Below are 72,089 nucleotides of genomic sequence, written 5' to 3' on the forward strand. Positions count from 1 at the left end.
ACATAGATGTAGCAGGTCTCCTGATTGTTGGTTTCACGACAGCTATCTATGTGCAGTTCTCACTTTCAGTCTTGATGACAGAAAAAGTAATTCAAACAAAGAAATTCTCAACATTACGAACATTACGTTAAGGCCTGGTTTACATGTAAGTTTCTTTTTTCTTTTTTTTTTGAGACCGAGTCTCACTTTGTCGCCTGGACTGGAGTGCAGTGGCGCAATCTCGGCTCACTGCAACCTCCGCCTCCTGGGTTCACGCCATTCTCCTGCCTCAGTCTCCTGAGTAGCTGGGACTACAGGTGCCTGCCACCAGGCCCAGCTAATTTTTTGTATTTTTAGTAGAGACAGGGTTTCACCGTGTGAGCTGGGATGGTCTTGATCTCCTGACCTCGTGATCTGCCCACCTTGGCCTCCCAAAGTGCTGGGATTACAGGCTTGAGCCACTGCACCAGGCTGCAAATTTTCTTACTAAATTTACTAGGAAGCAAATAAGAGAGAGGCCCTCCAATTCCCCCTTAATTGTGTGTGTGTGTGTGTGTGTGTGTGTGTGTGTGTGTGTGTTTAGAAGGGTACATTCCAAGAAAAAATGTCAAGGGACAACCATACAGATATTGGCAGGGACATGAAGAAAGATTTATCGGTAAGACTTGATGTTTTTTTCTATTTAAATACACTCTTGCTGAGTTAAAAATGCAAAATTCTCCATGAAGAAAACCAACACATAAACTATAATATGTAGATCCAGTGTCTCTGCATCTCTTTCTCATTCTCGTTTTGAGATGTTATTGGACTCCTTGCCAAGTGTTGCTGTTGTTCTTTCTTCTTGAGATAGAGATCCTGGGTTGTGGAGGTCACCTGAAGTTTTTAAAATCATATATGGCAGCGCTCTCCAAATTTTTTGGGAACAGGGACCAAGGTTTCATGGAAGACAATTTTTCCACAAATTGGAGGGGTGGTTTCAGGATGATTCAAGCACATTACACTTATTGTGCACTTTATTTGTTATTATTACATTGTAATATATAATGAAGTAATTATACAACTCACCATAATGTAGAATCAGTGGGAACCATGAGCTTGTTTTCCTAGAACTAGACAGTCTCATCTGGGGGTGATGGGAGACAGAACAGATCATCATGCATTAGATTCTCATAAGGAGCACACAACCTAGGTCCCTCACATGCACAGTTCACAATAGGGTTCACGCTCCTATGAGAGTCTAATGCTGTTGCTGATTTGACAGGAAGCAGAACTCAGGCAGTACTGCCAGTGATGGGCAGCAACTGTAACTACACAGGATGCTTCACTTGCTCGCCTGCCACTCACCTCCGGCATGTGGCCCAGTTCCTAACAGGCTGTGGTCCGGTACCAGTCCCTGGCCCAGGGCTTGGGGATCCCTGATATATGGGACCAGGTCATGGTTAAACTATAAAGTATGTTCTTAAAAAGAAGCATAGGCTGGGTGCGGTGGCTCACGACTGTAATCCCAGCACTTTGGGAGGCCGAGGTGGGCAGATCACGAGGTCAGGAGATCGAGACCATCCCAGCTAACACGGTGAAACCCTGTTTCTACTGAAAAATAGAAAAACTTAGCTGGGCATGGTGGCAGGCACCTTTAGTCCCAGCTACTCGGGAGGCTGAGGCAGGAGAATGGCGTGAATCCGGGAGGCAGAGCTTGCAGTGAGCTGAGATCCTGCTACTGCACTCCAGCCTGGGTTACAGAGAAGGACTCTGTCTCAAAAAAAAAAAAAAAAAAAAAAAAAAAAGTTTGAAGAAGTATTTGAGGTGAGAAAAGACACATTCAATGACATATACAAAACATGTTTTCTAGTATCACTGGAGCATGGCATTATCCTCAAACTCCTCTGTTGCTACTGTATTATTTTGTGAGATCCCTGAGTGCAGGGGCTCATTTTTGTTTTCTTAACTGTTGTATCCACCCCACCTAGTATATGGCCTGAGACAGGTTTGGAAGCTGAAAGCACTTTAGGTAAAAGAATGAATAGTCAAGTTAAATAACTTCCAGGCCACTGTTGTTCCAATGGTAACTTAATTGGAAGAGTAATCACTAAGATGACTCATCGCATGTTGTGTCTGTCTATTTGCAAAGTCCACAAATATAGAAGAAACACCTTCTGTGGACTCTGGGATGTTCTAGATACTGGATTACAGTCATGAGCAAGACAGACAGCTCTTGCTCTCTCAGAGCTGTCATTTTACTGGTGAGAAATATACTAATCTATAGATTATTCTGGACAGTGTTATATACAAAATAGAATAGAGTAGTAAGATAGAGATAAGAATGGAGAGTGTGGGTTAGAAGCATGGTCAGGGATGGCCTGTCTCAGTACGTAACATCAGAGTTTACATCTGCATGATAAGAAGCAGCCGGCTTTGGGATGTTCTGTGGGGGTTGTGTTCCAGGAATAGGGAATAGCAAGTGTAAAGGCTTCAGGTAGGAACAAGGTAGAAGTATTCCAGGAACAAAAAGAAGACCAGGACTTTGGGAGGCCAAGTCAGGTGGATCACCGAGGTCAGGAGTTCAAGACCAGCCTGGCCAACATGGCAAAACCCAGTCTCTACTAAAAATACAAAAATTAGCACAGCATGGTGGTGCACACCTGTAATCCCAGCTACTCAGGAGGCAGAGGCAAGAGAATTGCTTGAACCTGGGAGGCGGAGGTTACAATCACACCACTACACTCCAGCCTGGGCAACTGAGACTCCATCTCAAAAAAAAAAGCGGGGGTCAGGACGGCTGGAGTGGAATGAGGGAAGGGGATAGGCATAGGAGATGAAGTGGAGAAAAGGGCAAAGCCAAATTAGGCAGGTCTTGCAAATCCACTGCCTGATTGATTTTATTGGCTTTAAATGAAGTTTCTTTCACTAAATACTAAAGTTCATTTCCTTAAAGTTTAGTTAATCAAGATAAGAGTTTAAGTTTTAAAGGCTGTATTTATAGTGCTTACTGAGGAATTATGATATTAAGAAAGGAAATAGGGTCAGCACAGTGGCTGATGTCTGTAATCCTAGCACTTTGGGAGGCTGAGGTGGGAGGATTGCTGGAGCTCAGGCCATCAAGGCTGCAGTGAGCCATGATTCCGCTAACTACACTACAGCCTGGGTGACAGAATGAGACAGTTTCAAAAACAAAACAAAACAGAACAAAACAAAAAAGAGAAAGGAATTAAAGGAACCCTTTACAATACAGTAATGCTCCCTATAGCTAGATGGGGTGCTTAAGACTTCTCCAATAAGAAAATATTCGATTTCTAACAAGCACTGGCAAACATTTTTTAGAAGGCCAGAGAGTAAATATTTAACATTTGAGGGCCAAGTGGCAAAATGCAGGATAATATTATATAGATAATTACATAACATTTGTGTGCATGTGTGTTGTAACTACATAACCATTTTCGAATGTACAATTTCTTGCATCTCCATTTATAATGTAAGCATTTAAAAATGTAAAACTCATACTTTGTTCATGGGCCATGCAAAAACAGGTGATAGGTCAGTTAGCTGTGGGCCATAATTTGCAAATACTGAGTTTATAGAAACATAAGAAATATTTTTCAACAAAATAATTGCCATTGGCACAAAAAAGGCGTAGCATATTCAAACTCCAAAGAACTTTTAGTTTGAGCTGTAACCAGCAAAAAAAAAAAAAAAAAAAAAAATAAAACAATAAAAAAAAAACTTGGATGATTCTGTTTTACGGAACACAAATCCTACTGGTTTTGTATGTGCCAACTTAAGAAATAGTGTTTGCTGCCATTCATAGCATAAACATTGACAAACAGAGGGATGCCTGTGATGGTTAAATTTTATATGTCAACTTTGCTAGGTCATGGTGCCCAATTGTTTGGTCAAACACTCATCAAGATGACTGTGAAGGTATTTTGCCGATGAGATAAACATCTAGAGTTGACTTTAAAAGAGAACAGCAGTAATGTGAGTGGACCTCATCCAATCCATTGAAGGCCAGAAGAACAGAAGCAAGTTTCCCAGAGACAAAGAATTCTGCTTCAAAAAGGTAACAGAAAATCTTGTCTGAGTTTCTTGCCCGCCAAGCTGCCCTGCAGATTCCAGACATGCCAGCCCACCCAAACACGCATAGCCAATTGCTTAAAAATAAATCAAGTATCTATGTATGTAGATATGTATGTATGTATGTATCCTATTTGTTTTGTTTCTCTGGAGAACCCTGACTGATAAAATGCCTTTAGTGTTTATTCAAGTCTGAGACATTGGAAGTTGCTGTGACTTTTTGGAATAACACCAAACTGTTTCATTTTAATTCCCAAGCCCTACGCTTCATCATTAAAGACAATATAAATATAGACTTGGTCTACACGTTGCAAGAGTCTGTGGTCCTGAATTTAGAGGGCAGTCAAGAATTTTGGGAGTTATAACCTTAAGATTGTATTCAAATCTTACATATCACCTGTCTTTGAAAAAGCTCTCTGTCCATAAATAGAATTTACGGTTGTTCAGCAATTGGATTCATTCTATATGCAAGTCTTTCTATTTGCATGTTTCCTCCCTTGGCCTTGTAAATAACCCAAATAAATCCTCTATGTATAGTTTATGGGAGTTCCTACTCTCAATTAGTAATAGAATGCCATAAAGTGGCTGTATCCATTGCAGAAAGAACTCTTCTCTCCTCATTAACTCATCGCTTCAGAGAACTCAGTGCCTAGGGGAACCCTCATCTTGTACCAGGGTTTCAGGCTGTGTGATATTTTTTTCCCCAAGAATTGAATGATTGTGCTATTGGGGAAATAGCATCATCTGTGACAGATAACTTCTTTATTGGGGAAGATGAGTAACAGTGACTGCAGTACTGATATCATACTTAAAAACCTAAAGGAGAAGGAAGGTGATAGCAGGTATCACCCAACACCTGTCCATAAAGCTGATGATTCATCATACCCAGATCATTCTGCAAGAATAATACATTCATTGTGTCATGGCTGCCGAATCTTCCCAAATTTAATAGCTGCTGCAGACCCATGGTGCAGTAGAAGCCTCTGAATTAAGATGATTCAGTAGGTTCCAATTCATCCTAAGTAAGTGGCTGTCTAGATAAATGAAGTTCATCAAATTGCAATGAATACCATATAACAACCTTGCTGGGATTGCATGCCCCTGGGACACGGACTGTGTCTAACTGTGTGCTACGCAGCAACTCCTGTGCTAGGGCTTTGCAGTCCGTGTTAAATAATAACAACAGGACAGTGTGTTTGCCCTGAGTCATTTTATTTTTTGTCAGGAAAGTTAATGCTCTAACTACATCAATTAAGTCACTTAAATTTGACTAGTTAATGAAATGCCTTTATGGAATGCAGCCTTGGAATATTTTTTTTTAAGCATCAAGGAAAAAAAAAAACAACAAAAAACAAAAATCACTATTAATTACATTTCAATGTTTTTAAAAAAGACAACTCAGATTCAGGTTTTATTTTAATTAATAATCTGTATTGAGGAGATTTCCTCTGCTTTACAGGGTTATCTTTGCCTAGATACTTTTTTTCTCTAACACGCTGCGGAGACACTAGGCTGGTGAAACTGTGTGGTTTCAGAGAAATTGAATCGTTGGAAAGTGACCCTGGGTCCTTACTCTGGAATGCTTGGACAAAGAGATAGTGGGGCCAGCATCTCCTTCCACAGTGGTTTCCCCAGTGGAAGGAATTGCATCCAAGTTTGGCTTTCCCTGATCCAGGGCCTCCTCCTCTCCAGTAAGGGAACTATACTTCTCATGGTGCTAGAGACTCCAGGTGCAGAGAATGCCTAAAAAGGGCTGATACTCATATCCAGACTGTTGGATGCCAAGCAGCCTGTACGTTTTCCACAGACAAGATTGCTTTCTTACACTTGCCCATACCATAGGGAGTAAGGAGTGGCGCATGGTCACTTCCATGGAATGGAGACTCACGCTGCATGCACAGCCATGTCCTGGTCCTGGCCCAATTCTGCGAGATAATGAGAGGATCACATGGATCTGTATCTGCCCTTTTCTAGCTAACCTTTGGCTAAAGTTTCTCCATTCTCCAAAACCTCCTTACTCCTACTACTTGCCCCTATTATGTGATATCATGGAATTCATCATCAACTTCATCAGCAAGATGGGGTTGATCCAAAGGATCTCCCATTGACCATCACATAGTCTGACTTGGCCTTTAAAGTCCTCGATTCTAGAAACTGCCTCAGTCCCCATAACCTGCCAGTGTCTTTTCTTTAAGATGATGTGTCCCCTTAGCACTAACTGGGCTCATCTCCTTGGTCTAATGGTTTTCTTCCTGACACTGTGGGTGCTTTGCCATTTAAGAGTGAGGGTGCAGATGTTCAGGTGAAGCATGCGTTCTAGAACCTTCTCACTGCCCTTTACCCACTGTTTGGAGCAGTGGTCTGCTGCTGTTTCTCCTCCAGTGGTATCCCTGCTGTGTTGGGCTGTGCAGCCTCCTCTTGTTTTGCTGCCATGGGGCTATTCATGCACTTACAATAAATCCTGTTTTCCATCTTGACATAGCAAACAGGAAAATGGAGTTTGGGATAATTATAATACCTCTACCAATGTTTCCCTTTCAGAAGCCAGATTGCAATGCTGAAATACATTTACATTTTACAAATGCTTTTGTGGTGTAAAGGGAAAAAAAACAATGGATTTAGAATTTGAATATGAGATATGAATCCCAACTCACTGTTTGGGAAATCCCTTCATTCCCCGGCTTCTTAGTTTTTGGATCCATGCAGTGGGAAGCTGGGGTGTGAAGAGTTACCATTAACCAACTTCTCCCAGAGAGTTTATATATGGAGCAAGTAAGGGGCTGTGTTGAAAGTACCCTGTGAAGTTGAAAATGTTACAGAGGTGCCAGTTAGTGGATGTACTTTTGGGAAGAAGGAACAAAGGGTATTATTCCCATCAAAGACAGAGTAGCTGAGAAGTAGAAAGGTAAAGAGACTTGACCAAAGTTGTACAGTTAGTGAGTGACACTTGGGACTAGAACCCAGAATTTCTACCTTCAATTCTTTTCTCATTGAGAATGAGTGAATCCTGATTCGAAGGAAAAACAAAACCCGAAACTACTGAGATTCTTGAGTTCTAGGAATTACTCATAGACTTTCATCACTTATTTCACTGCAGGTGGCAACCAGACAAGTTCAGTTGTCTTCCCCTAATGATTTGATTTTGATGTTCTGTGAGGTTAATAGAATCTTACATATGATGTCTCCCGGTATTTGAGGATAGAAAGAGTAAAGGGACTCTTTTAATCCACTTTTTCTACATGGGAAGAGGATGTTGTTTTTAAACATTTTATGCATCTCTGAGCCTCAGATTACTTTCACATTAACACTACCTAGTATATTCACCTCCTTCCTTCTTACTAGGTGTTTTTAGAGATCCTGCCTAGTCTTTAAAATAATTTCAATAGTACAAGAAATCTAGAACCTTGTGTGTGGCTCTGTAAAGTGCATTTACTTACACAAATGACTGTCTCAATGAGGTTTTACCCATGGCAGGAGATGGAGGTCCTGTCACTGGGTGGTTTTTAACTTTGTTTCCTGGACCCAAGGTTCCTATCCTCTGTATGGGATGTACTTTGTAAATCCCAAGTTAGATCAGGATTTTGTTGGGCAATTTTCTCTTCTGTCTGGGACCAGCCTGGGTTCGGTATCACTGATCCATGTGGGTGATTCTATCTGGTTTATTGTTTCCTTGCTCTCATACCCTTAGGATCTATAGGGCAAAGGCATGCTGTCAAGACACAGATCAGGAAGCTCTCTGAGCAAAGACTTTCTGTAAGTAGCAAGAACAGGAAAGACTCAGTTCCAGTTTGTTCCTCTTTAGCTGAGAGGAGCAGGATCCACTTGTACCTCATCTGGCTCAGCACACCATATCCTTCTGGGCAATAAATCATATGGATTACCTGAAAAGTAGAAGCATGAAGGATCCAGTTCATACATACCCAAGTGCCACTCTCAGGAATTCAAAACTCTTTTCTTCTTTAGGGTTAACTAGCATTATACTTTCAAGCAAGGCAAACCAGTTATAGATGAGGCAAACCAGTTACAGATTTTTTTCCTTTCTTCTACAAATACCTGAATGACAGGCTATTAAATGGATGGTGGTTATCAGCATTGATGTTCAAACATCATCAACTGTGTCTTGCATCTCTTACTTCAGACAACTACCAGGTGAGGCCAGCTGCCTTCACCTGATCATCTTGTCCTTGGTTACACAATGTCAGTAGAATGGAAGGAGATGTGAGGTGTATGTGCTGATGTAAATCTTTGGGCAGTGATGACGTGGCATGTTAGAGATGTACGTAAGACCAGGCAGGAGAAGGCAGTGCTTTGGCCATGTAATAACATCTAAGGAACAGGCAAGAAACAGTTATAATGGGAAGAGTTTTGAAGTAATAGGAAAAACCATGTTTAGAGAGTGTTTGGCACAGATGTGCTTTCTAAACCAAAGGGGGAAAAAACCTCTCAATCACTAGAAGAATAATTAGGCATCAGAGATATTTAGGAACCACCACAAGTTATTTATAAAAACTCTCACCCCATGTACTTCTCATTTCTCTTGGCTTTGTGAAATGGGAATTCAGGACAGAAACAGAAGAAACAGGAAAGGAAATTAAGATTTTGTTGCTGGGCTTCATGAGTTAAAGACAGAATTTCAAGATATTGCTGTCCAAGAGTTTGAGAATCTTTGTGCTATGTACATCAGCACTGACATCAAGAAACATTGCCTTCTGGATACCACTGTGAGACAAAGCACAGAGGCAAACCACACAGAGCAAGGCTAATGTACTGAAATATGGCTGTGGTCAGAGAAAGACGGAGACACCATCATAGACATTTCTAGCAGATAAATTTTCTTATACCTGCTGAGGTGTCAGAGATTGGGGTGCACTAACACTTTGTGTTTATTTGGTGTAAACTGTCAGACCTAGCAGGGAACGTAATACAGCAAAGTAATTAGGAAGGAGATAGAAGAGTCAAATTGTCTGGGTTTGCATCCTTGTTGCATGGTTTACTAGCTGCATCAGTTAGCTATTGCCACAACAATGCTGAGTAACAAATCACTCCCAAACTCAGAAGCATGCCAAAATAGAGTCGTTTGCCTACTCAGATATCTGTGAGACAGCCAAGGTTTAGCTGATAAAGGCTGTGCTCATCTGTACTTGGTATCAGGCCACTGGTTCAGTTCAGGTGTACTGCATTTGCCTTTCATCCTTCTGAGACTGGCAGGCTGCTTGGGTCATGTTCTTTTAATAGTGAAGATAGAAGTGCAAGAGTGAAAGTCCAACCACATGCAAGCTTCTTCACACTTTGCTTATGTCACAAGTCACACAGTCCTAAAATAAGGAGATATACACTCAACTTTCTATGAGACCAAATCAAGTATCATGACCAAGTTCAACATCAGTGGGACAAGGAGGGACAATCTTCCAAGGGAAGGGTGGGTTGGAGAAAAAGGGGTGAATGTTTGAGGAACAATAATCTACCATACTGGCTCTGTGGTCTTCAGCAGTTTGTTTATCCTCTTTTCATCTCAGTTTGCTCATCTGAAAAACAGGAAAATAAAGGTGCTCAATACAAATGTAAGGTTTAAATTGGAATAATATATTTGAAATGATTAGGAAAGTTCCTGGCCTATAGTAATTATGTAATAAATGTTAGCTAGCTAGTTAGCTATCTATCTATCTATCTATCTATCTATCTATCTATCTATCTATCTATCTATCTTCTATCTATCTAATCTAATGTTTCTATCTATCTATCTTCTATCTATCTAATCTATCATCTATCTAATCTATCACCTATTTATCTATCATCTATCTATCTATCTATCTATCTATCTATCTATCCACCCATCCATCTACCTACCTACCTACCTTGCTACCTATTTATTATCTGTCATCTTTCATAGATTTTATTGTGTCACCTCCTTGCTGGAGTCACACTTGGTTATTAATATCTGAATGTTGTAATACTCAGGTTTCTTAGTTGTAAGCAATGAAAATGACTCTGTTAGATTGAAATATATAAATAACTTAATTTAAAAATACTGCAAATGAACCTCAGAAAGTGGTCAAGATAGCAGCAGAAAATTTCACTTTGGGCCATCCATTTATAAGGATATTGCTCTCATTCACACTGAATACTGGATGCCATCATCATTCTACTTTTGCCTCTGGCCTTGGGCACATGTAAGCTGGATGTTGAGTAGACTCTTCACTGTCCCAGCTACTTCCTGGTAGAAGTCCCTAGAAGATGCATCCTACTGGGGGAGAGCAGGCCACATGTGCATGAAAAGGGCTTTGGAAAAGTGAATTTTGATTTTTGCTTTTTTTGACATTTCTAATGGAGTTATATAAAACACTTCTCAATGTTTGAGGGATTTCCTCTGGTATAATTTTTGAAGGCAGACAACTTAACTTTGGGTCAGGAACTTTCCTAATCTCTTCAAATATATTATTCCAATTCAATCCTTACTTTTGTGTCAAGCACCTTTATTTTCCTGTTTTTTTTTATATAGGAGGTAGACCAAAATGTCAAAGACCGATGCAGCTGTGGTATCCAGTACCCAAATTCAGGTTTTACTTCTGGATGATGGCTTCTGGAAAGTTTACAAAGGGTTATGAGTGTTTCCTTGTGAGTAATGAATGGTCTGAAGGTGAAATTTCCCCTCACTGGTTTTGTAGCTTTTTGTTTCTCTTCTTGGCACTCACGCTAATTGTGGGTGATTTTCAGTTTTCTCTAATTTTGAATGATTTTCAGTTTTCCCTAATTTTTATAATCAAGTGGTTTATCTTACTGGGTTCAAACAACTTATTTGAAATCAAGCCCCTGAGTTTCAATATTAAGCTTTTACTTCTCCTTAGAGTGCATCATGGGGTACATGTAGAAGTTATCAGAAATTAGTAACTGAACATAATTTTACCATGTGGACCCAATCAGGCATTACTAAAAGGAGGTACCGAAACGGATAGGCATGTAGCTGATATTGTAGATATTATTCTTAATTGGTCACATAACAGTGACTTTATGGATCTGGTTTCCTAGCAGCTATAGGTTAGTTTGAATCAGCCAGACAAGTACCCCTTTTCTGGAAGAGTAAAAATTGCATAACCTCAGGATGAATTTTGGTTCTTCACTTTGCTAGCTGTCTGTCCTTGGGAATGTTAGCTAACTTTTCCAAGATTTAGTTTTTTAAATCCCAGGAATATCACAATTCTTACTTTAAAGTTTCTTGTAAGCCTTAAAGAAAATGCATATTAATATTGGGCGACATTTTTTTTTTCTTACCATTCTGTTCTAGCCAGTCTGTTTTTTCTATTTTTTTTTCCTCTTGCTTGAACAAGACAAGTTCCTTCCTGTCCCAGGGTCTTTTTTATGCTCTTTACCACTTATGTTGCCACTACAAAGTTTTATTTATTCATTTATATAGCAGATATTTATTAAGTGCCATCTCTGTGCCAAGCATTGTTTTAGGTGCTAGGGATGTATCAAAGTATAAAATAAACAAGAATGCTTTCCTGCTTAGAGTTTACATTCTATTTAGGAGAGAGAGTCTCAGATTAACATGTAAAATGGGAATACAAGCTAAAGAGAAACATAAATCAGGGGCAGGGATAGAAAGGGTTAGGGTTGGCTCTCTAGTTTAATTGAGTAGTCAGGTACAGATTACATGTGCCCTGTGCACCTTGGCACCCTAAAATTCCCAGCCCCTTGTAGTGAGATGGGGCCATATTACTAGGTTTGGCCAATGGATTCATAGTCAAAGTGATGTGGTCACTTCCATTTAGGGCATTGAAGAGTGCCTATGCATCCTTCATGGCTGTTCTGTCACTGTAACAAGAAGGCTGGCCATGTGCTCTAATAGTGCCGGTAAAAGATGGCAGAGCCTTCATCAACCTGACTCTCTCAGTGATTGTGTGGAAAACCGTCTGCCTGACAAGCCCACTGTAGACATGTAATACAATATGAGCAAGAAATATATATTTGTTGTGTTAAGCCAGTAATTGGGTGTTAATTTGTTACCACCATGTTACCTAGCTTATCCTGACTAATATGGCTGGTTACACAAGAACTCGCTTTTGAGTCACTGTCTAAATGAGGTAAGGGAATAAGCAGGTTTTTCATCTTTTGATTTCAACTTTCAAATCCTTCCTTATCATTTGTTTGCAGTCACAAGACCTTAAAACTGAACAAGTTACAGGGACTACCTTTTTTTTAAATTGCACTTCAGCATACTGTGAATTCAATACTTATTTGTAAAGTGAATAAATATACAAATGAACGAATGAATTGCACCAAATAATTCTTGGGACCAGCCTGGACAACAAAGCAAGATTCCATCAAAAAACAAAAAAACAAAAACAAAAAAACAAACCCTGGATGATGGTGTGCATCTGTAGTTTCAGCTACTCAGGAGGCTGATAAAACATGACACAAAAATAAAAAGACTCAAAAAAATTATTGGGACAAAAAAAATTTTAAGGTAAATATTATTGCATGTAATATATTGCAACATTTAATCTCCCCCTTTTCTTTCTTGCCTTGCCTTGCCTTGCCTTGCCCTGCCCTGCCCTGCCCTGCCCTGCCCCTGCCCCTTTCCCTTTTCCCTTTTCCCTTTTCCCTTTCCTTTCCTTTCCTTTCCTTTCCTTTCCTTTCCTTTCCTTTCCAGGATCTTGCTCTTTTGCCCAGGCTGCAATGCAGTAGAGCAGTCCTAGCTCACTGCAGCCTCAAATTCCAGGGCTCCAGTGATCCTCCCACCTCAGCCCCCAGAGTAGCTGAGGCCACAGGCATGTGTCACCACGCATGGCTAATTTTTCAAAACAGGGTCACTATATTGCCTAGGCATGTTTTGGACTTCTGAACTCAAGTGATCTTCCTGCCTCGGCCTCCCAAAATACTGGGATTACAGGCGTGAGCCCCCACACCCAGCCTAATCTTTTTTTTTTTTTTTTGTCTCTCTTATTTCATGCTCTTCTTCAAATAAAAATGATAATACATATTTACTTAAATGTTTTGGTTAACAGCAATATGAATTATGAGATGCATTTGGACATAAGGGAAACAGGAGTTATGTTGGAGCTGAGGGGCTAATGTGTATGTCAGTTTTATGGCTATTGATGTATAGTTGATGGCAGTTAATGGCTAACAACCATTTATTGAAAAATTACTATGTTCCATTATGATACTAAGCCACATGTACTAACTTGTTTAATCTTCATAATGGCTCCAATAGCAGGTTTCATGGTTTTCCCCATTTTATAGTCATGGAAAGATTGAGAAACTTTCCCTAGTGACACAGCTAGTAAATGACAGAGCCAAAACTTGAGCCCAGCTACTCTTATTCCCAAGCTGTGTCATTCACAGTTCCACCATACAGACTCCTCCTGGACCATCCTGCCGCTAGATGATCTACTGGAAGTAGCAAAGACTTCAACAGAAATGTGGGTGGCTTTAATCTTATGCTTTGCCATTCATGTGACTCAGCCTTTCTAAATATGCCTGCTTTTCTCTGGGTCTGTCTGCTTCTCTCACCATAAACTCACTTACTCTTTCTCTCTATAAATCTCTCTGAACTTGCCCACTTTGCTTATATTCTCATTCCTCATAACCTGAGTGACTGCTCATGCCTTGGCCTCCTATCATTACTTCTCTCTATAAATTCTTTCTGATTCTTTCAGGACTCAAGCAAAAGTTTGTCAGGCTCTTGGACTTCACTCACATTTTGACACTAGCCCAGGTCATAATTTCTTGGCCACCTCATAGGCCACATGTGAAGTGTGGCTGCCAATCATTCAGTTGTCTAAGCTTTATGATGGAAACAATGTTCCCTAAGAATTGCTGGAGTTAAGTGCTTGGTTGAAGCTGTTTACTTTAAAAAGTTTATGGGCATGGCAGGGATAACAACTAATATATGTACCATTATTAAATGTCTGTGATGAGCATGAGCCTGGCATCACATAAGGCACCTTAGAGACACTGGATTATATAACCATGGCCTTTCAGAGTAGGCGCCATCATTATTTCCATTTTACAGACAGAGATACTGTATCTTTTAAACTTGCCCCAAAGTCCATGGCAAGAAAATAGCAGAGCAGGTATTCAGACTCTTTTGACATTTTTATTGTACTAAACCAGAAGTTTTCTTTGCACATGTTTATTTTATTTAAAAACCGCTACTCCTCTTCTACCTGACATAAATAGAACACTTGAAAGTCACCACTACTGTCAATATTAGAGACATGTCAAATGCTGTCACTTAGCCAGAAAGCTGCTTTGGAATAACTGTAATATTATACAACATGACAAGCTCTCATCCACAGTGGTAACTTTAAAGCCATGGGCATGGGGCTTGTGCAAAACCCTAAAGCCATTAGCTAAAATCCCAGAGCTAAAAGGCTGAAGAATTAACCACTGAACCCAGTACAGCCTCAGCCCTGGATAGTAGAGGCCACTCTGCACTGGTAGGTTATTTTCATTCAAGGCAAAATATGTGCCGAGATTCAGTTTTCTGTTCTGGAGCTAGCTGGGCACATTATCTTCTCAGTATGGATTGGATGAGGGAAGTGAGAAACAAACAGCAAATTCTTGGCAGCCAAAGGCAGGCAGGCAACAGAGAGGGGAGAAGAGCTGTCAGGGACTGAGGAGGAGTAATTTGACTCTTGTGATGTTCTTGCCATTTTTTGTCAGTCATCAGCTTACTGTTAGCAACTATCTTCTTGATAAACTAAGGGTGAAAGGAAATCATAGAAGAAAAAGACTGGAAGAGGTTATCTAATCCTGCTTTTATTCTGATCATCACTGCCAACAGCCAGGTTTTTAGCAGTTGAGGTAATTCCAGGAACGAAAGTGCCCTAATTACAGAAACAACAACATTGAATTACATGAATGATAAAAAGAAATCCTCATAATTATGGATAGCATGAAGGTCCCAAATTAGCATAGGCTTAATGTAAGGTTTGCTACATTTATTTTTCTCTATTTGTTCTGTGTAGTGTTGACCGATTTTCTTCTGGTTCACAGTATGGTGACCAGCAGCATCCAGCCTATGTGTTTCCTCCTTCAGGAAGAGAGAATACCCCTCTCAGTAGTTCTCCCAGAGAGCAAAGGAGATTCTCTCCCAAAAGCCCAAGCTCAGATACTCTCCAGCCTCCTTTGTACCACTTGAATCTCATGCTTATTCCCAATCCAATTACTATGGCTTTGCTGTGGACTTTGCTGATTGACTTAAGCTAATTAAGAATCACCCTTGGAGCTGAGGATGAAATCATCTCACCCAATCTAGAAACTGTAAGTGGGTGGAAGGGTTGTTGTCTAGAAATCCTGTTGATCACTAGGAAAGGAAATATATATGGAGTGACAACCACAGATCACATGAGGACTTTGTTAAATCACAGCTGGAGTCCTGCAAATCTCCTAATGGAGCTCCTTGCCACTGGTTTTACCCCTTCTGTTGCGTGTTTGATACTGCTCCTGATGACAACAAAATGAAACTTAAGCAGCTCACATGGCATACAAACTCCATTTGAACTGCTTCGTAGCTACCTTCTGGTTCCCTTTTTATCCCTTCCCCACAATGAACTATGTGAAGCTCCCTAAACACTTCCAACCTTCTCTACCTGGATAATTGTTTATGATTTTTCAAGAGTCAGCATAAACTTCTCCCTCTGGAGGCCTCTCGTGACCTCACCACCTTGGGTTAGTTTCCCCTACTCTGTGCTTGCATAGCAATCTGAGTTTATGCTGGATCACAGAAACATCGATTTGATCATTTTTCTTTCCCTTCAAGTATGCAAACTCCCTAAAGGAAAGGTCCACAGTCTTGTATCCTTAGTACCTGGGACTCCACATGCATGGTGTAAGCATACAGTCACTAAAGGTGTTTACAGAATGATTCTACTTGCCATTAAACTCTGCTAAGTTTAACTTGCCATTAAACTCTGCTAAGTTGTGTGGTCACAATGAGAGCAGAAAACAAATGTAAACCTTGGTTGATACTGTCATAGAGCCTGTTCACTAAAAGAATACATGAAGAAATGTAAGAGAGAATGTGAACCATCTTCCAGCATCTCAAGAAGTAAATTAAGAAGAACATGAAACCAATCTTTGTTCATGGGACTTATAAAATAAGCTTTCCAGTGCTTACCACTTTAAAAAAAGGTAATTATATTTTCACTATATTCTGCCCAGTTTTTCTTCCTTTATCCTCCAAGAAAAGTGGAGGGTAAGATATAGCGGGTTGGTAGGGGGTGGGAAATATGGGATAGGGGTGGTTGGTCTTCACCCGGAGATGTCTGTGGAAATATGTGGATACCTGCCTATGTGGCAACTATGGTAATTCTTTGTGAACATCCAGTTGCCGTCCCCTTAAGCAGGTTGAGTGTTTAACAGTGGATAACTCTTCCCTAGAGTACTAGTCAATTTTCTTGTGTGAGAATCAGAAAGCCTATTTAATACCAGGTACTAATTCCAAGGCTGAAAAGAAAAGAGAAGAATATTATATTAAGTGGAAATGTAGTAAATTTACTACTGATCTAAATCTTGCCTTGCTATTCTGCCAGTGTTTTGTTTCAATTCACTGCCAAATAAAGTTGCAACTAATAATATTTAATGTTGGAGAGATTTAGGAATATAATTTTTACTAGTATCAATGATATATTAACCAAATTAATTAAAACTAGCTTATACTGAAAAAAATAAATGAACAAAGGATTTTTTAATGCAGTGGTCTCAATTTATTGTTTTTTTTTTTCCTTTGTTGTTCAGTTGCCAGTTCTCAGAATTCAATCTGCACTAGGTACCCCAGTCATTAGTATGAATTAGCAACACTCCACTGTAATTCACTGTAATTCACCAGAGATGGAGTTTTGATAAATGGTAAAAGGGTTTTAAGAGAGATCAGTGTTGTGAAGCCAAGTTGCAGGGAGACCAGGTCTCTTTGGTAACTAGGTTTTTCTTTGGTTTCCCCATGTTGCATTCCCTATCATCTTATAAAAGAAAAAAGATAACATAAATGAAATCCTTAATAAAAATCTGAATCTGAACCTAAGTTTTAATAAACTTAACATTAATAAAGAGTTTGGGTGATTAGAATAAGGACTTCTAATCAATCCAGACAGATAAGATCACAGTCATAATTGCATTGGCTGTTATAATTTCCTTTTCATTTACTTGTACCAAATGGAAAATAAAGTCTTGAGATGTCTACAAATGGAAATGAAAATAATGGTTTTCAGTGATAATTTGATAGGAAGTAATTGGCCCCCTGAAGGGAAAAACCCTCATCGTGGAAATAATTACAAATAATTGGTTACTGTAAGATTGGACTATATTTGATGCACTCAGTACAATAAATACTCTTAACTAAAGATGTCACCATGGAGGTCTGAGAGTATTACTAACCATGTAAATCAGAGACAATATAAGAGTTTACAGACTGGCTAGTCATGGTCCAACTTTGATCCATACATATTACTTATTTGGCCAACAAGATTACTTTGACTTATATTTTAATTAGCTGTCAATACTTTGAAAGTGGAAGATGAATGAAGTCAGGATTTATAGTTTTTCTTCTGAAAAGATTAAAATGTCAGGCAACACTGGCATCTTATTGCCATAATTGCAACAATCCTGTCAAACTGGGACAAGCACTAGAATTACCCACAGCCCTGGCTGATCCACTTCATGCATTGAGAAGTTAGTATGGCCCTTATAGGTGTTTGAGTTGGTGACTCTAGATCTGATAACATTTCCTGTACTCATATGTAACTTTTGAGATCGTATGGTAAGTTCACATTTTGTAACTTGGTTCATCTCACAATAACTTTTTAGAATAAATATCATTTACAGAAAAATAAAGTATGACTTTAAGTAACTTACCCAGGGAGATAAGTCAGTAGTAAAATGAAGCCAGTACATCAACCCAGATCTCTTGACAATTAATCACCTTACCTTTCTACTGAGCCCCACTCGCTCTGGTCTGAGATCCATTGTAATGCTCTCAGTGAAAGTAAGCCTCCTGTATTTGCAGCCTAAAGTACTAGCATTTGGCATCTTTGATAAAATAATTTGTTTTATGTGAGAAATGGCCAAGAATTAAGATACGCTTCAGAATTCTGGCCCATAAGAAAACTTCTGCAAAGTGTCTTGGGACCATTTATTAGTTAACCAAATGATTAATTTGAAATTCCTAACTTTAAACACAGAATATTAGGTTTTGCAACTGGTGGATATAGTGCTTTCTTTCACTAGGTACTTAGATTTTATATTTTAATTTGAGCTGTGTTTTAGGGAGACCAGAATCTTGAACAAGTTGAGCAGATTATGTTCCAAGTGGAGCCTCCTTTAAATAAGATTACATGAAATACGACATACACAGTATTTTGGAATCCTTAGGGACCTCTGAGAATATTCTCAGCAAACATTATAGAGCAGAAGAAAATTTTGTGTTGAACAGTGTTCTTGTAAGTTAGCCTCTTGGAATCGTGTCAGTTCCTGGTGCTATCATTTTTTCAGGAACTGTGCTAGCTATGCTATTAATTCATAGAATGTTTTTTCCTGATTCTACTTCATGATTCAGAAATAACACCTTGATAACCATTTATTTATCCTTTTATTTACTTTAAGACCAGGCTGAGCAGACACCTCCATGGCAAAATGAATATGAAAAAGAAATTGTAAGAAAATAAAAGTAAATGGTCAACAAGCATATTAAAAAAAATCAACCTCACTAGACAGAAGGAAATACAAATTTAAAATATATAGTTTAAGCAAAATAATAGTGAGACATATTATGAATTGCCTACTAAATAGTAAAATAATTTTAAATTATTATAGTGTGTTCAAAAGTTCTAGAAAATGTGTATGCTCATATATTAGGGATATAAATGTGAATTAGTTTAGCTGATCTCAAAAAAAATAGTATTTGTATCAAAAGCCTTAAAAAATTTGAAAATAGTTTGAAATTATAATAGCATTACATGATTTGAAATTTATCCTGTGTAAATAATTAAGGGTGAACGCAAATATTTATTTAGAGGAGGATGGTAATCATCATGACATGTTATATTGTTAAAATATATAATAATAATAATAAATTGGAAGCAAAATAAATTCCTAACTATAGTATATCAGTTCAATTTTAAAATATCCATGCAGTTGAATTGCCATGTAATCTGTGATGCTGTAGGAGAATATTTAATAATATAGAAATACGTTCTCAGTGTGAGTAAAAAACAAGTTTTCTGAAAAGTATATAACATCTGATTCTATTTCTGTATACACACAGATACCTAGAAATTATAAATTATAGAACAGTGCACTCTAAGATGTCACCTGTGCTTATCTGCATGGTGGAAATATGAATTTATTTTTCTTGGTGCCTATTCATATTTTCAAAATTTGTTTCAAAGAATGTACGTAAGTTTGTAATCAATAAAAATAGGATTGCCAGCCTGGGCAACATAGTAAGACCCTGTCTCCAAAAAAAAAAAAAAAAAAAAATGGCCTGGTGTGGTGGCATGTACCTGAGTCCCAGGTACTCAGAAGGCTAAGATGAAAGGATCACATGAGTGCAGGAGTTTGATGCCGCAGTGAGAAAAATCGCACCACTGCACACCAACCTGGGTGATGGCATGACTATGTCTCTTTAAAAAAAAAAAAAAAAAGGTAGAATTGAACATCTTAAAAACTAGCTGAACATTATTATTTCTTAGTAAATTTAATAAAATGCACAATCTTATGTGGTTAGAAAGAATTGGGGATTATTTAAATCCAAGCTTCTATCGCACCTTACTTGAAACACTGCAGTAGACTCCTAATTGGTCATGCAATTCCACAGCTTAAAACTCTTCAATAGTTTTCCAGTGCATTTAGAAGAAAATCCAAATTGCATACAAGACCCTGTATGACCTGATTCGTTGTCTGACTCTTTAACGTTTTCCCTTCCCTCCAGTCCAATTTTACTGTTTCTGCAACAAACTAAAAATTTTTCTGCCTTGGGGATGTTGCACCTGCTGTTACCTCCTGCCTGGAATGTTCTCCCCTTTCTCTCCCTAATCCTGGCTCTTTGTATGACTGGCTGTCTCTCATCTTCCATGTTCCAATTCAACTGTCACTTTCTGAATGAGTAGTCATCTCTTAACAAAAACCCTTTGTGGCATCAACCTGTTTCATTGCCTTTAGAGATCTTCTCGCTACGTCAATTTTTCTGGCTTAGTTAATGCTTAGTTTAGTTGTTATCAAATACTGGTTATTTCTATAATAATAGTTTCTTTCCCCAAAAGCTACATTAAGGCAAAGGCCTGCTTGGCTTGTTCACTACAATAGCCCTAGCAGGAGAAAGGTGCTTTACATGTTGAAGTTGGTTAATAAAGAAAAGTTTGCCTCTGAAGCTACACATGAAGCTACTCAGAAATAATAGAAACTGAAAAATGACAAATGGCTCCAGATCCAAGGTGAGACCCTCAAGAGCTGCAGCTGAGGACCCTTGTCCTTTGGCCATGAGTCAGTGTTATTAGCCACTACCTTCTTACCAGCTTCTTTCTGCTCTGTTCTTTATACAGTTGGGTTCTTGATCCTCAACTTGTTCTGTGTATTTTTCTTTCTTCAGTGTTTCTGCTGACTCATTTCTCCTAATTTTGATTTGCATATAATATATCACAGAGATTGCTATAAAGCATAATCCTAAAAGCATTGTGATATTTATTTCACGTGACTTCAAAATGGCTGTATTAACATTAGTATTAATTATAGTATTTTAACAAAAAGTGAAATACGATTACTATCAACTTCTACTCCAGGGCTGCCCAATATAAATACATATAATTTTTTAATTTTCTGGTAGCCACATTTATTTTAAAAAGAGAACATGTGAACTTAATATTAATGGTATATTTTATTTAAATCAGTTCCAGAATATTTGACAGGTAATCAGTATAAATGCATTGAATTCTTTAGTTATTTTATTTGTACTATCTTTGAAATCTAGTATGTTCTTTATGTTGATGGCAGGTCTCAATTTGGACTAGCCACATTTCAAGTTTTCAAGATCTACCTACATATAATTGGTGGCTACTATATTGAGCAACATAGTTCTACATTTTGTTTTTAGACTTTGTTCTACCATAGAGAGGACTGAGGCTATTCTAACCTTTTGGCTAAAGTATCAACAGGGAAGACTATTGGGAAATATGGCCCTTGATAAGATACATGATAGTATTCATAGTGCTGGAGGAATGGCAGTGATGAGAATCTAAAAAGCGGATCTGATTTATGAGGATAAAAGAGCAGGAAAAAAGAGAGAACCCAGCACTGGGGGAAGGGAGATGCTCAGGCTAGGAAAAGAGCTAGAAATTGGGTATGGGAGTGCCTCCCACCTTTACTCTGCCCTCCTTTCTCCCAATCCCCTTTCCTCATCATCCTGCTATTTTCCTTAAGGCACCTGCTCTATCACTCTAAGCCAACCCCATCAGGGCCTCCAGAAGTAACTAGAATCTCAAATTTGTACTAATGTGTATGCAAATTATTCATAAACGTATGAAAAGAAGCTTACCTAGGAAAGAATTGAAAACATCAACAAAATACCTGGGAAGGGTTATTATCAAGGGAGGAATATGGTTAGAACACTTTCAGAGCACCACTTTGTTCTTTTAACCTCTTTGTATGATTCTACAGTTTTAAACAGTTCAGATTTCACATTTTGTGTGTGCATGAGGTAGTGATATTCTAGATAAAAAAAAAAAAACAGTATTTTGGTACTTTGACCCCACCTTTTCCTCCACTCTGCCCTAGCAGAGGTTCTCCATGAGGGCTCTGCCCATGCAGCATACTTCTGCCTAGAAATCCAGGCATTTCCATACATTCTCTGAAATGTAGATAGAGGTTCCCAAATCTCAATTCTTGACTTCTGTGTACCAGCAGGCCTGGAAGTTGCCAAGGCCTCGGACTTGCTCCCTCTGAAGAAATGACCTCAGCTGTACCTTGGCCCTTTTTGCCAGTGCTAGAATAGCTGGGATGCTATTCTAGGCACCAAGTCCCTAGGATCCACACAGCAGAGGGTTCCATGAACTCAGCCCAGCAAACCATTTTTCCCTCCTAGGCCTCTGGTCCTGTGATGTGAGGGGCTGCTGTGACGGTCTCTGACATGCCCTGGAGACATTTTTTCCACTGTCTTGGTGATTAACATTCAGCTCCTCCTTATGCAAATTTCTGCTGCTGGCTTGAATTTCTCCCCAGAAAATGGGTTTTTCTTTTCTGTTGCATCATCATGCTGCAAATTTTCAAAACTTTTATGTTCTTCTGCTTCTTGAATGCTTTGAGACTTAGAAATTTCTTTCACCAGATACCCTAAGTCATCTCTCTCAAGTTCAAAGTTCCGTGGATCTCTAGGGAGGGAAAAAAATTCCTCCAGTCTCTGCATAGCAAGAGTGACCTTTACTCCACTTCCCAAGAAGTTCCTGATCTCCATCTAAGTCCACCTCAGCCTGGACTTCATTGTCCATATCACTCTCAGCATTTCAGTCAAAGCCATTCAACAAGCCTCTAGGAAGTTCCCAACTTTCCCACATCTTCCTGTCTTTGGAGCCCTCCAAGTCTCTTAGATGTTCCAAACTTTCCCACATTTTCCTGCCCTTTTCTAAGCCCTCCAAACTATTCCAACCTCTACCTGTTACCCAGTTCCAAAGTCACTTGCACATTTTCTGGTATCCTTATAGCAGCAACCCACTCTCTGAGGTACCAATTTACTGTATTAGTCCGTTCTCACACTGCTATGAGGGCATACCCAAGACTGGGTAACTCATAAATAAAAGAGGTTTTATTGACTTACAGTTCTACAGGACTGGGGGCGGGGGGGCTCAGGAAACTTACCATCTTGGTGGAAAGGGAAGCAAACACGTCCTTCTTTACATGGTGACAGGAGAGAGAAATGAGAGCCAAGCAAAGGGGGAAGCCTCTCATAAAACCATCAGATCTTGTGAGAACTTACTCACTATCATGAGACTAGCATGTGGGAAACCGCTCACATGATTAAATTACCCCCCACTGGGTCCCTCCCACCACACATGGGGATTATGATAACTACAATTCAAGATGAGATTTGGGTGGGGACACAGTCAAACCATATCACCCCACTTTTTACATTTGGCTAAATCATCACTTGCTGGCCTCTTTCTAGATGGACTGTTCTTGAGCCAGTCATTTAAGTAGTTCAACCAGTCATGGCAGGAGAATCGTTGTGATTCCCACTGAGCTATGGATAGCCAGGCATAGTAAATGTTATTTTTTAGCATGGCTGGATGACTGTTTGGCTTCCTTCAAAAAGAACTTCCTTCAAAAGAGTATGTGATGTGTGAGCCTGGACTGGGTCAGACTTCCTGGGTTCAAAACTTGATTTCACCAAGTACCAGCTGAGTATACTCAGGCAACTTAACCTTGCTGCAGTTCTCTCATCTGGAGAATGGAGACAATAATGATATCTACCTCTTGCCTGTTGTGAGGGTTAACTACAACAATATATAAGTTATTTGAATAGAGCCTGGCATATTAGTGCTATATATTATTTTTTAAATTTCTTTGTTTATGCAGAACTAAGCATACATTTGACACATTATACTTTCTTGCTAATATTTCTTGCTAATTTTTCCAACAACTATGAACAATGGATATTGTAATTCCCACATTACTTATGAGGCAACCAGGACTAACAGGGTTAAGCAAACTCATCAAAATCACATAAATAATTAGTGGCAGGAATGGGACTTAAAATGAAAGCTGATGAATTTCAAAGCCCAACTGCCCTGTTTCATCAGAAATATTTCTGTCCCAAGAGACCACATATAGACCACATATAGTAAGAAGGCCGAGGGTAAAGAATCAACATTCTTTGGGGAATTTTATTTCAATGACATATGGTTGATTTTCTCAGAATACATGCTTGGGATCTTATTTGGTTTTTATGTGGCCTCAACTCTAGCCCCATATCCTATTCATTTCTATGCTTTAGGCCACCAAAATGCAAGTCCTATCCCTGAACATGGGCACCTCATACATTTGGGTTCCACTGTCATCAAGTCATCACTGATGAAAAGATGTTTTCTGGTTTGTAGAATGAACCGATGCCTCTTTTGGTCAAAATTAGGCACACTGTCTGAATAACACTGCTTTAGAATGCATCTAAAGGCCCAGGTTGTTCTAGGGAGTATGGTGATGAAACGGCCACAGCCTTCCAACCATTTTCTGCCTGCCTAGTAGCCAGCAGCCTTGAAACGGCTTGCATGACTGTGCAGCTTGACCAGAAACCGTTTGCATTTTTAAAACATTTTCTGTCATCCGTTAGCTTTTTAAAAAGAGGGCCAAGCTTTGAACTCTTCCCCTAAAGATAGACTTTGCCTCTGGAGCATTGGAAAAGAAACAAAAAACAAAAAACATACACCTGTGTAGAAAAGCGTGAATGTATCACATTTAAGGATAGAGCCATTATAAGCATTGGTGCTGTTAAATTCTGAAAATCAGAGGTTGGAAGGGAATGCCTTCTCTGCTGATTACACTGTAACTGGTGCGGCTAAATAGGCTCCAGACACTACTAGAATAGCAGATATCCATGTGTGAGTACAGAGGAATATATGAGAAAGAAAAAGACAGATGGTGTACTTAGGTGCACTTAAGTCTGATTGCATGAGTTGATAATGAATGTTTAAATATGGCACTCCCATAAAATCAGATACCTGTAGACAATAGTGGAATAACTACAGACTTGCTAGGGGGAAAAATGAAGTTGTAGATTCTAATTTTTGTTTTGTCATTATTATGATTGTCTATTTACTTGTATGGGAATTTTCATAACTTTCTCAGAGCCTAATCATAAAACAAAAAACACAATCAGTAGCACAGACAACAGATTCTTAGAAATGAAAGGAAACTTAAAGTTTATTTCACAGCTGTAGAAGCTCATGGCCAGACAGGTGAGATGACAAAGGTCAGACAGCTCCTAGTGACAAATTGAGAATTAAAGGTTACACCACACTTGTCCCTGCCTAGGCGTTGTTGCACCACAAAGCACCCTGCTTTCCTCCCAGGAGCATTACATTAAAAATTGCAAGAGTTGTTAACAAAACACAACCAATACTGTTCAAAGATGGAAAATTTTCTACCTCCCATTAACCATTTTGGTTTACTTGTTTGGTTGGCCCTAAACCAGATTATATAGAATTTTTAAAAACCTTAATAAAAGTTGGATTTCACAGTGGCAAATGTGCACTGAATTTTCCTAAGGGGCTCAAGTTTTAACATTTTTCCTGTGTATACTCTTCAAACCCTTCTCCAGTGAGACTACTGGAATTTCAATAAGTAAAAAGTCAAAGATCTTGCTTAGGTCAGACACCAACAAGTAGCCATGGTATTGGGTAGTTTTGGGAAAGGGTGCCCACTTCACATGTGAATAGGGATGGTGAGGGAACTGGAGGGAAATAATCCTGGCCCGAAGTGCATGCTCCACACAGAAAGTACTCATCGATCAGAAGCTGTAAATAAATTGGACTTGGCACCTTAAGTGCCTTAAATGTTGGAAGCTAAACCTTAAATCGCATCCTTATTCTTAAAGGAAGCAGGTGAGCCTCCCATCAAAGAGACTGGTGGCATAATCAAGATGAGTAATGCTGCTGAAATCTGAAAGGACTTCACGGTCTGAGTGGGAAAGACAGTCCCTGGAGCAGGGAGCCTAAAAGTCCACATGTCACTTATCATGAGCGAGAATCTTGGTGGTGAAAGATGCACATACTTTAAAATCACAGTGCTGACATACATCAGGAACCTTTGTATGGTGGTAGGAATGTTTTCTAATCACCATCTCCAACCATGGTCCCCATCAGGCTGCCAAAATGGCAGTTTTTACTAGAATACAGAAGATTTTGAAAATGATTCTTTAAAGAACAAGGACAAATTTTATAAATTATGCACAAATTACATAGTTGTATAAGTAGAACTATAAAATTACTATAATTCCCACATGAATAGATGCATTTAGGAAGTGAACATGATACAAATATCACCTCTAGCTTCCCAAGAGTTTCCTTAATTCAACAAGATAACAAAATGACCATTAATGATACATTTCAAGGGTGAGGTAAATATTGTAAAAGTTGTTCACATTTGTCACAGACCTGGAACAGAGAAAAGAATGCTATTGGCAAAATAGAAATTTTGAAAAATTCTGGAAGTTACAAAGCATAAGAAATCAAATTAATACAGGAATTAAACCAGAGAAAATCACAACTTGGGAGGCAAGAGGAATTTTTACCAGTGAGGACCAGGAGGAAGCTTAGCTCACAGCAAGAGGCAGGGAGAGCATGAGCAGCAGGGTGATCATGAGGGAAGTATTGTAGCTTCGCTGTGGAAGAGTCAGTCCAGTGGCTGCCTGCAGCACAGGACCCTTAGCTAAAAACTAAGACGTAAACTAAGACTTATTTCTGGTGAGAGCTCTTAGCCATGTGTCAGGCAGGGCTGATAAGCCAGAGTGTGTTATGATTTCCGACCTTTGTAAAAGATCTAGAAAGATAATAATAATAATAATGAAAAAAGAAAAGGCAGCTTCACCTACTATCAGTAGTGTGAAACACATCGATGTGTTTTATTCAGAGTAAAGGCAACCTTCCCCTGGACATTTTGTGGGAGGGAGTGAATTTCACACCTGTTTCTGGTCAATTCGCAAACCCTAAGGAAGTCAGCTTGCTAGTAAGCCATGCCCACCAGATACAGCACTCTGCTAGCCCTTTCATTCAGGGCAGAAGCTTGCTGCAGTAACAGTCCAGTCAAGATGATAGGGAGAGAAATCACAAACTCACTTTAAATCAGAAAGTTGATATAAGCTACAGAGAAAAAAGCCTGAAAAAATGGAATTTTAAAATCAAGATGAAGTGGATGGTTTTTCTGGAAAAACACAAATGACCAAAATTGATTCCAGAGGAGAAAAATAATCTAAACAGGCTGAAAATCACAGGAAAGATTCAGATCACATTCTACCATTCCCCATCCCCTGCTCCCACTAGAAGCAATAAACCAAGACAGTTTTACAGGTGAGGTGCTTATATGTTGCAAGCAAATAAGTCCTTCATTCATGTAAAAACTATCCCAATTCTTAGGACAAAATGCAGAGCTTCTCAACTCATTCTATAAAGCTGTATAATTCTTATACCAACATTGGAAAAGGATAGATAAAAAAATTTTAAAACCTACTATTCAATAATACTTATATAGACAAAAATTATAGATTACAACTTAGCAATCTTAATCTAATATCTTATTAAAATACTGTTTCATGATTTGGTGTTATGTTACTGAAGAATTTTAAAAAGAAAATGTCTATATTAAGTTATAAACCTGTCTATCTTGGTGAGGCATATATTGTTATTTTCTATGTTTGTCATGACATAAAGAAGTGTGGATACCCTAGTTCAACCTGGAATGCTTGCTGCAGAATCATATGTAGAGTTTAATTTCACTTATATGAAATAATATGTAATTGACATGAATGTGTATGTATGTTTGAAAACAGATGGCCAGGAGCAGTGGCCCATGCTTGTAATCTCAGCATTTTGGGAGTCTGAGGTAGGAAGATAGCTTGGGATTGAAGAAGAGTCATGATCACACCACTGTCTGGGAAATGGAGTAAGATCCTGTCTCAATCAAAAAACGAAAATCCAGAAAGATAAACACGAGTCTAGTAACAGTGGTTACTTTGAGAAAATGTCTGCTGCACCTTGTATAGGTATTGCCACATATAAGACTCTTACGTGCATGAATTAAATAAATTGAGTTTTGGTAAAATACAACTTTCACTATAGGTATCTATATTATTTAAATATTTTAAGATAAGCATATATTAATTAAAACGATGTAAATTAAGACGAGATATATACACATATACACACACATATGCAAACATGTCACCACCATTTTCTATTGGCCGTTCTTTCAACAAATATTTGCTGAGTACCATGTACTATGTGCCAGGCACTGCTCTAAACGTTTGGTATTGATCAGTGAACAGAGCCAACAAATTAGATTTAAAATTCAATCTTTTATTTACTTACGATTATTTAGTCTTGTATTAATCTATAAAACTGATTGACCTCTTAATCTATTTCAGACACTCAGAAGGAACCTGTTGAATCTCATAAAAATCAAAGTTATCTTAATTATATTCCCTCATATGCATATGAGGGCAATTCACAGAAATCAGCTAGGAAAGTGAGTATTCATACTCATTCTTTCTGCATTTTGGAGCAAACATTGGCAAAGGGCATTTATATTAAGACCTTATGTTAAAACACACACACACACACACACACAAATTACTCCTAAGAAAGATGTTAAACTATTATCTACATAAATTAGAAAAATGCAAAACTTTCTAAATAAGGGAAAATGAGTCAAAGAACATTGAGTTTGAAATAAGATTGGCATGACTGTAAATGCCATATTAGTTGAGAGTGTATTCCTGGGGTACAAGATTTAACACCCTTGCATGGGCATAGGAGGCTGTGCTAACATACTGCTAGAATAGCTCTTAGAAGCTTAAAGTTATGGTCCCCATGAAATGAATTAGGTATACTATAACTCTCATGTGAGACTACGGAAGAAGAGCTCAAAAAGCTCCAAGAAGTGGGCATGTTAGGGTCAATATACTATGTAAGCTTGAAAACTGGGTGGTTGTTCTCTGGGAGAGTCCAGAGGATGTTTTATTTACCAAAACAATAACTAGGTCACTGGTGAAAACGTTGTCAGCATCATTGAGAAACTGAGTGATGGTTGTCCTCTAAGGGCTAGTCTCAGTATTGGGATATATTGTTACAAAATTGGGCTTCTTATAGGATTGGGAATAATGTGATTCCAAATAAAAGAGGGCAGGTGGCAGTGTCTAATTCTCAGAAGCCAACTAGGCATAATTATCAAAAAGAACACTAGGGTTGGACTGGCAGCCAGGAGGACATCACCTACAGAGCGCTACGGATATTGTAAATAAATAATAGCCAAAAGAATAACTGCTGATCTACTCTAACAAAAGAAATCAAGACTGGATCACCAACAGCCTGAGAGTAGGCACCCTATAAAAGTCATGAACCCCTCCCAAGCTGCTAGATTGAAGGCCAATTTTCACATCTGCAAACTGCTGACTGAGGAGAGTCCAGCTTTTCAGGAGAAAGCCTCCTAGAACACTGTGGCAATACAGCAATGTTTACAGTATTGTTTTCCTCTGGACCTCAGACTGGTACCAGTTAGAAAACGGGCTGCACAGTAGGAGGTGAGCAGTGGTCCAGTAAGCATTACTGCCTAAGCTTCGCCTCCTGTCAGATACGCAGTGGCATTAGATTCTGATAGAAGCGCAAACCCTATTGTGAACTGCACATGTGAGGAATCTAGGTTGTGAACTGCACATGCGAGGAATCTAGATTGCAAACTGCACATGCAAGGAATCTAGGTTGCGTGGTCCTCGTGAGAATCTAATGCCTGATGATCTGAGGTGAAACAGTTTCATCCTTAAAACACTCCCCACCCCACACCCACCCCACCTTGCAAAATTGTCTTCTATGAAACTGGTCCCTGGTGCCAAAAAAAGTTGAGGACCACTGCTCTTTATTTCTCAAAGGGAACTTGGGCCATTCACAACAAGGAAAGGGATATACAAATATTTCAGGAACAGAGAGTCCGAGTTAGCATTGAAATGTAGGGATCAAAAAGCTTCGTTATGGTCCCCTCCTAATGAACATGAAGCACATGTCAGCCACGAAGTAAAAAGTGTTCTGCCCTAGGTCTGGTTCACAGCGTGTCCAGTGGGTCCAAGGAGCTGCACAGTGATCATGTCCCAGTCCTTGAATGTATAATTGGAATAGACATACTTACTAGTTATATTCTCACATAGGTTCCAGAAGTTGTGGAATAAGAGCTACTATAATAAGGAAGGCCAAGGGAAGCCTCTGAAACTGAGCCTTCCTCTCTTGACAAGATCGCTATGGAAAAAGAAATGAAACAAAACAAAATGAAAAAACAGAAAGATGGCAGGCATTAGTGCTACCTAAAGACCTAAAAAATACAAGAATAGTGGTTTCTATCACATCGCCATTTAATTCACCAATTTGTACTTTATAAAAGTCAGATGAATTCTGAAAGTTAACAGTAGGCCACTGCCAGTTCCACTGAGTAGTATCTCAACTGCAGATGGAGTGTAACACGTGGTACATTTACTGGAGCAGATAGAAATGGCCTCAAGCACGTGGTATTCATCCATCGATCTGGTGGATAATTTTTTAATTATTTGCCATCCCTAATAAAAGGGTAGATCAAAAACAGCCTGTATTTACATAAAAGAGATAACTGGATGCATTTATAGATTTGCCTTAGAACTAAGTGAAAACTTTCCCACATTCTGTCAAAGTATAGACTGAAGAAAGCTGGACTGCCTTGACATACCTCAGAACATCACAGCTGCCCATTAGATGATGACATCATGCTCACTGGTATGAATGAGAAGAAGTGGCAAGAATATTACCAGTAAGACACAAACCCTCAAGAGAATAGGAGATAATCACGATGAAGATTAAAGGGACAAATATTTCAGTGAAGGTTTTAGGATTCCAGTGGTATGAGACATGCTGTGACACACCTTTCAGATTAGAGGACAAATAATTGCATCTCGGACCTCACATAGTGACAAAGGAAGCAAAATTGGTCACAGGGGTCTTCAGGCTCAGGAAACAGCCAATTCTACACTTGGTAATATTGCTCCAGTCCCTATTCTGGATGACCAAAAAGACAGACTTATATTAGTGAGGCACAGAACAGAAAAGCGTTCTGTTGCAGATTTGGGTTTCATGCAAGTGACTCTGCTGCTTGGACCATGACCAACTCTTAAGTTATTAACGGTATTGATGTTGGTAAAAGACACTGTCTTAGTCCATTCAGACTACTATAACAAGAGCACATAAACTGTGTGACTGATAAATGACAGACATTTATTTTTCACCACTCTGGAGGCTGAAAAGTCCAAGATGAAGGCCCCAGAAGATTCAGTGTCTGGCGAGGGCCCACTTCCTTTTTCACAGACATCATCTTCTTGTTCACACATGGCAGAAGGGGCAAAGACTCTTTCTGGGACCTCTTTTATAAGGGCACTGATTCCCTTTTGTGGCCCCCATGGCAGAAGGGCAAAGGCCGTCTCTGGGATCTCTTTTATAAGGGCACTAATTCCTCTTTGTAGCCCCTAAAACTCATCTTAAATTCTAATGCCAATGTGATGGTGTTTGGAGGCAGGGCCTCCAAACATTGGCATTAGAATTTAACATGACTTTTGGGGGCTACCAAAGCCTTCAGTCTATGGCAGATACTGAGTGGAATTGATGGCAAGGTTCGGAAATGAAGGCTTGGCTCATTCCATTCAGTAAACCACTCATAGCAGCCAAACGTGTTGGCCAAAATAGAGAAAATTTAGAACAGGTAGTTGAGGAAGAAAATTATGATACACTTTAAAGTCAATTGCTTTTTAAAAATATGTAGTCTAAATAAGTTTAAAGTTTTCTGTGTTAGTCCGTTTTGCATTGCTATAAAGACATACCTGAGACTGGGTAATTTATAAACAGAAGAGGTTTTATTTTGGATCACCATTCTGCAGGCTGTATAGGAAGCATGATGTCAGCATCTGCTTCTGCTGAGGGCCTCAGGAAGCTTACAGTCATTGCAGAGGGTGATGGGGAGTCAGTATGTCACATGGTGAGACAGGGAGCAAGAGAGAAAAGAGGGGGAGGTCCCAGACTCTTAAACAACCAGGCCTCCCATGAACTGAGTGAGAATTCACTCTTCACCAAGGGGATGGCACTAAACCATTAATGAAAGATACACCTTCCTGATCCTATTGCCACCCACCAGGCCCCACCTCCAACACTGGGAATCACATTTCAACATGAGATTTGGAGGAGACAAACATCCAAACCATATCACTTTCTAAATTTTATTTTATTTACCTGGAAAATGTATATATATATATATATATATATATATGTTCAAACACACACACACATATATGTGTGTGTATATATATGTGTGTATATATATAATATATATATATGGTTTTGAAACACATTGATAATGGAAACAGAACAATTTAGGGTCAGAATGGTCAGACAGAATCCTGTATCCATGAGGATGTGAGTTAACATCTAAGTCATGTTGTGGACCTAACATATATCACAAACTATGACGTTACTTCATTTAAATCTTTTTAAGTGATATGATAATCTCAAATGTACCGATGTGGAACCTGAGGTTTCAGGAAGTTAAGCAACTACACAAATTCCCAGAGTTGATGATATTGGAATGGCCAATTCTTTTGTTCTTGTAGTGTTCAACTTCTTTCCCTGCTGAGAACCCATTCTTGATGACTGAAGTATAAATGTTAGTCATCAATCCCCTATGTGTATGTTTGGATTTGTATATTTCAAGCTCCAATAACAACAAGAAATTGGTTTAGATCATGTTTTTGTCAGCCTGGACACATAGACTCTGCTTTCTGATTTGTTGGGTTCTGGTAACTATGTCAGATAATGTTGCTTTTAATAATAATAACAGCAGCAACAATAAAAAATAAATAACAGTAATAATAAACCTAGGCTGGGTGCAGTGGCTCATGCCTGTAGTCCCAGCATTTTGGGAAGCTGAGGTGGGAAAAGACCAAGATTTCAAGACAAGCCTGGGCAACAAAATGAGACCTCCATATTTACAAAAAAAAAATTATTTTTTCAAAAAATTAGAGACATGGGGGCATGTACCTGCAGTCCCAGCTAATTGGGAAACTGAGGTGGGAGAGTTGCTTGAGCTCAGGAGTTTGAACTTGCAGTGAGCCATGATTACACCACTGTGCTCCAGCCTGGGCAACAGAGCCAGACCCTGTCTCTAAATAAATTAAAAAACAAAAAAAAGTAAAACTACATTTGGCAAGTGAATTTTGTGTACAAGGGACTGTTTTAAATAGTCTTCATCCATAATCTTCAAAATTGCTATCAGGAATAGGTACAAATATCAGACCAATTTAATATTTGGAAAAATTGAAAACAGAGGTTAAAAAACCTTTGAATTCATACGTCCAGAAAGTGGTAGAAATGGGTTCTGAACTAATACTGTCCAATCTCTTAGCCCACACTCATAACCACATGACTCAATCCAGTAATGACTGCCAACCTGGACAGAACTCAGAAATGCAGAGCTCTGAATAAACTCTTAGTTCTCTTCAAATGGTTATGTAAAGGCTAGCAACCATTGTAAACTAAAGATTTGGAGTATCGCGTATGGTGATTATAAAAAGAGCTTTACTTTTAACAATAAAACTAGAGTTTACTTTCTATGCTTTTCAAATGGTATTGCTAATTTAGAGCATTGAGGTCAGCATTATGTAGAAAAGGGGTCAGATAAATTGGTATCTTAATCCCAGTTTTGCCATCAATGGTTGCAGAGCCCCAAAGAAGCCATTTAACCTCCTGTGACCAAGTTTCCTCACGTGTAAAAAGCTATCAATATTACTGCCTTCCAGAACTCTTTCAATTATTAAATGGGATATAGTTTATAAATCATTTAGCAGTGTGCTCCTATCCTTGACAACAAACAAATAAGCAAAGGAGAAAACATGAGTGATTTCTAGGGTTGTTGATGTAACTGACCTTGTGTCTGTTGCCAATCTTAAATTTAAGCTAAGAAATGACGAAAGACATCCATGGGGATTTTTGTTCTCAGTAACATTTTAAACATTTCTGGGGCAGTGTGGTAGTCATAAATATGCATAAGTATTTAGATGTGGAGAGGGATTACATTCTCTACTTTTTATAGAAGTATGCTATAGAAGTATCCTATGGGGTTTCCCAAAGCAGTTCTTTTCCTTTTAATTCCATGGTGAATTAAACAGAGTTTTTTTGTTTTTTTTTTTCTCCTTGTTTTCATTTATTTCTTTTTCTAATATCAACACCATGATTCTTCCATTGAGAAATATTAATGTGATCCTGAGGGACAACTTGGAGGAGGTCATCTTTTGGCCTCAAGAAGGTGACTTGAGTAGGGCTTAGGGGTAACCCAGGGGTGGACATATGAACTAAGCCAGACCACTCAGAGTCAGTGAGACTCACTCTGGACTTCTTTTAAAATGATTAGGGGAAAAAATGCACTCTTCCTACTGAGTTGCTGAGAGGCTAGGATGTAGATATAACCTTGGAGCTGCTGGCAGCTCTCTTGCCAACAGGAGTAGAGACCCTGCCTAACAGTGGGAACAACAGAGAAAAGCATAGTAAAGAGATAGATGAAGATTGAGTACTGAGGTTACCATTTGATCTCCTGTGGATACATCTGTGTTTGAAACCAGAACATGATCAAATTTTTCAGTTGCCAGGGCCAACAAATTATCATTTTTTTCCTTTAAAATGGTAAAATTGGTACTCTGTCCCTTTCACTAAACAATACAAAGCTAGTCATTCTCTTGACTTCCAAGTGTCAGAATGGCCAAATGCATTTGAAATGCTTAGCCCCACTGGCAGCGTCTATAAGCCAGGCCTTTTAAACTGACTGCTCAGCCATGCTCTTCCTGCCTGTCTCAGTTGAGCACTTGCTCTCAAGATCTAACCAGTGATCTGCTTTGCCCAACTACTGTTCTTACCACTGTGTCATTCTCTTAAGAATCTAATTATAGAATTTGAGTTATTTATCAAAGAATGGCAAGATTGTTTTGTATGAACACACATGACTTCCTCCAACTCATTCCCAAATGAGTCTTTTCCATCAGTGCATAGAGATGCCCATGGCATATGGCTCCAGCTACACTATTACATTCACTCCCCACAGAGATTCTCTGGGTCAGCTCTGGAGACGGCAATTACTCTTTACATGAAAGTAGCTGTTTATCACTCAGGGGTTTTTGTAATTGATGTTTCTCATACGAATGCTTCTTTTTTTATATAGAGATGCCTTAGAGAACTTCAGACTAATATCCTTAGGTAACATTTAAGTTTTTGTTTATTTATTTATTTTTCAAGCAGGTATCATCTTATGATGAATTTGATTCACTAATACAAAGACCCTGAATTCACGTCAAACTCATCTCCTTGATAATGATAGATAACCTCTTGAAAGGAGTAATTGGGCATTTTGGAAAAAGGAACTATATTTAATCATTTACAATTATGACATTGCCTCCTGAAATTGCAAATTAGCTCTTCAATATGGATATCACAAAGTCCACATTGCAGGCAAAGCACTTCATTTTGGGGGCTTTGAAGACACACCATTTCTTTTTTTAGGCAAAACACCGTATCATCTTAAAATATTAACATAGGAAATGTCATTTGTTCCCAGGTCTTTAGGATATTGCCTTTAACATTTCATTGATTTGGGACTTATAATAACCATGCAAACTGAAATTACCAGAGCAGCTTCTTAGTTGGCCTAATATGAGTGTAGAATGGGAATTTTTAAGCATGTGCCCATCTGATAGAGGACCTTATTTGAAGAACATTATAGCTAAATTGGAGAGAGCATAGGGCAACAGAAATGATAAATGGAATGGAAGGGATTACCGAACATATGAGAAGAGATTAAGAAAAATGGGGTTGTTTAGTCTTGAAAGAAGATGAGTCTGAGGTGAATTGATTGAGGAATTTGAACTAGCTAAGGGCCACAATGCAATTAAGTTTGATCCATTTGAAGGTGTACCTTTAAGCAGAAATGTGTGAAAGGCGAATTAAAGGGTTCTTATTTTACAAAAAGTGTGGTGATAAGCAAAGAAAGGATTTGTAAGTACTAAGCTAAAATAAAATGGTATTATCATACTTAAGAAAATATTTGTACTGTTTAATTGAAGACTTTCATAAGCAAGGGAGAAAGACAGCAGGAATAAGCAGCCAAGGTCTTGACATGTCTTTTTTAATAGGCAAAGCCACTTCTATGTATTATTTTCTACTCACATTATGTGGAATAAAGATACTTGGCTCGGATTTTTGCTTTTCACATGCTGTCTAATTCTGTGTCTTGGTTTCCTTATCTATTGCAGTCATGGCAGAGTTAATTAATATTTGTACTATTTTATTGGATATGAAATAACTAAATAAAATGTGTAAATGTATTATTTAAAGTATAAAATATTTATTATGTATGTATATATTTACCAAAGTGCTCTTACCAATTTAAATGTGGTGAAGGACAGTTTTGAGAAAGAATATATGTTACAGAAAACACTTTGTAAAAACTTCAAATAATTTACTTGTACTCTATTTTGTTCCATTGAAAACCTGAGGTAACAACCAAAAATACATAAAATAAAATCAAATATTCTAAGCAGGTATAATGGGAACAAAAAAAAAGGATGGAACATAAAAAGTAGTGAGGAATAAAGCTAAATCATGTATCACAGAGACAATATGAATAGACTACTAATGTCCTCTAATCTTTCTGTCAACCAAATGTGAAAACAAAACGAAACCCTGAGCAGTTACAGAACATAGTAAATTCAGAAACAAAACAGAGCAATTGATATGACAAAGGACAATTATTCTTGGCAGTACAGCCACATGAGTGTGTTTCCTGAGTGTACTCCTAGACAGGACACTACTGTCATAATAAACAAGTTCCTCAAGAACGTATCTAACAATAATGTCATAATACTTTTCATAGGACTATTAATTTTTAGTACCCAACAGTGTAGAGAGATGGCATAAAATCAAAGCATAATTCAGTAAGTGCAGTTCTAATGAGGGTTATGTAAATTGGTCCAAATATCCAATCATCTACTATTTGACAACATTCCCTTAAACCTTAAGTACATACAGGAATAAAACATAGTGCCTTAATCACTTCTGCTTCTGGCTTTAATGGAATAGCTGGTATCAGGCTAAACCTCTCATTAGAACCAATTATTAAAATCTGGATAAAATACAAAGAATAAAAACAGTTATTTAAAGATATAGAGAATAACCTAGGTAATTGGGATTTGAAAGACAAGATTTCAGAGAGATGTTTCTGAGAGACTGATAAACTAAATAAAAACAGTTTTATGGAGCTTGGGGAATAAAACTGAAATCTGAGCAGTGAAGAAAGAGAAGTCTAAGTACAGTCCAAGCTTTCTTGAGAGCCTGAAAGAGAAGTCTAAGTACAGTCCAATGCCCTAGAAGTGAGGGCCAGTGAAAAAGAAATAGCCTTGACTGATTAAGGTGATAGGACCATATTCTAGCTACTGGACAGAAGAAAAGTAAACCTCAGAAAGACATTTTCAGAATCTCTAGAATTCTTCACATGCAATATCCAGCATTTGGTTAAGTAACTACTATAAACAGAACCAAATGACCCCAAAGAGAAGAAAGATAGAAAATTTAAAAATATATCTATTCACATTGGATGAAATGGTTATTAGAATTACCCAACAGAGACCTTAAGATAAGTAAGATTAATATGTTAAAATAGGTGGAAAGAAGATAATATTGACATAGAACTTAAATATGTGAGATGAAATAGATGGAAATCTTAACACTGAAAAAGAAAATGACAGATATTGAGAGTTAAATAGATTTTTTAACAGATGATTAAACAAAATAGAAGATAGGATTCATGAATGAGACGATAGAGCAGTAGAAAATATTTAGTATGAGACATAGAAAAAAAGGATGCAAAATACAAAAAAACAAGCATAGCAGATATCTAGAGCATAATACGGATGTGTATCATCCTTGAAACTTGAGTTCCATAGTAGATGAGAGAAAGAGAGAGGATTGAACAAAAATGTATTCGAACAGATCCTGAGAAATAATTTTTCAAAGCCAATGAGATATTATACTGCTGATTTAGAGTATAGGGAAACCATAACAGGATAAAAAAAAAAAAAAAAAAAAAAACCTAGGCACATTACAGTGCTTTTTGAAAAAAAGAATAAACAATATCTAACAATATTTTAACTTTTAAGCCAAAGTTAAAAAAAAAGACTAACCCAGACAACAAAAGGCAGGTTACCTTCAAAGGAGGAGCTATAGTGCTAAGAAAAATAGTTGATTTGTAAACAGAAATGATGGAAGCCAGAAGATAATGGAATGACTTCTAAATTGTGGGGAAAAGTGTTTGCCAACCTAGAATTTAAATGTCACCAAAAACGTGCCTCAAAAATGACGGTAAAGGTATTGCAAACTACATTAGTATTTTCTTGTTGCCATAACAAATCGCCACAAATTTGGAGGCATAAACAATCCAAATTTATAATCTTATAATTTTATGGATCAGAAGCCCAACGTTAGTCCTGCTGTGCTACAATCTTGATGTTGGCAGGGATGCATTCAATTTTGGAGACTCTAGGGGAGAATTCATGTTCTTGTCTTATCAAAGTTCTAGAGGTCCTCCATATTCCTTCCTCCATCTTCAACATCAGCACAGCTGGCCAAATCTTTCGCAAGCTGCCACTACTTTGGTTTCCTGAAACTGTCAAGGGTGCTCCACTTATAAAGACTCATGTGATTAGACTGGATCCTCTGGATAATCTAGGATGATCTTCTTATCTCAAGGTAAATATTTTTAATCACATTTACAAAGTTCCTTTTGTCAGAAAAGGTAACACATTCACAAGTTCTGAGGATTAGGGTGTGATCATCTTCTGCGACCATTATTCTGCCTATCACATAGACAAACAAAACTGAAATTTTTTTTTACCAACAGTCACTAAAATAAATACCAAAAGGAGATCTTCAGGAAGAAGAGAAATTATTCTTTAAAATAAGCAGGACAATACAGTAATAAACAAAAGTCATCAAAAAATAAATACGTGAATAGTATAAATGTTTAAGATGATAATAACATCTTGTGAGTTGAAGGATACATAAGTTCCTGTGATGTACAGGAGCCAGCTAGCACTGGTTTGTAGAAACTTACTGCTAAACGTTCAGTAATTCTGAAAGCTGGTTGTTAAATACCTTATTTTTTTAACCATTATTAAAAATTAAATTGTATACAATTATAATTAAATACATGATATGAAAACCAAATGTAATAAATAAAAGTCATCACTTCCTAATTATTTTACTATATTTTATTATATCTGTGCTCCTGAGCTTATTTGCTTCTACTGAATCTTTATGATGATGGCCTGGGCATAGTGGCTCACACACGTAATGCCACCACTTTGGGAGGCCGAGATGGGAGGATCACTTGAGGCCAGGTGTTCGAGACCAGCCTGGTCAACATAGTGAGACCTAATCTCTTAAAAAGTATTTATGATGAAATTACTACATAATGGTATACTACTACTGCACATCTCTTCCCAACATGCATTTAGTGATGTTGCACTGTAATTTAGAGTTGGGTATCATGAAAGCATTTACATCATGGAAACTGGTGAACTGTACAACTCAAAACTTGGTTTATCGTCTTTATTGATTGTCCAGAAAGTAACGAAGAAAAAGTTGATTATGCAGATTATTATTCAATTTTTCAAAGAAATTGTTCATGTCAATGTGTCAAATTCTGACATTGTTCAGAGTTTGACTGAAACATATCTTCATTGTTTCACTTTCATAGTGTTTATTAATATTACTAAGATATGAACCCATTCATATCATAACTATACTTTGTTCATCTATAACTATACTATATTAATCAATATCAACCATAGTTTAAGAATGCAAGAATTAGAAAAAATTAAATGTAGACATTCTGTAAGAATCAATTGGCTATGTGAAATTTACAACACACAGTACTGTATATTTTATTAGTTGTACACTTAGTACAAATATTCATCCTTTATATGAGGATAAAGTAAAATAAATTCATGCACATATATGGGCATGCACTTTCCCTAGATAACTGGTTGCCAAACATTTACTAGTGCCTACTGAAACATCGTAGCCAAAAAGATAGTAGTAGCACAAAAGATGAGGTTAAAAGTCCTATTACTTGCATTGTCTGTGAGACAGTAAAAATTTTTAATTTAAGGTCAAGAATGCAAATTGTAATTTCCATTGAAGTTACTAAATGAATAGTAAATAACAGAGAGATGATAACCAAATAAGTGCTTCCATTTAGAAAGAATAAGAGCCAGAAGGGTATTTCATCCATTTCCATTTAATGTAATTATTAATATATTTGGAAATAAAAAGATAATTTTATTATTTGTTGTTTTTTTAAAAAATTTGATCTATCTTCTCTTTTTTTTCTTTTTACTTTCTCTGTCTGTGGAGCTAGACTTTAAAAAAATTGTTAGCATTTTTACATATGGATTTGTAGCCTGACTTTTTACTTCATGTCATACTGTATGCCATTAAATATTCTTTGAAACATTATTTTTAATGGCTACATAAAAATCTTATTATATGTACTGTTATTTATCCTCTCCCTTATTGGTTGATATTTGCTTTTTTATGCGCTGTTATGAATAATGCTGAGGAACATCCTTTCCTGCACATTTCTTTGGCAAATTTCTGATAATTCCCATAGGGTAGATTTTTAGAAATAGAATAAAAAGATACCAATTGTTTTAAACTCATACATATTGCTAATTTACTTTCAGAAAGGTTGTGCTAATTTATACATCCTCTAGTAAAAAGATGTTCCATTCTCACTACAATTTTTTAACATTGAATATTATTACTTAAAAATATGCTTGCCTATTTTTAAATTGAAAATACATATATCATTGCCATTTTCATTTTCATTTCTTTGATAACTGTTAAAATGAAATAGTTTTGTGGGCTTATTGGCCATACATATATCTTCAGTGGATTGTTGGTTCATGTCTTTTACTTTTATTTTCTTTATTTTAATTTACTGAATGCCTTTATTCTTTTAAAATATTTTCCTGTATTTTTAGTGTTATAGATTGAATGCTTATATCCCCTCTAAATTCATAGCTTGAAATCTAACCCCTCATGTGAACATATTTGGAGGTGGGTCCTTTGGGAGGTGATCATGAGTGCAATTAGTACCTTTATAAAAGACACCCCAGAGAGCTCCCTCATCCATCCTGCCATGTGCAGACACAGTGAAAAGACAGCCATCTATGAGCCAGGAAGCAGGGTCTCATGAGACACGAAATCGCCAGTACCTTAATCTTGGACTTTTTAGCCTCCAGAACTGTGGGAAATAGATTTCTTTTGTTTTTAAGCCACCTCTTTTATGGTATTTTGTTACAGCAGCTCAAATGAACTAAGACATTCATGACAAGCAATTGATCCATACAATTACATGTAACAATGTTAAGCAATTCATTAAATATCTACTGAGAGTTCCTAGTTTCTAGACCTGTGAGAGATACAAAAATATCTAATACTCCAAAGAGCCCATAGGCTTGGTGGAAGGATATTGATTCATCTGATAACCCTTCAGAATAGAGTTTATGACTAAGGGTCCAAACACATCATAAATAATAAATATACACAACAGGAAATAATAGGAATTGGGAACTCCAGGTTCTTCAGATTTGGAACTCAGACTGGCTTTCTTGCTCCTCAGCTTGCAGATGGCCTATTGTGAGACCTCACCTTGTGATCATGTGAATCAATACTCCTTAATAAACGTCCATATCCTATCAGTTCTGTCTCTCTAGAAAACCCTGACTAACACACTCTTTCTTTCCTAAAACCCACCCATGATGTCTCATCTCCAGGAAATAAAATATCTACCAGGCATGAAATCTTCCACTCTCTCCATAACTACCTCTGTCCCCTACTTGCTTGTCCCTTTTTCACTCATTTTGAGTTACTTCAAGCCTCTGAAATTCCAAGCTCTTTCTCAAACAAGACAGCCCCTTTTCCTGGAACTCCTTCTCCAACATAACATCACCACCACCATATACACACAGATGTTTTCCTTCCTTCATTCAGCTTTCCACTCAATTCTTACCCATCCAGAGAGCCCTGCATGGCCATACATGACATTCCTTCCCCCAGCTCCTTACTACCTGCCATGCCTTAACCTCTGTTATTTTTCTTCATCATATTTATCATACCATTGTTGTGTTTGTTTATGGGGTACCTCTCTTCAGCAACATTTAAGCTTCATGAGTCAGAAATTTGTCTATTGTCTCTGCAATTCTGTGTCCAAGGCTTGTATGTAGTAGGTGCTCAGTGAGCATGTATTGAATGAATAAATGGTTGAAGAGAATTCCAGGAAGAGGATTGGTTAGTGAAGGGTTTATAAAGGGCTTAAAATGAAGAGCTCTGTTTAGCTTAAGTAAAATGCCCAGAAGAATCAGCATGCACAACCACATGAACTGTGGCACCAGGAACCAATTTTCAGATCACTTTGGCTATAGTGTGGGAAACCTGAGGGAGAGCACCAGAAGACAAGCCAGGGACATGAAGAGTCTGGAATGCCAACTGGGGTCTTCTGTTCGTGGGCTTGACTTTTTAACGTCTCTGGAAGACCACAAGGGTAACTGACCCTGAGGGTCTTTAAGCAGGAAAGTGACTTGTTTAAAGTAATATTTCCAGAGGATGAATTGGGCATCAGAAAGCAGGAAGCTTCCTAAGTGTAAGACTCTGGGGGGTTGTCTGGGTTGAGTCCATTAGCAGGGCATGATGAGCACTGGCTCACTGTCCCAATAATACTGGCTTTGGTGATCAAAAGGAAAATCACTAAAGGAGGGAACTTTTTATCTCAACTGTTGTTTGTCAAGCATTATCTGTGGATTACCAAAAAGCTGCATACAAAGAAATTTGAAATACATCATTACCCTTGCAGGACACCTATAATTGTGAAAGATTTATTTTTTCTCTCCGACTCCCAGGGACATTGTGAGCTCAATGCAAGGACCTAATAGAGACTTCTGCAAAAGTGTTCCAAAACCATTTGGCTGAGTCTCTCAAAGGAGAAAAATGTAAATTAGTGACCTTTGTGCTTTATTAGAATGAATAGCCCTTAATATGCAGATGGCACCTCATTTCCAACCTTGTTCTTGATAATTAGTGATTGCTCTCATTTAATTATTTTTCAGAGTCCTTTCTAAGAAAGAATGTCCATTTTACAGATGGGGGAACTGAGTCCCGCAGATGTCAAGCAATTGTTCTGAAGTTCCACATTAAGTCAGCCTTAGGCAGGAAGTGGAATATGGCCATTTTTTGTTGTTCTAAGATCTTTTTAGTCCATGAAGTCACGTTGACTCGGTTTTCTTGTTAACATAGAAACCCCGATATATATGCACTTGTACTGGAACATTGTACACAATTGTCAAGAAGAGACTAATGTTTTTTAGCACCTAGTTATCAATAATCAGAATTTATACTACCTAGGATAATAATAAGGTATTAAAAACAATGGCAATTAAATGCTAATAAAAGCCAATTATTTGAAGCCTTCAACTTTCCAGACTTCCACATCGATTTCTTTCTTATAATATTTACTCTATCCCTAAGAGTTTAGTGAAGATCGTCATTTTTTCCCCCTATTTTACAGGTGGGTTAAACAAGACATAGCTTTGTTTGACTGCTTCCCAAATGTTTAGAAGTCCATATACTGTTCTTCCTTCATTCATTATATAAAACGTTAATTTTGTTTTTAGTTCCTTAGGAAATATTTGTGAGTATCAACTATTGTCAAACATTCTAGATATATTAATACTTTAGTGAATCAAATAGTTAATCCCAGGCCTTGTGAATCTTACATTTCAATTGGGAAGACAGGAAATAAGAAAACACATGGGTATTTGCAAAGTGAGTGAAGAGAGAGAAAGGGATCGGCTGCAATAAAACATTGTCATCAATAATTCTTCTTAGTTATCATAATTAGAGAAGTCCTCTCTGAGGAAATGATGTTAAAACTCTTGATCAACGTAGAGAAGAGAAAAGCTATGTAATCCATGGATGAAGATATTTCCAGGTAGTAAATGTGTGTAAACATCCTGGGAAAGAAAACACTTAACCTCTGGGAATAACTGAATGAAGGCCAATGTCTCTGGCGCATATGAATGATATCGCAAGATAAGCTTAAAGAAATAGGCAGTAGTCCTATTATGAATGATAGGTCATAATGATTCAGGACATAATAAGAAATTTGGCTTTCTTTCATATAGCATAGGAAGTCATTGGAGGCTTTAAACAGAAGAGTGAGAAGATCAGATTTGTGGCTTAAAAAAAGAGCATGTTGACTGTAGTTCTAGGCGTAGATTGAGGGTGGTTTGGGGAGGAGAGGAGTGAAAGCACGGTGTTAGTTACTTTGTGCTGCTGTAACAGAATACCACAAACTGGGTAATTTATAAGAAATAGAAAACTATTGGCTCACGGTTCTTGTATTAGTACCTTGTTGTGCAGCTATGGAGAAATACCTGAGGCTGGGTAATTATAATGAAAAGAGGTTTACTTTAGTTTGTGGTTCCACAGGCTGTGCAGGAAGCATGGCGCTGGCATCTGCTCCCAGTGAGGCCTCAGGAAGCTTCCTATCATGGTGTAAGGTAAAGACTGAGTCAGTGTATCACATGGCAGGAGTGGGAGCAAGTGAAGGGAGAGGTCCCAGACTCTTTTAAACAGCCAGATCTCACATGAATTAACTGAGCAGAAACTCATTCATCACCAAAGAAATGGCACTGAGCCATTCATGTTTGCTCTGTCCTCATGATCCAACACCTCCCACCAAGCCCCACCTCCAACACTGGGGATTACATTTCAACATGAGATTTGAAAGGAACAAACATCCAAACCAGTTCTGGAGGCTGGGAAGTCCCAAATCAAGGGGTCAGCCTCTGTTGAGAGCCCACTTCCTGAGTTATCCCATGGCAGAAGGTGAGAGGATGAGATTGGAAGGGGCTTAAACACCTCTTAAACTTCCCACTTTTTAAATACTGTAGCATTTGGGATTAAGTTTATAACAAATGTTTTTATAAGAAACACATTCAAACCATAAGCTTACATCCCTGGCTTCCAAAATTTTTGTCCTTCCCACATGTAAAATATATTCATTCCATCCCAATAGTCCTAAAGTCTTAATTCCTTCCAGCACCAACTCAAAAGATCCAAAATCCAAAATCTCATCTCAATCAGATATGGGTAAGACTCAAGGCAGGATTTATTCTGAGGCAAATTACCCTCCAGCTGTGAACCTGTGAAATCAAACAAATTATCAATCTCAAAAATATAATGGTGGGAAAGGCATAAGGTAGACATTTCCATTCCAAAAATGGAAAAATAGGTCAGAAGAAAGGCGTAACAGGTTCTACTTAAGTCCAAAACCCAACTGTAAACCTAAGGCTCCAGAATTTTTCCTAACTCTATGTCCCACCTTCTGGGCACACTGGGGTGAAGGTTGTGCCACCAAGGCCTCAAGCTTCTCTGTCTCATGGCTTTGTTGTGATTAGTCCACGCAGCAGTGCTCACAGCTGGCAGCAAGTATCATGCCTGCAGCTCTCCCAGGCTGGAGTTGCATGCTGATAGCTCTACAGTTCTGGTGTTTCAATGGAAGCCCCACTCTCATGGCTCCACTAGGTACTGCCCTAGTGGGAACTCTTTGTGGTGATTCTATTCTTGTGACAAGTCTCTGCCTGGGCCCCCAGGATGTCTGACACATCCTTCCAAATCCAAGTGAAGACTTTCTTGGCCACCCACCTTGTACACTCTGTAAAACCTGCAGAATAAACACCACATGGACATAGCTAGGGCTTATCACTTGCACCCTCTGGAGCAGCAGCATGAGCTGCACCCAGGACAACTTGAATCACAGCTGGGCTGGCCAAGGATCCCTGTACCAGAATGTGGAGAGCAGAGTCCCAAGATGGCCTTGGGCAGCAAGCCTGTGGAGTGTGCCCCAGCTCAACCCCCAAATCCATTCTTCCCTCCAAGATCTCTTACATGCCTTTGGGATCATTCTCCCATTGTTTTGAATAGCACCTGACCTCCTTTTATCTGTACTAATCTGCAAACTAAAAATAGAATCCTAAGCCCCCCAACTGACTGAATGAACCCCCTTTTGGACAAGGGGACCACAGAGAAACCTGAAAAACAGAACTCTTGACAATGATGGAAAGAAAGGTCAGATATGCCTTATTATACCTCCTCTCTTTCGGACTTTAGGCACAACTAACCAGAAATAGAAACAAGACTGACAAAACAGACTCTTGTGGCAATAATTTAACAAGTTAAAAATAAAACCTAAGGCCATTGAAGGCAACGGTTAAGTCATACCTGCAGGCCGTCAATCTTACTACACAGCATTCTTAACTTAAAACATATGTTTCTGCTGACTCTAAATTTTAGACAGAGCCTTATTCTTTTAGCCAACTGTAAAGTAAAGAACCTGTAAATCCACCTGTAACCTGTGAGCCCCTGCTTCAAGATGTCCCGCCTTTTGGGGGCAAACCAATGTATACCTTCCATGTAGTGATTTATGTCCTTGCCTGTAACTCTTGCCTCCCTAAAATGTATAAAACCAAACTGTAATCCAAACTGCCTCAGATGCACGTTTGCAGGCTATTCTGAGACCTTTTCCCAGGCCATGGGCACTCATATAGGCTCAGAATAAACTTCTTTAAAATACTGTACGGAGTTAGTTTTTTCCATTAACAAATCTCTTTATCACAGGGTCCCTTGGTGGCACCCTTGTAGGTTTATTTTTTTAATGTTTTAATTTTTATTTTTTTACATGACCAGGCTGCAAATTTTCCAAAGTTTTGTATTATGCCTCCCTTTTAATTATAAAGTCTGCCTTCAAGACATTTCTTTCCATTCTCATTTTATTGTATGTGGTTAAATGAAGCTATACAGCTCCTTTAATATTTTGCTTCGAAATTTGTTCTACTAGATATTCTAGTTCATTGCTCTTAAATTCTGCCTTCCATAAAGCCCTAGGACATGGACACAGTTCTGCCAGGGTATTCTTTTTTTGTTTGTTTTTCTTTTCTGTTTTTTTTTTTTTTTTTTCAACTTTAGAGTAAAAATGGACTTTGCTCCAGTTTCCAATAAGGTATTCCTCATTTTCATCTGAAAGTTCATCAGAATTATCTTTACTATCCATATTTCTACCAGCAACCGGATTATGACCACTTTAAGTAATCTCTAAGAAGTTTTCCTACAGTTATTCTCTTCTTCTGACCCCTCACCAGAATTGCACTTATTGCTCTGTTCAGGGCAGTATCAGTTTTTTCTAGCCTGCTCCTTCAAACTCTTCCAGCTTCTGCCCATTACCCAGTTCAAAAGATGCTTTCACATTTTTATGTATTTGTTATATCCATACTCTAGTTACTCTTGTACCAATTTTCTGTCTTATTTTATTTTGTGCTGCATAACAGAATACCACAAACTGGGTATTTTGTAATAAACAGAAATTTATTTGGCTCATTGTTCTGAAGGCTAGAACATCCAAGACTGAGGGACCAGAATCTGGGGAGGGCCTTCTTGCTGCATCATTCCATGGCAAAGGGTGAGAAAGAGAAACACAGAGAGAAGGTAAGAAAGCAAGAGAAAGAGAGAATGGGAGAGAAAGAGAAGGGGACAAAACTACTCCTTTAATGAGGAACCCACCCATTGAAAATATTGATAATATAAATTTGAATGTTATCTACATTAGTGAGGGAGGCTCTGCTCCATGACATAATTTTAATACTATCAATATTCCCACTTCTTAATACCATTGCACTGGGGATTCAGTCTCCAACACATGCTTTTTGGGGGAACATATTTAAACCACACCACACAAAAACACCAAGAAGGAAGTTTTCACGTGTGGATCAGGTGAACAATGCTGATGGTAATAATGGGAGAGGTGAGATAGATTCAAAATATATTTTTGTAGGTGAAGCCAATAACAGATTTTAATGGATTTCATGTTGAGAAAAAAATAAATCATTATGGATAACCACCAGAGTCCTGGCATCAGCAACTGATAAGTGGTAGAAACTTTAATGGCAATGAATGGGAAAATCCAGGTTTTAGGAGTAAACACATTTTCATATTTGAGCAGACAAGTTTGGGGATGCCTACGAGACATTCAAATGGAGAAGAGGAGTATGTAATTGGGTATATAGGCCTGGGGCTTAGAGGGTATGCTACTGTTGATAATATGAATTTGAATGTTATCTACATAAAGGTAGCATTTAAAGTCATGGGAATGGAGGAGTTCGCTTTTGAGGAATTATAAGAAACAAGAAAGAGGGTTGAGGATAAAGCCCTGGAAATATTTCAGAATTAGCCAGTGAATGGAAGAGGAATATCCAGCTAAGAAAAATCATGAAAAATTGTAAGAAAAGAGACAGAAGGACAACCAGCAACATGTTTTCATGAAAGTCCGGCAGAGAGTACTTCATACCTTAAACCTTACCATCTGCATGGCCATCCATGCAAAATGTAGCTCCTACTGTGGGTGTCCCCTCTTCTAGAATGTCCTTCCTTATAATCCCCTTTCCATTGACTCCCATACCCTTTTCGTTTGTTTGTTATTTTGAGACAGGGTCTTACTCTGTTACCCAGGCTGGAGGGCAGTAGTGAAATCTTGGCTCACTACAGCCTCAATCTCCCACCTCAGCCTCCTGAGTAGCTGGGACTACAGGCGCAGCGCAGGTGACCATGTTTGGCTAATTTTTATATATTTTTTTAGAGATATGGTTTCTCGATGTAGCACAGGCTTGTCTTGAACTCCTGACATGCTCTATTGTCGATTGACTTACAATGGTGTTACAAGACCAACCATTAGTGCCTGCCATTTATTAAACACTAAAAATGTACTAGCAGCTATACTGTGCATTTTACATACGTTTATTATCTCTTATGCTATATCTCTTATTATCTCTTATACTGTGCATTTTACATATGTTTATTATCTCTTATGCTATAATCACATACTTTTAATTTTTTTGGAGACAGAGCCTCACTCTGTTGCCCAGGCTGGAGTGCAGTGGTGCAGTCTCTACTCACTGCAACCTCCAGTGATTCAAGCGATTCTCCTGTCCCAGCCCCCTGAGTAGCTGTGACTACAGGCGTGTGCCGCCACATCTGGCTAATTTTGATATTTTTAGTAGATACTTGGTTTTGCATTTTGTCCAGGCTGGTCTCGAACTGCTAGCCTCAAGCAATCCATCCACCTTGGTCTCACACGGTGCTGGGAGTACAGGCGTGAGTCACTGTGCCTGGCCCATAATTACATACTTGTTATGTAAAATAGATTACATTTTGTTTCCCAACTTCAGATTTAGTAGATAATAAGATCTACTTTAGGACACCATTAGGAGACCAAAAATATTAAATCACATGCTTGGCATGTAGCTATCAAGTAGAAGAAACACAATCAGCAGTAGAAAATGATTATTATTCCTCTCACTAAAATACATAGTGCACTACAATTTATAAATTTACCTTTTACAATATACAATTATAAATTTACAATTTATAATTTTAGCTCCCTATAGACTGTGAGCTCTTAGAATGGAGAGATTGTTTTTTATTCATCTTGAATCCTCAATACCTTTAACACTGCTGTGTATGTTTTATGTGCACAAATAATTTTGTGAAAGTCTGAGTGGTTTCTTTCATATTGTAAAGGTAGAGAGTTCAAATTCTAGATGTGTGTGTTTGCTGGAAACGGATAATGTTGTTTTCCTTTTAGCATCTTTTGACTCAACATTAAAATCACCATAATTTCAAACTGGATTACCTGATTTAATCACATTTTTTATGACTATATTTTGGAAAGATGAAAAAGAAGTAGAGTTATCAAAATCTGGTTTGTTGTATAACATACAATTTTCTTCCAGCTTGACATGTTTGCAAGGCACCTTTGGAGCCAGAGAGTTATGCCCTGGTTGAATCTTATATTTAATTTTGAGGAAACTCTTGATACATCTCCATTTACATAAAGGAAATGATTCTTTCTTCCTCCTCATTGAGAGAATAAGAACTTTAGTTATTCCCAATAGATCAATTTATGAAAGAGCATTTTAATAGAGCTTTATCTTGAGTAACAAGTGTGTGGTACAACCTGTTATGCTTAGGCTTATATAAATCTTCCAGACTACCTTTTAAATACATATTTTCAAATCAGTTTCATTTCTATCCTTTCCATTATTTAATTCCAGAACAAATAAAAATTGCTTGGATAAAACTCTAAATAACCCACAGACATCGAAAATCAGAAATCTTTTCAAGAAAATTTTTAAGTGAAAAGATTTTTTTTTGCATCCTATCTGGAATATCTTACCCTGTAACAAACATGTTGGATGTCTGAAAGAAGACAGCAAAAGCCTAATTGTTGCCCCTGGATGTAGAATACACTAGAAGGCTGAGAGGCAACAGCCATGGCTGTGAGTGGCAGGAGCAACAGGCGAGATCAGTGGTCCCACTGGAGTCATTTCTTGGCAGAAGAGATGCTCACCTTAGAAACTGGCTTGATTGCATTTGGTTTTCCTTTGTACTAAAGGAGTAAAGTGACAGGATCAATGGAAAACTCTAAAGTTCATTAGTTAGCTTTGCTGAATGTGTGCCATTTAATTCTTCCATTTTGATGGTTGTCACACATGATTTCAGAGCTTAAACGGGGTTAATGTTTTGGGGTGAGACCATCGTGGGGTGTATCATAAGCATAAAGTGGGATTCAAGGATGAGGTGAGGTTGTCTGTTGTGTATACCACTTGGAATAATAATTATGATAAAGTATCAATATTAATGAGTGTAGCTTGCAGAGCATCCTTGAAATGTTTTTATTTGCGTATCATTAAAATAATTTAGTAAAACTATACATACATTTTTACATTGGTTGGCAGCTGAAATTTGTCACCATATATTTAAACACTTTCAAAGATGTCATTTCATGCATAGTGTAAATATTGACATTTAAAAATAAAACTGTTAGATCATGCTTTAAATTTTTTCAATACAATGTAAATACCATATTATTAAATACTCACCAGTATTCATTTAAAATACATAAACAGCTTTAAATATAACAGCATTAATTTTGCTCTTCAAGCTAGCATTTTTATTCTACTTTCTCCAAAATGTTTAATCCTAATGTCATGTATTATATGCTTGAAAGGATTTTATTGATTACCTTAACATACTTTTCTAAAATATATTATGTGTATAAATGGAGATTTAATTTTTAAATGTTTCCTATAACCATAAGACTGATAAATGTAAAAATATTTTCCACATTGAGTTATTGAAGTTGGCATAAGCACACCATTGATCAAAACAACGTATTATACTTCACATTTGATTAACAATGTTAAAGCATGAATTTAATATTTTATTGGATATTCATCTTGTAGTGAGGTAGATGTCTTTTATTTGTTCATTGGTTCTGATGTCAATGGGTGGAATATTACCAAGAATCACATAGTTGCTGCCTGAGTTCTGCTTCTATTTTGGGGTTTTACAGATATAAGCCCTGAGGAATCATATTCACAGAAATAAGTGGGCATAAATGGAAGGAGCAATGTCACTCCATTCTTTGATCTCTTTTGGAGATATTTGGCCAAATTTACAGTTATGTAGTATAAATTACTTTTACTCTAGCTGACACCTTGATTAGGTCCTCCCCAATTTTACTGAAAGCAAAGATTTGGAAACCATTTGACTTTCAAGAAAGATTTGTCAGGTAGTCATTAGAGTCATTCAGCTTTTCAGCATCTCCGCCAAACTTTGCCCCTTTGTTTGGTGTCATAGAAGTTCCTATACCCCAGGGCTCTTCACCAGAGGTAGATTCTAGATTAGTGAGAGCTACTCCTTTCCTTCCTAAAGTGGAAGAGAAAAAGTTTCTGTCAAAGAAGCTGGAAATAACAAATCTGGATTGCGCTTTTTGTGTTCTCAAGACTGATTTTAAGAAAAAATACCTAAGGAAGCTGGGAACTCAGAAGCTCTTGGAAAAATCTTGATGTAACAGTCATGGTGCATGAAGCAGAAGTATCACAGACTGGACATCTCTAGTGTAGACCTCTTACCATTAGTTTCATGTTATTACAACCTGGTTAGAGTGTCTCTTATTGATTAATATCCACTTCATATATTCATATATTGTTTGCACATTAGTCACCTATGAAATACAAATTTGATAGTACATTGTAAAGAAGTGTGCCAAGGTGTCTTCGTTTAGAGAAATATTACATTAGCCAGTGGGAAATAAAGAATGTCCACAAGTATGGAAACTGATATCTTTGATATGGTTCCACATCTGAGAATCTACCTTAATAAAAATGTACTAAATAAGGATAATCATTTGGAAAACAAATGTTTCTTGTAATATTATTTACAATGATGAAAAAAATTAAATCAATCTAAATGTTGGCTCATAATGTACTCAAATAAATATGGTATGGTTATTTAAGAAATATTTTCCAGACATTACAATTACACTTATGAAGAATATGGAATCTTTTAATAAACGTTATGTTAGTGGGATACAGAATTCTATGTGAAATATAATAAAATCTATTAGAAAAATATGTGTATGGGAAAAGGCTTCATAATATACATAAAGATAATAATAATAATCTTGGATTGATCTCCACGTGTGTTTTCTTCACCTTTAAATAGAGGCAATGTAATCATATTGCAAATGTGATTATATTTCTTCAAAGGTCTATATTGTTATGTGCATATAATGATTATATTGAACAATAAGAAGTTGTATACATTTATGTAGTATATATTGCACAATGTACCTATATTGTACCATAACATATATTGCAGTGTATAATGTAATATATACTGTTATATATGATGTAGATTAATAAATATTTTTATTAATTTTTGTGAAGTAATAAATGGACATAGCCAAATAGACAAACAAATCAAAAGCTTACAAAATAAAACTTTTTCTGTTAATTCAGCCTTTCAGGAAGCTACTATTAGTCACTACTTATTATACTTCTAGAAACTTTCAATGCATATACATGGATATCAATGTATATGCACAGAAATGAGAACATGTAATCCCAATTTATTTATGCACTTAACATTCTCCTTTCTAAAACCAATATTTCTCTAATTTGCTATGTTCGTGCATTTTCATTCTGTTACTTTAAGAAGTTTATGTGCTCTTTTTAGTGTTTTGAAACATTGTCTTTAAAGTTTTATATATTAATTAGATTTAAATTTTTTCTGTATATGTCAACTTTAGATACCATAAATTGATCTACTATCAACAAAGATGAGGTATCTAGTTAATTTCCATTCCTGTCTACCACATCTATTTCTCCAAACTAACCTCAAGTTTGGTTTGTCTATATTTCTATTTTTAATTTTTTATAGGTTACTTCATACTTTTAAATTTCTAAAACTTGTATTAAGTTATTTATATGTTGAATTAATCTCCAGTTATTAAAAAGGAAGAGAAACAGCACACTTAAAATTTTATTTTTTTCACCTTGAGATTTGTATTATAGTTGCATAATTTTACATTACAATATAAATAATATTTGTGTTATATTCCATAATTCCCATACCTCTTTATTTCTAATTAGCTATTTTTATGCATTTACTACTCATTCCTATTTTCAGGCTTATTTCTTTCACTATGTGATTTATGAAAGAATGTACATCAACTTTTTTTCATTAAGAGCTCATGGTGCTGTATTCTAAGAGTTCTTGAAAGTTGCATAAAACATTTGGGTTACACTTTTTTATTCTGAGGACTATGTAACATTGCTCTTCACACATTTCACAATTTTTAACTTAATAAAAGTGCCTGAAGCTAGACTGAATTTTTCCCTTTTATGCATAAATTGAACATTTTCCCTAAATGACCCTTTCATTGTTTATACTTTATCATTTATTCTTTGTTTTTATCCTGTATAAAGTCTTTCTAAGGTACAATTTTCCTATTTGTTCTTTAGATTCACTTCTTTTTTAACTTTTGGAAAGTTTTCTTTTACTACATCCTTAATATTTCTCCTGTTTCATTTTTACTTTTTACTTCATCTGAAACACCAAGTATGTGCACATTATATTATCTTGTGACTGCCTTTCAGATCTTTTTCTCTGTAATTCTTTTAAAATATTTTATTGTTTTATTTTGTTCAATTTTCTGAAGCCTATTTTGTTCACAATATTTTTAGCAATGTCTACTCTTGTATTTACTATTTTAATATAATTTTAATAACTGAAGCTTTTAAAATTTTCCATTTATTGCTTTCTTACTTTCCATCTTATTATTTGTTTTCTCTTTTAATCACTGTTGTCTACACCTTTAAGTCTTCTTTCAGGATGACATTAATTTTTTAATTACCTTGATTTTATGAAAAAAAGTGCTTGTAACTCATTTTTAGTTATCTTTTGTGACCATTATGCTGATATTTATACTTGAAATTATTTACATTTCTTTGATATTTCTCTTTTCTCCTGGCTGTGTCATTGAGTAATTACAATGTTGGAGACTTTCATATTATTTTTTAAAATCTGGGACATTTATTCTGAGCCAGCAGTTTGCTAAAGACTGTAGGTGGAGAGGGATTTACAAAGTGTGCTAAAGAGCAGGCAGATTGGATGTAATTTAGTTGACATAATCTACCCCAGAAACATGATTCTATTCTAAGTCAATAGAAGGTCTGCTAATTCTACAGCAAAAAAAATCACACATTACAATTATTATTGTGGGCTTATTGTTTATGTTTAAGTAAACTGGCAAGATCAGTAGATTCGTATGTGATTACTTACTCTGGTTTTTCATTCATTTTGCCACAAAAGCAACCAGCTTCTTGCAAAGTTAGTTTGTGTGCTTGTCATCATTAATTTTATGTATCGATTTGACTAGCCCCAGGGTTTCCAGTTTAAACATTATTTCTGGGTATGTCCATAAGAATGTTTTTGAATGAGACAGGATCTGAACTGGTGGACTCAGTAAAGCAGATGGCATTTCTCAATGTGAGTGGTCATTCATCCAGTTCACTAAAGGCCTGAAAAGAACAAAAGCCAAAGGAAGGAGGAAATTTCCCCTTTTTTCTTGCCATACCACTTGAACTGGTACATCACATTTCATCTTCTCCAGACCTTGGGCTAAGTTTACAGCATGGATTCACTGGTTCTCAAGCCTGGAGACTCAGCTAAATTACCACTTTGGCTTTCCTGGGTCTCCTGCTTGCAGACAGCAGATTCTGATACTTCTCAGCGTGTGTGTGTGTGTGTGTGTGTTTGTAGGCAGTCATGTACCATATTTCAGTCAATGATGAACCACATATACACATTTGTCCCATACATATTATAATGAAGCTGAAAAATTCCTATTGCTTAGTGATGTCATAGCTATTGTATGGTCATAGTGCAATGCATTACTCATGTGTTTGTGGTGATGCTGCTGTAAACAAACCTACTGTGCTAACATTCATATAAAAGTTTAGCACATACAATTATAGACAGTACATAATACTTGACAATGATGATAAATAGCTGTATTACTAGTTTATGTATTCACTATACTATACCTTTTAAATTATTTTATAGTGTACTCTTCTACTCATTAAAAAAAAAGTTAATTGTAAAACAGCCTCAGGCAGGCCCTTCAGGAGGTATTCCAGAAGAAGGCATTGTTATCATAAGACAGGGCAGTTCTATGCCTGTTATTGCACCTTAAGACCTTCTACTAGGACAACATACGGAGGCAGGAGACAGTGATATTGATGCTCTTGACCCTGTATAGGCCTAGCCAAATGTGTGTGTTTGTATCTTAGTTTCTAACAAAAAAGTATAAAAGCTAAAAAAATGAAAAAAACTTACAGAATAAGGATATCAAGAAAGAAAATATTTTTGTATGGCTATAAAATGTATTTGTGTTTTAAGCTAGGTATTATTATAAAAGAGTCCAAAATTTAAAAAAACATTAAAATTATACAATGTAAGAATAGTTACAGGAAGCTAAGGTTATTTATTACGGAATTTTTTTTTTTTTTTGAGACGGAGCTTCTCTCTGTGGCCCAGTCTGGAGTGCAGTGGCTCAATCTCAGCACGCGCCACCATGCCCATCTAATTTTTGTATTTTTAGTAGAGATGGGGTTTCACCATATTGCCCAGTCTGGTCTTGAACTCCTGACCTTGTGATCTGCCCCCCTTGGCCTCCCAAAGTGCTGGGATTACAGGCATGAGTCACCGCACCCAGCCTACAATGGAATAAGATTTATTTTACTTTATGTTATGTTTTGTTATGCCATGTTACGTTATGTTACTTTTTGAGGTCTATTGCCCAGGCTGGAGTGCAGTGGCGGGATCTCACCTTACTACAAGCTCCGCCTCCCAGGTTCACGCCATTCTCCTGCCTCAGCCTCCAGAGTAGCTGGGACTACAGGCGCCCGCCACCACGCCCAGTTAATTTTTTCTATTTTTTTTAGTAGAGACGGGGTTTCACCATGTTAGCCAGGATGGTCTTGATCCCCTGACCTCGTGATCCTCCCACCTCAGCCTCCCAAAGTACTGGGATTACAGGCATGAGCCACTGCGCCCTGCCTGGAATAATTATTTAAAATAAATTTAGTGTAACCTAAATGCACAGTGTTTATAAAATCTACAGTAGTGTATAGTAATGTTAAACTTTCACATTCACATTCATTCACCACCCACTGGCTCATGCAGAGCAATTTCCAGTCTTGAAGGCCCCACTCATGGTAACTGCCTTATACATGTGTACCATCTTTTATCTGTTATGTCATAATTATTCTGTACATTTTCTATGTTTAGATCTATTTAGATACACGAATACTTACCATTGTATTTCAATTGCCTAGAGTATTCAGGAGAGTAACATGTTTTATAAGGTTGTAGCCTAGCAGCAATAGGTTATATCTATCCCTGACATTAAGCAACACGTAGTTGTGTATATATATAACAAACCTGACTAACACAGTGGTTATCTTCATTTGGCCCCTTCTCCACTATGGCTGAGGTTTCGATAAAAACTCATTGACACTCTTATAGTGCTGTCATGTACTTTATAATTCAATAAATGTACCCCTTAAAATAAGTCACCTGACTATGGAGATCTCTTCTAGCTTTCCATGTTCTGCAGGAGTACTTACATGTTTTTAAAGTCTTCCTTCAGTATGGTCGTATTTCACAATATTTAGTGATGATTATTTATAGTTTGTTGATTGACAGGATGGATATCTTCTACATCAATTATAGGCATTTATCACTGTCTTTTTATGTCCTTCATTGTTTTCAGTTGGCTTTACAGGGGAGAATTTGGGTAAAATGTGCTCTTCCTATATCCAACCGAACGCAAAACTTTTTATCTTTAAAGATAAGAAAGTATACATTCAATAAATAATAATAATGAAAGAATTGGGATTGAGAGCTGAAAAATAGGTTTTGCTATATCTACTAATTATTTTTCATCAAATGTGATATCATTTTTCTTCTGATAATCATTCCTCTTGCTTGACATATGTGTCCTGTATTTGTTAACTCTGCTAATCTTACTCATCCTTTGGGAAACACCTCTTCAAGGAAGTGCTCTCTGATTTTTCTTTTCCCAGAAAGAACTCAGAGCTGCTTCTGAACTACCATGGTTCCTTGTACATGCTTCGATTTTTGCACTTATCATCCTGTATTTAATTGTTGGGAGATATAGCAAAAGTATAGAGGCAATAATTGCCTAGATCATGTGTAAGAAGAGGGAATTATTATTTCATTGGAGTGGCATAAGTTTTTATAGAGTAGTGGGAGGTAGGTTTTGAAAGACAAATTGTAAGAAGATTGCTGGGAATACAGACTATGGAGTTTTTCATTACTTTGTGGGAAATGAGGAGTTTTTAAATGGAGGTCTTTAGCAGAGAATAACACAATCGTAGCTCTTCTTCAGAAAGATTAGTCTAGGTGTGGTATAACAGATCAAAAGTTTAATGATAAATCGTATACAGGGAATTCACTTAGGAGGTTAGTATAATATTCTCGGTATTAGTTTTTTATTTTTCACAAGAAATTATGTATGAACCCAGCAACTTAAAACAATGTCTGTGGGTCAGTAGTGTGAGCACAGATTAGAGCATAGGGCAGCTTGATCTTTTGTTCAGGGTCTGACAAAACTACAATCAAAATGTTAACAGAGGCTTGAGCTTCTCTTCCAAGTTCACTTAGTTGTTTTTTTTTTTTTTTTTTGGCAGAACTTATTTCCTTATAGCTGAAGAACTCATGGCCACTTGCTCCTCAAAGCCAGCAGGATATTCTCTGACTGCAAAGAAAACCTAAGCCCTCTTTGCAAGGGCTTTGATTAAGTCTGGGGCATCCAGAATAATTTCCCTTTTGATTAAATTCAACCAATTTGGAGCCTTAATTACATCTGCAAAATCCCTCCACCTTTGCTCTATAATGTAACCTAATCAAGGGGGTGAGATCCCTCACCTTTGCCATATAATGGAACTTAATCACGGGTGTAATAGCAGTGGGAGTGGAAATCATGGGGCTGTCTTAGAATTCTGCTTACCATAGTCTCTAGGAGATGTTAAGCAGAATAAGCATAGTGTCTATAGAGACATGTGTTCTAACACAGTGTTCTAACACACACTGGTATAGAAATAAGCAAACACAGTATGATAAATGAATAAACAGAAGCAAGTACAAGGCACCATGGTAGTTCAGAAGGAGCCCTGAGTTCTTTCTGGAAAAAGAAAAATCAGAGAGCACTTCCTTGAAGAGGAATTTCTTAAAAGATGAGTAAGATGAGTGGAGTTAACAAATGCAGAACATATGTGTCAAGCAAGAGGAATGAGTATTAGAAGAAAAATAATATTTTGATGCTTACAATATTATATTTATATTATAACAATCTTTTGTTACAGATTTTAATCTTGGTTTTAAAATATTGCATTAAAACATTATTTCTTGTTATTATTGATTTTGTCATCTTCTTAAATTTTGCACCTGAAGCAAATGCCTCACTCTCTACACCCCTAATTCCTGGCTCTGAGCATCAGGTAGCAGGACTAACTAGGGAACTGCAATTGATTAGGTATTGCTGAAGTGTACGGTGAAAGTGGAAGAATTGCAGAAGGTAGCTGGAAAAAACTGGCTGGAGTAAGATCATGAGAAGCCTTATTTTGCTGTCTGAGGAAGATCTTCAAAGACTTTACCCAGTGAGAGTCATGGTTTTAAACTGGAGAGTGACCGGACAAGACTGTCATTTAGAAAGACTATCCTGGCAGAAGTATCAAGGCTAGTTTGGAATGGCTTACTATTCTCCATTAAAGGAAGACACTTAGGAGGCTATTGTAGTGATCACACGAGGTAAGTAATTATAGTTATGTTACTCACAGTATTGGCTCACTGAAAAGTATTTTAATTTTGGGATTTACCAGCAGAAACCAAGAATTTCTTTTTAGAAAGCATGTTAGATAGCTTTTTTGACTCTTTAAATGGTAGACCTTTAGCTAATGTAATTTTTTATGGCAATCACATTTATGGCTGAAGCATTTCTGTAACTATAGGCAGCTTATTTCACCTGAGAAAGGCTTTTGATAAGATAAAATTTTCTGATATGTGATGCCAAGATTGAGTCTGAGCCTATAGGTTTTATTGCATTTATATGCAGTGATGTTAGGTCAGATGGACGGCAAATGAGGATATTCTCACCATACAAAATTGAACAATCCAGCTTTGTAATTGCTTCAGGATAGTTGATTGCCTATTTTGTCTCTGTTCAAAGTACCCAAAGGAAATCCTGCTAGGGCCATTGAAAATATCAGACTGTACAGATGGAAATCATAACTATATGGTATTGGCTGTATATTTAATATACAGCTAGCAAAAACTGATTCAACGGAGGGAGCCAGGATTACAATTGGATGCTTGATTGGAAGGACTGATATTAACCAAGAGGCCAATCTATAAAAGATTACTTTACATAGTAAATAAGAAGCATATTAAAAAAGTATTTCCTGCCTTGAAAGATTATAAATATGCATAATATAAATGTTGATAGAATTGTACAGCCCTTTATATGTCAGTATTATCTAATATCATTGGCACTAGTCCCTATCTACATCTCCATCCTTTGGCATTTTTTTTTTCTTAAATTACATAACTATGCCAGTCCCAGATTGTTTTCTTATTTGTTGATAAAACGTAAACAACCCAATTTATTTATTTTTAAATTGTTTCTTTTCCAATTAGAGCAGGACTTCAATGTTTTAGTGTTTTTTTGGTCATATCTAATGACCATTAGTTAACCGGTAAATGCCATAATTGGCTCTTGGAATAGAGGTACAGTTCTTAGAGTTCATTGGAAACTTTTGGAGACAAAAGAGGACTCTAAAGATCAAACCAAAAATGCACATGCTTTCCTAGAGACTGCAGTACACATTGCTGAGCTAATCTGTTGTAAAGTTTTGTGACTGCTCTGAACACACAAGTAAAGTGATAGAGTACCCAGAGGAAATTGTTCACTCAACCCAAGAGCAATAAGGAAGAAAAGTGCAAATCCAAATCGCTATGAGATACCGCCTCACACCCGTTTTGACCTTTGTTGCGTCAAAAAGTCACAAATAAATGTTGGGTGAGGGTGTGGAGAAAAGGAAACTCTTAAACACTGTTGGTGGGAATGTAAATTGGTACAAAATAGTATAAAGTTTCCTAAAGAAATTAAAAATTGAACTGCTTATGACCCAGCAATTTCTCTTCTGGCAATATACGCAAAGAAAAAAAAGTCACTACCTTGTAAAGGCATCTGCAGCTCCATTTTTACCATTTTTGGTGCAGCATTATTCACAATAGCCAAGATATAAAAACACCCTAAGTGTTTGTCAACGGACAAATAGATTAAGGAACTGTGGTACATGCATACCATGGAATAATATTAAGCTCTGTAAAAGAAGAGATCTCTTCGTTTGCCACACCATGAATAAACCTGGAAGACATTTGCTAAGTGAAATTAGCCAGACACAAAAAGAAAACTAATTCATGGTATCACTCGTATGTGAACATTTTAAACAAAATTCAGAAACAGAGAAGAAAACAGTGGTGGGAAAGGGGACAGAAAATGGGGAAATACAGGCCAGGGAATTCAATGTAGCAGATCTGTAGGACAAACAAGTCTAGAGATCAAATGTACCAGTGAGGACTATAGGTCATAAAAGTGTACTGTATTTGGGATTCATGGTAAGTGAGTAGATTTTAGCTGCTCCTGCCACAAAAGCAAACAAACAAACAAACAGATAAATATGTGATATCATTAATCTATTAATATCTATATTAATTCGCTTTATTCTAGTAGCCTTTTTACTATTATGTATCCCATAACATCATGTTGTATACCTTAAATATATAGAACAACATTAATTTTTTTAGAGGAAGAGTTACTTCCATATTTGGCATATTTTTAGTAGCTCCAAAAATGTCTTCCTGACTCCAGAAAGCTCCATACTTAAAATCCCACTACACACAACACAATCTTTTATTACATAACAGAATTTGAAAAGCAAAACTCAAAACATAAATCTTCCTAGCAGAGTTTACATTTCAATTAGATTTTTATTAAAGTTAAAATTACTGGTAGCTGAGCTTTTCCTGGGAGACCACTGTGATCACAGAAAACTACTCATATCCTAAACTAAAGGGTGCCTTTGTGGAGAGAAGAGAAGGGTAGAAAAAGAGGAGAGACACTGGCCACAGTTCCATTTTACCTTTACTCATTTTGCTTAACAAAAGCAACCATAAAATCAAATTTTTACTGGAAATGAAATAGGTTGATTTGCTAAAAACTTAAAATAGTACAAAGTGTATAAAAGTAAAATGCAACTCCTCCCTCTACAGTGACTCTCCAGTCTTGAGTCTCTCTCCAGTCTTTAGTCTCTCAACCATTGCTAAGAAATTTTTAAATACATTTTTCCAGAAATATTGTCAGGACATATAAGCTTATATAATCTCTCCAGTTGTACAACTGAAAATGTCCCCAGACATTGCCAAATGTCCCCTGGGGTGCAAAATTCTCCTGGTTGAGAAGTGTTGCTGTAGAGGATCCTATTGTGTAAATATGTACACCCTTTTGATAAATATTTAGGTTATCTTCAACTTTGGAGATCATAAAAAAGGCTGCACTGAGCATTCCAAATCCATGTGTTTGAGGAAATGGATAAGCCTATCTGGAAGACAAATTCCTAGATGAATTCTCATATCAAAGGGAATGTGTATTTTACATTTGTATAGATATTGCCAAATTTTTCTTCTTCAAACATATTTTGCACTTTTGTACTTAACACTCTGCCAGAATCTTGCAGATTCTTGGGGTAGGGAAGAGGACAAGAGGATGCTTAATAAATGTTAAAATCATCTATTCAAAAGCTCAAAAGGTGATGAGAGCAGCACAGCCATCAATGGCATTGACCAATGCTATCCTGAAGGAGGACGTGACATGTCCAATGTTTAGTTTTCAAAGCAAGGGGAGAGTGGGAGAGGGAGAGAGGGGAGAAAAGCAGCAAAGTCGGAGTTGAAGAGGAAGCAAACATTTATTACATGTCTTCTATGTACAGGTGTGGTGCTATGCACTTTACATACGTCACCTCCAGTGTGTTAGAAATTATCATTATGGCCCTGCAGAGACTGACTTAGGTCTCTGTACACAAATCCAAACCAAGTGATCAGGCTTATTAATAAGCTAAACACTTCCAACATCAGTGCAGGTGCTGTGTCCCTTGTGCAAGGGCAAGAACTACCTCCTCAACAGCGTGAAGGTAAACTCTGTTTCACAGCTGCTATATTTCATTGAAATAGCCTGTTCTTCCAGCCCCTCCAAGGGTCTGGTGATGGATGCCTATGCTATATATCAAGCCAAAAGTCACACATGAATTGGCCAGCAGTCATGGCTTTCTTGGCCCCTACGATGTTACTAAAAATTGAACCAACATTAAAAAATTGAGAGATGTTATTCAAAATCTTGAATTCTGGTTTCTCTTTTAAAATATAATCTCCAACACTAGGCAGGCATTCCTCCTGACAACAATGGGTGCGACCTGAGTGAGTAGCAGATGCCCCTTCAGACAGGGCGTATGCTCACCAATTTATCTTAATCCCTGCCACTCTCTATTGCCTCCTTGATAGATAGGTGTAAGGTCAGTTGCTACTGAAAGAGTAACAGTGATGTTCATCTTCCAGTTGAGAAACTTCTTACTGTACACTTTCTTAAATAATGGGGAAAACAAAGCTAGATGGGAGCCACCTACTCCTAGAAGCGTAGGAGTGATGATAGCCTAGCTCAGTGGTTCTCAATCCTGTCTGCATATTAGAACTACCTGGAAAGGTTGTTTTGTGTGTGTGTGTGAGGATGAATGCCTGAATCTCACCTCCTCACCTTCATTCATTTGAGAATTATCCCAGACATTCACAGTTTTTAAAGGTTCCTTAGTAATACTAATATAATATAGGGGAAAGATGGACCTGCCTGAGTCCTAGGTCACTGTTTGTATAACCTGGCATCTGTGATCATTTCAGCTTGGAATTTCCTGCCCCAAGCCAACTACTTTTACCATACTGCTTTTATGACTTGTCACTTAACTATAGTTCACCCCAGTAAAGCATATTTTCAAAGCAAAGCACATTACAGGCCATAATAGACATGAAATAAACTTTAGTAATTTCTTTCCTGGAGTCCCGGTCATTTCACCTTTTTCCTCACAATTTAACTGACTGCCCCAGTCCATTCTGCCTTCAACATACTGATGTACTTCCTTTTCCTGTGTCCATTTCTTCCTCTTATTAGCAATTGCAGTTTGCAGATGAACACACTGGATCTCAGAGAGCTCAATCAACTTAGGGAAGATCATCTTCTTGGTAAGGGGCAAACGTGGACTCAACCCAAATCTTTCTGATTGCAAGAATCTCATATTCTTTCCATCATTCCAATTTGTCCCACAGTATTATTCTCTCCTCTTCTTTCTGGAAACGTTTTGACTGGAGACAAAGTATTTTATTGCATAATGAGAAAGAAAGTCTGAGGGAAAATGTCTCTAGAGAGGACAAAGTAATAAATAAGACTCTACTGACGCACATATGACCAATTGCATATCCTTTCAGAGTAGTGGATTGGTACTAAATATTATAAGAATACTTTTCACCAGCTATAGGAGTTTCACATGCTTGTTGGAAAACATCTGGAAAATAGAAAAAAAATAGAAGGAAGACATTTTGGGTAGCGAGGGAATTACCACTCTTGAAAACCGCTCAATATTTTGATGTGGGTTCTAAATATTTTTTCTCATACATTTATCTCAAAATCAAGGTCATACAGTACATACACCTTTCTCTCCAAATTTATCACGTAGTGTTATATGCTGACTATTTCACCAATTCACTGAAAATTCTTTGAAAGATTTCCAATGCCTACAAAACATCTTGTGACAAACTTCTACAGTTTATTTAGGCAGCTTTACTATATGATGCTAGGGATAATTTTGAAAGATGTGAGGGCATTTTATAAATGGACAAGAGAACACAGGGCTTCTATGCCAGCTCTGAATCAATATTCACTGACCCAGTTTGCTTCCCAAGAACCACAGCTGTGGCTGCTCTATGTTCATGGTTGACTATTTGATTTGGATTTGAACTACATCTTAGGGGAGTGTGGATTGTGCCAGAATCTTTCAAGGGACAAGATTGAACTTAGAATAAAGAAAAAAAGGAGGAAACGGAGTCAAAGAAGGATTATTTTATTAAGTTGAAAATGCATAGAAAGTTATCCTTTCTTCTGAGAACAACTACAAGACAAGAGCAGTCAGCATTCTTTAACAGGCCACACATGGATCTGTAGAAGATGAATCCAGCATTTGAATATCTTACTTCTTGAGCTAACACTTTCACCAATTAATTCTGAGACTCTAAACTATAACATTTAAGCATTATTTACTGGATATATACACTTTGCTGAACCCTGAACATTATGTCTTAATGTTTAGCACATCTGTACTGTATTACACATACATACTGTGCTAAACTTTAAGGATATAATAATGGGCAAAATAGATACACAATTCACCTTCTGGTGGATGGGGAAGAAAAATAACAATATTTTATATTCTTATTTTCTCATTTATAAAATAAGAGAATCTCTGTAGCCCCTTTCAGTGATAAAGTCCTATTTTCTCACTTCATTCACCAATTTAAGGAATATTTATTAACTACGTAGTATATCTCATGCACTTTGCTAGTTGTCGCTGATGCAAAGTCACATTACTATGTTGTAAGAACTCATATTACAGTGAAAGCTGGTTACAGAAACATAATTAACAATAAAGTGCAATGACTTGTCATTATTGAAAAATCCATAGGATGCTTAGGGTTACATAGGGGAAGCAACTGATTTTCTGAGAGGGAATGGGAAGTTGGAAAAAGTGTAGCAGAGAAGAAGACACTGAGTTGTCATCACAACTAAAGCAAAAGCTTTCCATGAAGAAAACCTGGGAAGGGGCACATGGCATTTACAGGAGTACAGAAGTGTGAGATAACATTATATATTCAGGAAATAATTAGATTATTTGTTTATTATCAATTCCACAAACATTTATTGGATACCAAGAATGCTAGGTATTACACTGATCCCTGGAAGTGAAATAGTGATCAATAGAAATATGGGTCCTGATGTCACGGGACTTAAAGTTTGTGGGTGGAGTCACCTTCAGCAAGCTTCCCTGGGGAGGGTGATATTTGATCTATGTGCCAAATATCTCTGAAAGGAGATACGAAAGCGGTGATTTGGTGGGATTCATAGCATGATGTGGCTGAAACAGAAGAACTAGAGGGATTGGTGCAAGGTGAGTCTGAACTGGAGACCTGGGCCAGGTCAATTAAGCCTATGGGCCATCTTGGGTCATGATTGAAGCTTAACAAGATCTTTGATTACACTTAACATTTACTAATTCACTCTTTAAGTCCTATGTTATCTGCCCTGTGCCTATTTCCCAAGTTTCTTCTTTTATTCTATTTCTTCTCCAAAGTGGGCGTCTAGGATTTCCTACCAGCTGCTGCTTTTTAGGAACTGCTGTTACCCTATTCTTACGGTTACTACTGGTACTCCCACACTCATCATGCACATTGATTTTTGGCTATTGATTTTAGGAATACACATAACCCAAAGTAGATCAGTAACAATAACCTTTGCTTCAGGCCATAGTTTGTTGGTCCAAGTAGGTCCAGGAGATTATCCACTGTTTCTGATCTAGTCATTTGTCTTTATTTATAACTGCAAAAGGTACATGATAACCCACATTATAGAGTTCTAGTAATATCACGTTTGTTTATTGACACCAATAACTTTTGAGTAGAGGAATAAAATGGAATCTCCTGAGTGTTCATAGTGGTGTCTGGACTATGGTTGGAACAACCAGTAGTGTACGTGTGGAGCAAAAATATTCAGAAGACAACACTTACCCTCATACTATATTACATATTTATAAATTAGCCTAAAGGAGGGTAGAAAATATCTAATATCTGCAAGTGGCTATCTATCCATCTATCTATCTAGCTAGCTAGCTATCTATCATCTATCTACATCTGGAGACCTCTGGACTCAGGAGCTGGAATAGGAAACATAAAACCACAGGGCAGGTCTGTACCCTGACTTCCTTGGGAAGAGCCTTGAGGACATGCTGGAATCACCAATATCATCCAGCGTCTTGGCATTTCTCTGCAAATTGGCTCAGCCCAGTTCACTGCTGAACTCTAAGAGACAAAAATAAAATAATATTCACCCCTCTTCGATTACTTAATAAAAATGGTATTGGTTAATCCTAGCATTTTCAAAGTAAATGCATAAGAGACTCATTTTGGTAATCCAAACAAAACTTGCATAGTATATGAAAATCCCATTGATGAAAACTTCTTTTCTAGGACTTTTGGGGCTCTCTGGAGACGGTGGAAATTCTAGAGGAAAATAAAACTCATTTTAAACCTTGTCTAGACAAAATATCTCCTATATCTAAGAAAGCTATTTCATCAGATCATATGTGAAGAGAATGTCCAGAACTCCCGAACATGGACCAGAGAATAGAATAAATGTCATAGCCAGATCACCTTCACACTCCTAAGGAAATGGGATTTCCCATTTGCAATACAGTCTTAAGGTTACTGCTTCTAAACAGATAATTTGAATTATTACTCCGTGAATAAATTAAATATTCATTTGGAGTGGTTGGAGAGGAGAGATGTGCATAACGCAGAAAAAGCCCAATATGATTGCGTGGCTAATTAAGTTTAGAAAATGTTGTGTTAAACATACGCAAGACTTTTCAGAGCATTTAGTAAATTAATATATGTTGTGACTTTCCAAAAAGGTGAAACTATTATTATGATTTCAAAGATTTAGTTAACTAAGGAAACCTTTTTTATTTCTACCCAGATTATTGAAGGCCAATTCTTATAATAATGCCAGTAGTACTAATTGAGCATTTAATATGTGCCAGGAACTACAGTAATTGGTTTACACAGATTATCTAACTTAATACTCATGATGAGGCTAACATATGGAATATATTACTCCCCTTGTTTTATGGAAAGGAAAATTAAGGGTCAGTGTATTTAGCATCTTTCCCAAGTTCATATTGCTTTTGTATAAAGATGCTTTGATTTGAATCAAGGCAGTCTGACCCCAGAACCTGTGTTATTAACCACCTGATATTACTACTCATAGTTCCTCAGAATAGTATGAAGAAAAGCTAACATAGAAGGACTAATATCCAGAATCTACAAGAAACTCAAACAAATTAGCAAGAATAATTCCATCAGAGAGTGGGCTAAGGACATGAATGGACAATTCTGAAAAGAAGATATACAAATGCCAATAAACATGTGAAAAAATGCTCAACATCACTAATGATCAGGGAAATGCAAATCAAAACCACAATGTGATATCACTTTACTCACTCCTGCAAGAATGGCAATAGTCAAAAAATTGAAAAATAACAGATGTTGCCGTGGATGCAGTGAAAAGGGAAGACTTCTACACTGCTGGTTGGAATGTAAACTAGTACAACCCCTGTGGAAAACAGTGTGGAGATTCCTTATATAAATAAAAGTACAACTACCATTTGATCCAGCAATCCCACTACTGGGTATCCACCCAGAGAGAAAGAAGTCATTATACGAAAGAGATACTTGCACACACATGTTTATAGCAGCACAATTACCAATTGCAAAAATTTGGAACCAGCCCAAATGCCCATCAAGTAACAAGTGGATAAAGATATTGTGATATATATATACACACACACACACACATACATATTTATATGATGTATATATATTTATATTTTATTATATATTTATATTTATATGATGTGTATATATATGTGGTATATATATATGGGGTGTGTGTGTGTGTATATATATATTCCATATATATAATGGAATACTTCTCAGCCATAAAAAGGAACTAATTAATGGCATTCACAGCAACCTGGATGGAACTGGAGACTATTATTCTAAGTGAGTAACTCAGGAATGGAAAACCAAGTGTGGTATGTTCTCATTCATAAGTGGGAGCTAAGCTATGAGGATACATAGGCATAAGAATAACACAATAAACTCTGGGAAGTTGGGGGAAAGAGTGGGAGTGAGGTGAGGGATAAAAGACTACAAAGTGTCTTCAGTGCATAGTGCTCAGGTGATGGGTGCACCAAAATCTCACAAATCACCACTGAAGAACTTACTCATGTAACCAAATACTGCCTGTTCCCCCAGAACCTATGCAAATAAAAAATTAAAAAGAAAGGATAAAGAATTCCAAAACAAATGTGCTTTTTATAGCAATTCTTCTTTTATTTACCTGGACTATGTTGTTTTGGAACATAAAAGTTTCCTACTTTAGTCTATTAGAATCAGCAATCCCAAGTATATTTTAGATGGATCCACCACTATTTCTACAAGGAATGTTATCCAACACTTTTTTCTTAAAAGACAATATCATGGAAAATCTTAGCTGTATTTTGCCATTGCCTCTCACCTTCAGGTGGGAGGCATTATAACTAACTCCTTTGCAAAATTAACCTTTGGGTACTATACATACACTTACTAAAACAGCACAAAATAAAAAATACACTTGAATTCTTGGTGTGAGAGATCAGACTGGCTTTTCGTTTCTTCTTCTCCTTACTTTTACCCATATCCTGAAGCTTTGAATCTTTTTGCTTTTCATTTTTAAAATTCACTTTTATTTTTGTATTTTTTGGTGATACATTTTTTTAAGTTGTATTGTGTTAAGAACACTTAACATGAAATTGTTCTGAAACATTTTTTGTATCCAATGTATTACTATTGACTGTGTTGTATCCAATATATTACTATTGACCTAAAATCTGTAAAGCAGATTTTAAGGCTTATTCATATTACTTGACTGCAACTTTATACCCATTTAATAGTAACTTCCCATTTCTCCCTCTCCTCAGCCCCTTGCAACCACTCTTTGATTCTATAACTTTGACTATTTTAGATACATTAAGTGGAATCACACAGTATTTGTCTTTCTGGGACTGGCTTATTTCACTTAGCATAATGTCCTCAAGGTTCATCCATGTTGTCATATAGTGCAGAATTTCATTTCTTTTTTAAAACAAAATAGTATCCCATTGTTATGTATACCACAATTTCTTTGTCAGTTTACCTATTATGGACATTTAGGTTGTTTACATACCTTGGCTGTTGCAAATAATGGTGCAATAAACATAAGAGTGCTAATACTCTCTGAGATTCTGATTTCAGTTATTTTGGACAGACATTCAAGAGTGGGATTGTTTGGTCATACAGTAGTTCTATGTGTAATTTTGCAGAGAACCTCCCTATTATTTTTCACAGTGGCTGCACCATTTTACATCCCCACCAACAGTATACAAGTTCCTAGTTTCTCTGCATCCCTCCCCACCAACATTCTGTTGCGTTCTGATGTTCCTAGATAATAGCTATCCTGAGAGGTGTGAGATGATAACTCATTGTAGTATTGATTTGTACTTCTCAAATAATTAGTGACATAGTGTATTTTTTAATCTATGTCAGCTATTTGTATATCTTTTTTGGAAAAATGTCTATTCAAGTGGGTAACCATTTTTAATAAGGTTTCTATATACACTATATTCACTCTTGAGTTGCAAGAGTTTCTCATATGTTTCGGATATTAACCTCTTATCAGTTATAGGATTTATAAATATGGTTTACTATTCTGTTGGCTTCTCTTTCACTCTGTGGATGGTTTTCTTTGCTGCTGTGCAGGAGATTTTTCGTTTGATGTAGTCCCACTTGTTTATTTTGTGTTTTTATTTTCTTTGCTTATTTTGTCTGTGCTTAGTGTATTAACCGTAAAAGCCTTTCCAAAACCAACAACATGAAGGAAAAACCTATGTTTTTTTTCTAGGGATTTTATAGTTTTGTGTATTACATTTAAGTCTCTAATCCATTTTAAGTTAATTTGCATACAGTGTAAGATAAGGTTCCGATTTCATTCTTTTGCATGTGTATAGCAATTTTTTTCAGCACTATTTGTTGAAGAGAAAGAAGATTATTTCCCATCGTGTATTATTGGTACCCTTGTCAAAGATCAGTTGACTGTATATGGGTGGATTCATTTTGTGTCTCTACTTTGTTTTCTTGGTCCATATGCCTGCTCTATGCTAGCACCATACTGTTTTGACTACTTTAGCTTTGCAATATATTTTGAAATAAGAAAGTATAATGTCTCCAGCTTAGTTTTCTTTCTCAAGAGTAATTTGGGTTTGTGACATTTTTGTGGCTCCAGATGAATTTTAGAATTTTTTGAATTTCTGTTAAAAATGCCAGTGAGATTTTGATACGGATTGCATTGAATATATAGCTTGATTTGAGTAATATGGACATGAAGAAATAGAAAATCTAAGCAGATGTGTAACTAGTATGGAGATTGAATCAGTAATCAAATATCTCCCAACAAAGAAAAGCCCAAGGCCTGGTGGCTTCATTGGTGAATTTTACTGAACATTCAAAGAATTTGTACCACTCCTTCTCAAATTTTTCCAAAAAATTAAAGAGAAAGGAATATTTCATAACTCACTTTATAAGATCAACATTCTCTTGATAACAATGTAGTCAAATAGACTACAAAAAAGAAAATTATAGGTTAAAACTGTTAGTGAAAATAGACATGAAACCCCTCAATATGATACTAGCAAACTGAATCCAACAGCATATTAGAAGGATCATATACCGTGACCAAGTGGGATTGATTCCTGAGATACAAGAACAATTCAACACATGAAAATTAATTAATGTGACGTATACACATTAGAAAGATAAAGGAGAAAAACAAACATGATCATCTCAATGAATGCAGCAAAAACATTTGACAAAATTTATCCTTTCATGATAAAAACTAGCAAAAAATTGGGCATAAAATAAATGTTTCTCAACACAATAAAGACTATATATGACAAGCCCACAGCTAACATACCCAACAATGAAAAAGTGAAAGCTTTTCCTCTAAAATCAGGAACAAGGCAAGAATGCTCACTCTTCCTACCCCTATTCAACATAGCACTAAAAGTCATAGCTAGAACAATTAGGCAAGAAAAAAACATAAAAGTTATCCATCCACATTGCAAAAAAAGAAGTAAAATTGTTCCTGTTTTCAGATGGCATGATCTTATATATAGAAAACCCTAAATATTCCATTTAAAAAACTGTTAGAACTAATAAATAAATACAATAGTCCTTAACTTGTCCCTGGTTATTCTTTCCTTGGTTTCAGTTGCGTGCGGTCAACCATGGTCTGAAAATACTGCATACAATAAGATATTTTGAGAGAGAAGAAAGAGAGACCGCATTCCTATAACGATGATTGCAGTATATTGTTATAATTGTTCTTTTTTTAATTAGTTATTAATGTCTTTTTTTTTTTTTTTGAGATGGAGTCTTGTTCCATTGCCCAGGCTACAATGCAGTGTCACAAACTTGGTGCACTGCAACCTCTGTCTCCCGGGTTCAAGTGATCCTCCTGCCTCGGCGTCCCAAGTACCTGGGATTACAGGCATGCACCACCACACCTGGCTAATTTTTGTACTTTTAGTAGAGATGGGGTTTCACCATGTTGGCCAGGCTGGTCTCAAACTCCTGCCCTTAAGTGATCTGCCCACCTGAGCCTTCCAAAGTGCTGGGATTACAGCCATGAGCCACTGTATC

The sequence above is a fragment of the Rhinopithecus bieti genome, unplaced genomic scaffold (genome assembly GCF_001698545.2).
Source record: "Rhinopithecus bieti isolate Rb0 unplaced genomic scaffold, ASM169854v2 scaffold_1599, whole genome shotgun sequence".
Taxonomy (NCBI): domain Eukaryota; kingdom Metazoa; phylum Chordata; class Mammalia; order Primates; family Cercopithecidae; genus Rhinopithecus; species Rhinopithecus bieti.